At 39.1% G+C, this 72,089-nt stretch overlaps 1 long non-coding RNA gene and 2 pseudogenes across 1 annotated transcript in view; 1 reads left to right on the top strand and 2 right to left on the bottom strand.

Moving 5' to 3' along the window:
• Positions 1 to 1,277, bottom strand: part of LOC131901108 (uncharacterized) — an 11,345-nt gene extending 10,068 nt beyond the window's left edge. The window contains exon 1 of the long non-coding RNA XR_009376361.1: positions 1,063 to 1,277. This is a non-coding gene — a long non-coding RNA (uncharacterized LOC131901108). The remainder of the gene's footprint in view (positions 1 to 1,062) is intronic.
• An 11,536-nt stretch (positions 1,278 to 12,813) lies between these two features.
• LOC131901103 (zinc finger protein 431-like) lies at positions 12,814 to 16,017 on the top strand (annotated as a pseudogene).
• A 24,661-nt stretch (positions 16,018 to 40,678) lies between these two features.
• On the bottom strand, positions 40,679 to 70,546 carry LOC131901090 (zinc finger protein 120-like; annotated as a pseudogene).
• Between the last annotated feature and the right edge of the window lie 1,543 nt (positions 70,547 to 72,089).

The raw sequence follows: 72,089 nt of genomic DNA, 5'->3' as shown, positions 1-72,089 counted from the left end.
AAATTTAAAAAAACAGTAGCAAAATTAAAGTTAAGAAACAACGAAACAGTTATGTTTAGGTCTCACCACAACACGAGGAACTACTGTTCATGCTATTTAAAGATTTAAAGGGTCAGAGAATTGGAAAAAAAATAGCCATTGATCTAGAGTGTCCAGTGGAACCCGAGTGTCTATGTTGTTAACTATGAAGGTGCTTGCAAAGGAATTTCCTGAATATCCTTTGCTCTAAGGGAAACTCATGTTCTGTGTGGAAGACTCCAGCTATCTGACCATCTTTACTACCTAGTAATAGCAGACCACTTTGAGCTACTGAACAGAGAGTACAACACCCACTACACACATGCTGATGACACAGATTTTAGTCACACTGGGCTCCATGACCATATCACGCTCCTATGGGTACTTGTTCCTAGACTGTATCAGCCTCTTCCTCTAGCATAACTCTGCCTAGCTGTTTCCTGTAGACTCTTTACCAAGAAGTTGTTTAACAAGTGTCCTTCTCAGTCAGCATTAAGTCTATAATGTCTTGTGGCTAAGGAGATAAGGAGATGTAGGTACTTTTTTTTTTAATTTTACATCTTATTTGTATTGTTTTTTTTCATTTTTCATTATTAAGAAATTTTCTCCTCACCCCACATACTGTCCACAGAGCCCCCTTCCTCCCTCTACCCACCCCCATCCCTCTCTCCCAAGCCACTGCACATCCCCACATCCCCCAAATCGAGGTCTCCCATGTGCAGTCAGCAGAGTCCAGAACACTGAGCCTAGGCAGGTCCAACCCCCTCCACATTAAACCAAGGCTGTTCAAGGTGTCACGACAGGCAATGGGTTCCAGAAGCCTGCCCATTGACTTCGTATAGATCCCTATCCCCTGTCTGGGTGCCTCTCAAACAGTTCGAGCCAAACAACCATCTTCTGTTTCCAGAGGACCTAGTTCAGTCTCATGGGGGCTCCACAGCCACCAGTCCACAGTTCATGAGTTTCCATAAGTGTGGCCAGTCACCTGAGTTGCAGGTACTTATGATGCACTTTAGCATATATGAATTTCTATGATATTATTACCTTGTGTACATGAAATTTCAGTAGGAGATAGACATTCAGTTCTACACAGGGAAAGAACTGAAGGATGTTCAATCAATAAGGGAGAGATCTCTGGCTTTGGATGAAGGGGATGCTGAAGGGCTTCTCTTGTATCCCAGCAGAGGCTCCTGCAAAAGACAACTTGTCATCTAGTGTAAGGAAAGTTCTTAGCAATCTCAGTTCCCATGACATCTGCAGCTCTTCCCTAGACATTCTAATGTATCCTGGAGAGCTCTGTGATGTCACTATGTTGTGGCAACACCCACTGTACTTGGGAAGTTTATTCAGTGCCTTCACCAGTTACTGATGAACATGATGGCATACTGAAGAGTCTAATTCTGAAAGAGAATGGAGATGTTAGAGAAACCAGAGAGTGACTGAAGAAAGCTGACCTTCAACCTCAATGTAAAACGTCAAGAAAGAAATGGTCAAGAGAATCATGTAATGAGTTCTGTGCAAGAAAATGGAATCTTCCTGGAAGAAGTGGGCTTGTGCTGAATCTTCCAGTAATGGGGAACAGAATGCTGGAGTCTCTGGGAACCAACAGAACTTCCCTCCTTGTCATGCTTCTTGAAATTCATGGATTCCAGGATATTAATTGTTCTGGCTCAGAAGCTGGGAACTGGTAAGGCCAATGCTTTATGCTGGGAACTCTTGGCTTTCATTCCTTTTGGTAGATAGGCATTGATGTGTGAACATGAGACCGACATTAAAGCAGGAGGGATTAATGAGATGTGCCCATTTCAGAACAGGACATCACTCTACGTCAACCACAGTGGCTAACTTTAGTTACTTCCCAGCTGCTCTGTGTTCCTCAGTTGTCAGTGAGGAGACTTGTTGAGTCTGGTGACCATGTTCTGCCCTTATATGTCTTCTCCATCAACAGTTATATGGTTAGAGTGACCCGTGAAGATATTTGGGGAACCTCTAAATGACTGGAGTGATTATGAACGATGGCAATTTTTTCCTGAATTGTTAATCCAAAGGCTTGTGGACTCTGCAGCCAAGTTGAATTCTGAGTCTGCAGCTGTGAATGAGCCTGAAGAGGCTATCTCCTTGGTTACTTGGGGCATGTGCAATGAGGGCAGAGAAAACCAGATAGCTGGGATAACCACATCCCTTCAAATAGAGGAGACAGCCAAGTTCCCCAGAGGGGGCATCTGAAGCACTGGACAAAATCATTTGCGGTGTCACCAAGTCACTTTTAAACAAGCTTTCTCAAACATTTGATTAGGACTCAGGGTGGTCTGTTTATTATATTTGCCTTGTGATACTGCAAGTTCATTTATGTTCATCTACCCACAAGGAGCACTAGAGAGCCACCATCCCACCAAACCTTCCTCACCAAGATGCAGGTGAAGCAGAAGATGCAGACTGACCACTCAGCTACAGGAGATGACCATTGAAAGAAAGTAGCACTGAGATCACCTGATCTTTATCACAGAAGAGAGAGTGAAGAATAGGTATTCATTCTTTCAAACCCTGTGGTTTCAATCTCAGGTTCACTCTGTCATCATTACTTCATTTTATATAAGGTCTGTGTTTCTGGTAGGCTGCATCTTTAGGGTATGCCTTCAGGGTATGCCAAAATCATGTCTCTGAACTCCTCCCAAAGGCAGAACCTCAAATGTGGACAGGAATGACATGAGGACAAAGACTATTCTCTTTCCTCTAAAAAGAAACAAAAACAGAGCCTGTGGCATGAGTCATAGTACTCATGGACTGAGGCAGTAGTATGAGTTCCCAGCCTGCATTTGAAGAGATTCTATCAAGTGCTGTCTAGTGTGAGATGTTAGTTGCTGTGAGTTTGAGTTAATTTTTTTGTTACTTACTTTAAAAGGCCTTGTACGTTTGATTCTCCAAGCAGCAGTTGGAGAGGCCTGGTCACACCTCTAAATGTGTCCATACAGGGACTCTGACTGATCCCTGCTCCTTTTGTTCCCCTCTGAGAGGACACACCTGCATTCATTTGTTCACCATCCAATTGATAGAGTTCTCCCACTCTCACTTAGTCTCTCTTTCTCTGCAACTAGAATTAAAGATGACTGTGAGCTTTTATGTGTATGCTGGAAATCAAATTCTTGCCTAGGTCCTCTTTACTAGCTAGCCTCTCTGGAGCTGAGTTGCAATCTGGTTATCCTTTGCTTTACATCTAGTATCCACCTATGAGTGAGGACATACTGTAGATTAACCAACCATCTTATTAAATAAGAAACACAGAGCCAATACAGAGATGAAGCCAAGAGGTCAGAGCAATAGCTAAGAGCTAAAAACCTTACCCTTCACTGTTGCTTTTGTTGTACCTCTCTGAAAAAGAGACCTACTTCCTGTGTCTGTCTTTTTTATAGAGTTTCTGTTCTGCCTTCTCATTGGTTGTAAACCCAAACACATGACCACCTAGTCACTGCCTGCCTATGCAGACCTCCAGGTCTTCTATGGTTGGTATTGAGATTAAAGGCGTGTGTCTCCAATGCTGGCTGTATCTTTGAACACACAGACATCTTCCTAGCTCTGCCTGCCAAGTGCTGGAATTAAAGGCATGTACCACCACTGCCCAGCTCTCGCTATGGCTTGCTAATCCCTCTGACCCCCAGGCAACTTTATTAACATACAAATCACATTTCAGCACAAATAAAATACTGTTATAACATACCATGTTTGTCTTTCTGAGTCTGAGTTACTCACTCAGGATAATATTTTCTAGTTCCATCCATTTGCCTGTAAACTTCATGATGTCATATTTTTTTCTCTGATCAATAGTACTCCATTATGTATATGTACCACATTTTCTTCATCCATTCTTCAGTTGAAGGGCATCTAGGCTGTTTCCAGGTTCTGGCTATTACAAATAATGCTGCTCTGTTCAAACATGTGTCCTTGTGGTATGATTGAGCATTCCTTGGGTATATGCCCAAGAGTTGTATAGCTGGGTCTTTAGGGAGATTGATTTCCAATTTTCTGAGAAAGCACCATACTGATTTCCAAAGCGGCTCTACAAGTTTGCACTCCCACCAACAGTATAGGAGTGTCCCCCTTGTTCCACATCCTCTCCAACATAATCTGTCTTCAGTGTTTTTGATCTTAGCCATATTTATTTTTGAAAATGATTCTATGGGACCAGTGGCAGACACTTGAAATGACTTTAAGAGGTATTGTATAGTTCTAATTCTCCAGTGCTCATTTCTTTTCTTTTTTTAAAATTATTAATTTATTTATTATGTATACAGTGTTCTGTCTACATGGCCAGAAGAGGGCACCAGATCTCATTACAGATGGTTGTGAACCACCATGTGGTTTCTGGGAACTGAACTCAGAACCTCTGGAAGAACAGCCAGTGCTCTTAACCTCTGAGGTACCTCTCCAGCCCTGCTCCTTTTCTTATATGTAATTCAGTTTTATTCTTTTTGTGTGTGTATGTGTGTGTGTGTATGTGTGTGTATGTGTGTGTGTGCATGTGTTTGTGAAGACTGTAGCATAGGCTTTAAAATTCGCAGTGATCTTCCTGCCTCTGAGTCCAGTTTGCTGGCATTATAAGAATGCACTGCTGCTTCCAGCTCAAAAAATAATTTTTATGATCTAAGTCGCCTTTTCTTATGGTGGACAGGGAGGCAAGGAGATGTTGTCAGGACCCCTGATACTGGCGTTGCAGATATTAGTGACCATCTAAATGTACTGGGAATGGAAGCTGGATGCTCTGAAAGAATCTTCAGTGCTCTTAACTGGTGATTCATTTTCCTACTTATGTTTTCTATTCTTGATTATGTTTCCTATCCAAGGTAAACCAGTCAGGGTTACATACTAGATGCTGATGAAAGTGTGGAATTCTCCAGAGAGAATTAACCTCAGGCGAAGATGAGATTGCTAATTGTTTATCCAGTACAACATGGTCAGCCCATTCTCTGTCTCTCTCCCTCTCATATATACATATCCAGCAAAAATGGATGCAGCAGGTGCTACTAATGTATTTCAGCCTAATTCACCTAACTTAATAAGTGAGAAATTGGAAAGGACTTGGGAAGTGATAGAATGAAGAGATAAAAGAGGAAAGTGATGTAATTGTTCTTGCATATTAATTTACGGAAAGAAATTTTAAATTAAAAAGGGGCTAGATTGACCACTCACCAATTGAGAGAACTGAGTGTTTTTATAGAGCACCCAGGTTCCATTCCCAGAACCCACTTGGTAGCTAACCATTTGTTATAATTTTAGTCCCAGGTGAATTCTTCCTTTTTCTGGTCTTGTTAGACACTACGCACAGACACATGCAGGCAAAACATTGTATACATAATTTTTTAAAAAGATAGAAAAAGGAAAGAATAAAATTTTTTACAGTGATGTCATAGCCCTTAGCCATAAAATAAGCCAGGGCTCATTCAAATGAACTCCTGCTGGTGTAGCATGGAAGCAGCTGTGACCCCCTGGTATGTCAGCCTGCTCAGAGGAAAAACAGTTTTGATCTAAGGTTGATAGAGATCATTATAATCGTCTATCAAGGAGCAAAGTAAACAGTGCTGTTAGGTGACTTTTCCATGAAGATATCTGTATTTGTGTTCTCTATCTTTTGTATCTGTGAGAATTGTGGCAATGGTACAGTTATCTTTTAGATCAAACATCAAGATTGACAGGTCACATTGGCCCCAAAGCAATCTACTTTTTACTGGATCATTTCCTTCATTTTCATCTAAGACCTTGTGGTACAAGATGAACATGCCAGAGACATTTCTTTCCATCATTTATATATGTTCCTGCACAACTTTGAGGTAGGAATATCCATAAATGTCTCTGCTTTTATAGTGTGATCATGATCAGAAGTGGATTTGTTAACTTAGCAAGCTTAAGAATATGCAGAGTGCTACAGGAATGTGTCCAGACTTCCTAATCAAAATCCACATGCTTCTTTTGTTAAGGAATAGCATTGTTTTGGAAATAACTCCCATGCTCTCCTTGCCTCCTGAAGTTAAGAAATCTTTCTCATTTTATCTGTCTTGTCTGGAGTGATCGCTATTCTTAATAGTCAAGCTGACTACCTCTTTAATTAATTAAAACCCAAAATATTTGTGTAAACATGTGAGGAATTTTTTTTAAAGGTTTTGAAGTTAAAGACACTTCTTTAATTTGGATCATTTTAGGTGATAGGATCCACTTTTAGCTGCTTGGTGGCAGTGCACACTTTTAACCCCAGGAAGCAGAAGCATTTGGATTTTTTGATTTTGAGGCCAGCCTGCTCAACAGAATGAGTTTCAGGGATACAATGATAAAACCTTTCTTGAAATCACCAAAAAAACCAAAGAATAAGATCCAACTTTAATATGGGTAGCAACTCTTGGTGTCAGCCTACATATATAAAGGATATTGAAGAAGGAAATTCTCTCTTCACCTGCTTGCCCTAGCTCTGGTTACCAATTATTTACTTTACTAGCAGTAGAGCCTACTTCCTTAAAATTGTGGTGTATACTCAAGACCAGCCCAGCTGAGATGTCCAGCCTCATGTACTGAACCACTACTGGACTTTTCAATTTTCCAATGGTAGACAGCCATTGTTAGACTAGCTCTACCACAGCTTGTGAGACATTCTAATAAATCCACTTTGTACACACATGGAGAGATTCATTCTACCAGTCCTGTTTGTTAATATTCTGATCCTGCCCCTTGTAGGCATTCAATGTCCTGACATAAAAGCTTATTCTTAAGAGAAATTTCCACCCATTTCCCTCTCTCTCTCTCTCCTGCTTTCCTCCCAGGAAGTGTGCAAACCTTTGCACTCCTCCCTCTCTTTCTCCCCTCACCCTTTTTTCCTCTTTCTCTTCCCCTTATCTATTCCTCCACTAAATAGACCTCTTCACTCAGTGCTGTCTGAATGTCGTCTTTGTCTGTCACCAGCAGCAGGACACCTTGGCTCTCTACCTGCCAGAGCCTTCTTTATACAATTCATAACACTGTTCATGTACAGAAGCTTGAATAATGCAGTGGGGTTTTTTTTGTTTTGTTTTTTCAACTGCCCTAGGAGTAAGATATGCTGACTATTAACAGTGCTTGCAAGCATATTCTTCCTAGCTTCATTATGCTTTAAATATTCAACTTTCTTTGAAGCTTACCCTTTATTATTATTCATTGGCCAACAGTGTGCTCTAATTTTCAGGAATAAAAATCCTAAAGCAATGAAGCCATATCAGATGAGAGAAAGACCTATTATCTTGTTTGTGATCTACTTCCTGCATTTCTTTCCTGGTTGTATGAAGTCCCTGTGACAACTAGGTAAAAAGTGGGTTCAGTTCACCTGACCTCAACTTGAAGTCACAAAACAAACATTTCCTTTTCTATCTTTTAATCTCTCTTTGGTTATTAATATTCTGGGCATCCTTCCACCTGTGTGACGTGGAATCACTCCACGCGACATAGTATAGTGGGCTGTACATGCTAGCCACACTGTGTCCAGGATGAAGAAGGGGAAGTGCCTACCAAGAGCAGAAAGACAGCAGGGTCTACTATTGGAGCCAAGGGTAAGTGCTATTGAAATGTAAATGTTTAGAAAAGGTCTGTGTCTGTGGTGGAAGGCAGGATCAGGAACCATTGTGCTGTGACTTTAAGCAGAGTGTAACCCTATGAGAGTTGCTCTTGTCACTCAGGCCTCACTAGCCAATCAGGCCCTCCAGGTGACCTGCCAGTCAGAAATGGTACAGGATTCTTCCAGCTGCTAGCTTCAAGCTTGACTTTGAAGAGAAACTGGCAGCAGCAGTTTTGTGTTGTGTGCTGTGCTGTGTGTGCTGGTACAGAGAGCTGAGCAAAGAGCCTGGGTAAGCTGGAAAACCACAGCATTGTGAGTAAGGTTCTGGAGCCAGAGTGGTGCGTCCTTCTCAGATCTGGGTGGGAAACTTCAGCCAGAATCCCTGTCTTGTGAGGTCCCATTTGGTCCTTGAAACTTCCTATTCCCAGGGCAGGCCTCTGGATAACTTTGCTCTGTGGGCCGAATCTGTTCACATAAGTGGGAGTAGGGAGGTGTGTACAGAAACATCTTTATAGTGAACTTTAACATGCTTTTGGTGCACTCATTGAAAGCAGGCCTACTTTGTCCAGTACCTTCTAGAGGTTCAGCACTTTGTATTTAACTTTCATGTGTAAGATCCATTTATAGTTAATTTTGTGGAGGTTGTAAAAGGCATCTCATGTGTTGCGTTGCACTCTACAAGTAAGATGTGAGAGAGAAGATTTGAAATGGTGATATAAGGATTTATTAATTCTTAGGAGATAGTAAGTCTCACAAAATAGAATTTAACTGAGGGAGTACTGCCTCAGAAAAAAAACCCTGCCAGGCAGTGGTTACGCACACCTTAAATGCCAGGACTCAGAAGGCAGAGCCAGGCAGATCTCTGTGAGTTTTAGACCAGCCTGGTCTGCATAGCAAGATCCAGGATAGGCACCAAAACTACATGGAGAAACCCTGTGTTAAAGAAAAGAAAACCACTCAAAGTTAAGAGTATTGTAGCCAGGCCTGTTAGAGATTAGGACAATAGGATACACATTTGTTTACCAGGATTGTCCATAATTTTGGCTGCAACCAAACAATTATAAAGGAGCCACCCCTGATTTAAAACAAACCACCAGGCCTAACACTGTATGAAAGAATGGGAATCTAACAAACTGCTCATTGAGGAATTACAGGGTCATAACCAACCTTAAGTCCTGGTATGCCAAAAAATTCCACTTTTCTTCTAAAGAAAAACCAAGGTCTGCCATATGGGCAATATGACACCAGGTGACAACTATTTGAAAAGTAAAACACTAGCAGTTCAGTGATGGTGCATGACTTTGCCCAGCACTCACTCAAGAGGCAGAGTCAGGTTCATCTCTGTGAGTTTGGGGCCAGCCTGGTTTGAAGAGTTATGTCTAGGACAGGCTCCAAAGCTACAGAGTTAAAATCTGTCTCAATGAAAAAAAAAAAAGAAAGAAAGAAACCTAGAACACTCTTACATTTCTTTAGGCCTTCAGGCAGGGATTAGGAAAATTCTTGGGAGAGCTAGTAACAGCCTGGGGCATAGGCCTTGGGAGCTTTCCCTAAAGGCATAACATATTGACAATAAAACAGAGCTCCTTCACTAAAATCAGGAATATGCTTTGAAGAGCAGGCAATGATTTTGAATCAGGGCCTTTGTGGTGGGGTTGCTTCAGGTCCCAAGAATCCAACTCTTTCACCAAATATGGCTATGGTTATCCATCCACACATCACTGTGGGCTTAGTCAGTAATATGCTTGAGATACCCTTTTTCCCCTTGTGCAGCATGGTTTGATTAGCCTCATCTCTGAGTCTACCCTGTTGTATGATACTTTCTGCTGACTTCCTAGAACTTCCCCATTTCCTTCCATTTTGCCCCTAGAAGTAGTGTGAAGGTGCTATTCTTCTTAAGAAGCATAGTTGACATGAGACATACCTTGTGCAAGACCTCTCCACCCCAGCTTTTATCTTTTCTACAGCATATTTTGCTTTCTTTCTCATCCCTTGTGATCGTCAACTCAGGACCCTGTCACTGAAGCATGTCCTGCTGTTTCACATCACTGGGTACTTAAGTAATAATTTTGGAAATATCTTTACTGTGTAAGTTTCCTATGTGTACAAGGGGGTAGACTTGCAGTCTTCTGTCGCTATTTAAGTTGTTCAATGTGCAACCTGGAGCCTGAACCTCTATGTCACAAGGTTCATAGAATATGTGGAATGCAAAATTTAATCACAGCTGGATAAAAGCAAGTTAGAACAAAAAATGGAACACCAAAGGTAATTTTGTTGGTAGGTAGAACCTGAGAATGTTGTATTTTGAAAGAATGTGGATGATATCAGGACTTTAGGTGGCAAAAATCATAGAAAGTTTCACAGAGAACTTTACTGACCTGTCTTGATGACCAGGAAGATACAAATGTTAAGAATAATAGCAGAAAGTGGAGATTGAGAGTATAGAATTTCAGTAGGAAATAGACTCAATAAAAATTAAGCAGCCAGGCAGTGATGGCCCATGCCTTTAATCACAATGCTTGGGAGGCAAAGGCAGGTGGATCTGTGTGAGTCTGAGGCTAGCCTGGGCTACAGAGTGAGTTCCAGGATAGGCACCAAAGCTACACAAAGAAACCCTGTCTCAGAAAACAAACAAAACCCCATAAATTATTATGCCTGGCAGTGGTGTTGCACACCTTTAATCCCAGCACTTATGAGGCAGAACCAGGTGGATCTCTGTGAGTTTGAGGTCAGCCTGGGCTACCTGGTGAGCTCCAAAAAACCAAAAAAATGAATGAATGAGTGAATGAATAAATAAATAAATAAATAAATAAATAAATAAATAAATAAATAAATAATAAATACATAAATAAGCTAGAGGCCATTTGTATGATATTTTGACTACAAAATTTTATTTGGGTTTAAGTCATGGAAGGGTTAAAGAAGGTAATTCCTACTCCTAGAAAGCAACTTCATACAAAACCTGCTGCACCTCAGGTCCAAGCATGTCAGTGTCCATCTGAATTAAGAAGTCAAGCTTTGCAGGATCACCCATCATCTACTTGTCCTGGAAACAAGAAAGAATCAATATTTAACATCATGGATTCTTAGTCTGGGGTTCAGATCAGCATTGTTGCAGAATTCTATGTTTAAGAGTCAGAAACCCAGTGAGGAGACTGTGAGAGTCCATCGCATGAAGTTGTGAGGATGAAGCCTGGTATTACTGGTTTTTGTTTTTTAACTCTTTACTCTTTTGGGGGCCTGCCACTCAGCTCTCAAATAAATCACACACAGGGAGGCTTATTCTTTTTTATAAGTGCCTGGCCTTAGTTTTGCTTGTATCTAGGCAGCTTTTCCTAACTTAAGTTCTCTCATGTACCTTACACGCCTGGGCTTTTATCATTCTCTATTCTGTATATCTTTCTTTACTTTTCACTCCATGGTTTGTAGTGTAGTAGGGTGGCTACCCCCTGGTGTCCTCTCTTTTTCTTGCTCCTTCGTTTTTTCTTTTCAGTTTTCTCTTCCAATTTGTTCTCTCTGCCAGACAGCCCTGCCTAACTTTTTCTGCCAAGCTACTGACTGTTAGACAAGTTGATATTTTAGACAGGCAAAGAATCACAGCCTCACAGAGTTAAACATATGCAACATAAAAGAATGCAAGTTACTTTTGTATCTTAAAATAATTGTTCCACAGCATAGACAAATATAACACATCTTAAAATAATATCTTGCAACAGCCTGGATTACATTTTGTGACCACATGATGTTGGGATACCTAAGGTATGGGACATCACCCATGGAGCACTAGCTGCATATATGGAGATGAAGTAAAGGGAGAATTATATGAGAAGTTGCATGAATAAGGCCATCTGAGCCTGTTGATAATAAATCCTCATGCATCTGAGATAGAGGTAGAGAATTTGATGTCTGTCCTGCTCTATTTCAGTATTGTCTTTGCCTAATCTTCCCTTGGTATGTCTCCATTTCTCTATGTTATATTTTAAATGGTATTCTGTGCCATTGTATTTTGGAAAGTTATAATCCATTTTCTGATTTCACAAATGTCACCATGAAGAGACCATATCATGTATGTCAGAAGAGGATTTGAATATTTGAAGTAGTGTAGGGGATGTTGCAAACTATGAGGATCATTGAAGTGATTAAATGCATTTTCTTCCTAGATGATCATGAGTCTATAGGTACCTGGTTTAGAATATTTTTGATTGAATGAAAAACCTCTCAGACACAAGAATCTATGTGAACATGTGTCTCCCCTTGGTGACTTTCTTTTGATTGCATCTTTAGTAGGAGGAGCCTTTTGGAAGAAAATTCCTCACTAGTTGTGTGATATGCATCTCTATAGCCTCAACTGATTTCCTGTTCTTTGTACTGAGTTGCCATTGAAACGAATCAGCCAGCTTCCTTTTATTGTCATGCCTTCACCACTATTAGAGATTCTATCTCTGTATCACATAAAGTTGAATAGAAGCAATTGCTATTCAGTGCTAAGGCAGTTTGTTAGCCTGATCTTTTAATTATGTTGGTTATTTTTAAATAAAAGGTTTGTCTGTGTAGCCCAGAGTGTCCTGAAAGGAGTTCTGTAACCCAGGCTGGCCTGGAACTCAGAAATCTCCCTGATTCTGTCTCCCAAGTCCACAGACTAATGTGAGTAATTAACATTCCTGGCTGTTTTGCTTTTATATTATTGAATGATGGGCTTGGGATGTAGGATTTTGTAAATGTCAAGCATATGCTGTTGTACTGAGCTCCACACATACCTTGAATTTTTAAATTTGACACAGGTTATCATTCTATTTCTCTATTTGGCATGCATTTATGATATTAACATTCTTGAGCCTTCTGAGTCATTGCATTGCAGCTGCATGAACTTCCTCCTGCCTGTTACATTTGTTTTGAATTTTGAAATGGATGAGTATTTTATCTGAATGCATGGATATGCACCATGTGGGTACTTGATCCTCACAGTGATCAAAAGATGGTCTCAGTAACCCTGAACTTGGAATAAAGGATAGTTGTGTTCCCTCATAGAAGTATTGGCAATTGAGCCCACCTCTATGCAAGACCAGCAAGAGCTCTTTACTAGCTTCCCTTCTCTCTTGTATAATCTGTGTTGATTATTTATGGTCAACATTTATATGGCTAATGCTTTCATGTTTCCCTTTATAACTATTTAAATATGCAGTAATTTTTGGTAAATTGTTACTATGTTATAGTTTGAATTGTGGCACTTCAGGATTCTTGAGGAATACAAAACTAAAGTAAATGCATAACTCTTTGTAGGAACTTCAGTAAAAACTTCCTAGTTCTTTCTTTCTTGTTCTGCTGAATTTTGCTTGGGAGACAGGGTCTCAACATGCACTATAGGATTTCCTAGACCTGACTGCATAGACTAGGCTGGGATTCAACTCAAATGCAGATATACCTGCCTCTGCCTTCTGAGTCCTGCCATTAAAGGAATGAGCCAATATACCCAGTTTGTCCATCTTATTTTTCCTTATAGTTAGTAATTGTTGATACAATTTCTCTGATGTGTACTCTATACTGTTGATCTGTTTACTTGTCTCTCTATATTTGTTAATAAGCATTGCTCTTGCAAGGTGATATCTCACTCAAAGGGTACAGAAATGACAGAAGTGATCCTCCTATTCAGCTTCCTTCAAAAGGGACTTGTTGATTACCTATAATTTGTATGTCATGAAGTAAGTGTGGGGAGCATCAGAATTACATATCTATACTCTCAAAGAAGTATACATTTACAATGATGTAAGTATTATGGTTTCTCTTGTACACATGTATGGGATATTTTAGAATGCAGTGACCTATGATGATGTTCATGTTGACTTCACTTGGGTGAGTGGACTTTACTGGATCCTTCCCAGAAGAATCTCTACAAAGATGTGATGATGGAAACCTACAGGAACCTCACTATTATAGGTAAGATAGATTTTTCTTCACATATTAAAATGAGAGGACAACTGTTCTTAGGTTTTGGATGCTTCTGTGTAATTTGATTGAGAAAGAATATTAGGTGAATAAATCAGTCATATTCTAAGTTTGACTGAATATAGTAACATAAATTTTGGACAGTTTTAAAGAAAATAACATATTTTCTGGTACTTTATCTTAGGATACAATTGGGAAGACCATAATACTGAAGAGCAACTTCAAAGTTCTAGAGGAGATGGAAGGTAATTTTCTTGTGCATGTTGATAAAAATGTGCTTCTACAGAAATTAAAATGTGTCCTGGAAGTTTTAACCACAAGCAACAGTGTAAAGGAGCACTGATTAAAGTATAGCAATGATTATTAAATTTTCAGAAAACCATATATCTCTACTTTAAGTTATTGAAATAAATTTACAAGGCATTCTTAAAAAAAAGACAAGGGAAAAATTCCTTAGCAGATACCTCAATTTGAATCATAGTACCATGGGAAATATGCTATAGAACTGGCAATTAATTCATTTCATACTACTCATATTATAAAATTATACATAGTGAAGAGGTGATAATTATATTTTTAGAGCTTTTTAATAAGCAAATAGTGAATAGTAATGGTAATGTAGTTTGTAAACTTGTTGTGATTGTGCTGCTAAGAGAAGGGGCCGTTAGAGTCAAGAGTCTACTGTCAGTTATTGTGAAGAAACCTTAACAGTATAGGAAAATTTATTAATGCAATGCAGATGATGAAGCTCTGTCACTTTCCAATTTTCTTCAAATATATGAATAACTTCATATATAAAAATATTCTGTATATGTGAATCATGTAATAAAGGATATTCCCAACACAAGTATCTTCACAGATGCAAACCAACTCTTAATAAAGTGGAATAAGATGAGTGTGAACAATGATAAAACCTTAATATCTCATTCTTCTTTACAACTGAACAAAATTGTAAAATTAATTCATACAGATATAAAGATTAAACAGTGTATTAGATGTGATAATGTTTTTACATGTCCCATAATTTTTGCAGTCATGAACAAAATCAAACTGGAAAGAAACATACTATATACACTCAATGTATTAAAGATCTTTTATATCCCAGTACTCTTCAAATGTATGAAAAAGAAGATACTGGAGAGAAACCCTATGAATATAATCAATGTGGTAAAGCTTTTGAATTTCAAAGCCATCTTCAAGAACATAAAAGAAAGCATACTGGAGAGAAACCCTATGAAGGAAATCATGGTGATAAAGCCTTTTCATGTCAAAATAGTCTTCAAATGCATAAAAAAAACCTCATATTGGAGAGAAACCCTGTGAATGTAATCCGTGTAGTAAAGCCTTTACACAATTCAGTAGTCTGCAAAAGCATACAAGAACCCATTCTGGAGAGAAACCCTATGAATGTAATTTGTGTGGTAAAGCCTTTGCACAATTCAGTTATCTTCAAATGCATACAAGAACCCATTCTGGAGAGAAATCCTGTCAATGCAATTTATGTGGTAAAGCCTTTACAATTCAGTTATCATCAAAGGCATACAAGAACACATACTGGAGAGAAACCCAATGAATGTAAAGAATGTGGTAAAGCCTTTGCATATCACAGTCATCTTCAGAGGCATAAAAGAACACATACTGGAGAGAAACCCTACGAATATAATCAGTGTGGTAAAGCCTTTATAAGTCATAACCATCTTAATAGCCATAAAAGAACACATACTGGAGAGAAACCATATGTTTGCAATCAGTGTGGTAAGGCCTTTGCCCTTCACAGTCATCTTCAAAGGCATCAAAGGCCACCTCCTGGAGATAAACCATATGAATGTAATCAATGTAGTAAAACCTTTGTATGTCACAAAGTTTTTCAAACACATAAAAGAAAACATACTGGAGAGAACCACTATGAATGTGATCATTGTGGTAAAGCCTTTGGACGTCAAAGTCATCTTAAAGAACATAAAAGAAAGCATACTGGAGAGAAACCCTATGAATGTAATCATTGTGGTAAAGCCTTTTCATGGCACAGTACTTTTCAAATGCATAAAAGAACACATACTGGAGAGAAACCCTATGAATGTATTCAGTGTGGTAAAGCCTTTGTAAATCACAATCTTCTTCAAATGCATAAAAGAACACATACTGGAGAGAAACCCTATGAATGTAATCAGTGTGGTAAAGCCTTTGCATTTCATCGTAATCTTCAAATGCATAAAAGAACACATACTGGAGAGAAGCCCTATGAATGTAAAGAATGTGGTAAAGCCTTTGCATATCACAGTCATCTTCAAATGCATAAAATAACACATACTGGAGAGAAACCCTATGAATGTAATCAGTGTGGTAAAACCTTTGCACATCACAGATATCTTCAAAGGCATAAAAGAACACATAAGAGAGACAAACTCTATTAATGTAATTAGTGTGGTAAAGCCTTGACATGTCATTACAATCTGCAAATACATAAAAGAACACATACTGGCGAGAAAACATATGAATGTAATTAGTGTGGTAGAACCTCTGCACAACTCAATTGTCTTCAATATGAAATTTCAATATGCACCTATATGAAAAAGTTGTGGAGGCCATCTGCTTATAAAGTATTTGTTAAGCCTTTAGGCAACACACATATAATCAGTTACAGAAGAGTATGTTTTAAATAGAAAAGTATTTGACAGTGTCAAAAAATGTTCAGGCATTATGGTGTCTGCTTTTATATTGTTTACAGCAAAGCATTCATGGAAAGTTTTATGAATTTATGAAGCCTTTTGTATAGGGTAAATGAGGCAGCCACTTAAACAAACACTGACCCTGAAAATAGGGCCAGTGAATGACACACCTTTTGGCCCTGAAATCAGAGTGAAAAACATCCTGACATTAAAATCAGAGTCAAAGAAACACACTTTGTTCCTGAATCCAGAACCAGTTATAACAAATTGAGTTGTAGCTGAGAATAAATGGACATCTCTGTTAGAAATTCTAATAAAGCGGAACAGAAAATGAATTGACAGCTCTGCTGAGAAACTCCCTCAGGTGAGTGCAGAACAGCAGCAATGGACATTTCTCTTGGGAAACTCTCTTAGCAGTGTGGAGCTGAGTTCAACTGTAAGGGCTCCCTGTTGGAGACGAGCAGGATTAATACTTTTGCATGGAGACAATTTTCCACTGAAGCACAGCATCAGGTGTAGTCTGACTTCTCAATATTCAGGTTATCTTCCCTCACAATAGGAGGTATCCAGGATATCTTCCCTTCAAAGCTCTAGTTAATGGCTGACTTCTGACAGTTAGGGTATCTTTCCTTTCAGAAGTGTAAAAACTTGCACTATTTTTTATTTTTTTGCTTTTTCGAGACAGCGTTTCTCTGTGTAGTTTTGGAAATTGAACTACAGATTTAAATGATAATGTAACCATTTTAGATATTGTCCTTCTCTTAAATTTCATTAAATAACTAATTCAGATATAAAAATTTATGTATTTGTATTATTTCCCTTTCTGTTGTGATATAATGTCCAGATTAACTTATAAACCAGTATAATTTGGCCATTAGTTTCAACAGGATACAAGATCAGCATGAAAGTGTAAGGCAATAATTGTCAGACATGGCAGCTAAAGCAGGAGGCTATGAACTCACATCCTTAAACTGCAGCCTGAAGCAGAGAATGGGACCTGGAAATGATGTGTGGATATAATTTCTTAGAGCCTAACCACACTCACATGTTTACTCCAGAAGGGCAGCATTTTCTAAAAAAATTGAAATGTTACCACCACCTTAGAAGGATTGATTTCTTTGGCTTCAAGCCTACATGCTAGATTTCTGTTACATAGACCGATTCATGATAAAGAAAACTTTGAAAGCCATTAGATGCTTCAATACCTGTTATTGTAATTAATGCTTACAAGAGAAAAAAATCCCTTCATTTAAAGTTGTTTCTTTAAACAGTTGTTGTACCTGTAATTATGTGATGTGTCTGTGTTTGTTTGGGTATGTGATCATGTGAACTGGTTCCTGAAAATGTTAGATCATTAGATCTTGGAGATGAATGACAGGAAGTTGTCAAAAATCAGACCTTGGTCCTGGGAATGAACATTTCTTAACTGTCCAGTCCTATCTCTAGTGCTGTCAATTTTTTAAAGTCTATTTATATCTTTTTGAAGTTTGGAAATGAGGACAAACTCATACAAGAGAAAAACACTATTCATGTAAACAATTTGGTAAAGATGTCACAGTTTTCTTCAGCTTCAAGAAAAAAAAAGTCATGTTTCATTTATTTTTCATCACACAGTTGAAGGAAATATATTAGTTACCATGTTCACTTAGGACTAATGGTGGAGATCACTGCATTGTGATTTCTATCTTGAAACTGTTGAGGTTGATACTAAAGTGTGCTGTATGTGTGAAAAGTACATTTAGTGATGTTTATTTTGTTGCCTTTGTATTTCTCCTATGCCTTTTTTTCATTTTCTATTGTACGTTTCTTAGTGATAGGTATTTTTCTGCTGTAATGTATAGAATGGTATACCCATAATCTAAGTGGTCCACTGTTTACTTAAATATCAAGCAGTGTGTGATCATACTTTTCAAGTAAGGTTGTCTGTAAAATGGTGGTGGTTTTTTTGTTGTTGGCTTTGTTTTTCATATGATCACAAATTCCCTTGAGATATGTGCTTGTAATTCTGTTTGGCTTGAATGTGAGTAATGATTCAGGGATACATTTGAACTCATGATCCTTATGTGTCCACCTTCTGAGTACAATTCCAAAGCTAGATGATGTACTGCCATTATGTATGCTTTTTTCAACCCAATTTAACAATGTTAATGTTAAAATGCTTAATGGAAGAGAATATAAGAAACATTAAATACCTCATTTGTGTAATCAAAGCAGTATTTTCATCCATCTGATAAAGATGTAATAAAGTAGGATAATCAGTAATCCACTATGCACCTCATACCATAGCTTGCTATGTTATATATGAATATTTATACAATTTGATGTTTCATGATTGTCCCATCCACATGAGTTAACCATTTGGCATTTCATCTTCAAGTACTTCCTTCATGAGAATTATCCAGAGATGCCAGGTAATGTAATATCACTAAGATTTCTCTTGTATGAAATATTTATTGGCGTGTGAAATGATTATGGGTCGTAGGCTCATGGCAGATATGTGAAGACCAGAAGACAGCTTTGTGGTCCTCTTAATAGGGTGATCATAGTCTAGTTTCCAACACTGCACATCAAAGACTTTACCAATGAGCCATCTCACAGGTGCTCAAATAAGATTTGTAGAAATATTTCAACATTAAATTATTTTCGTATTTTCAGATTGTCAACTTAATTTCATAGAGGGATAGAAGAACAAAGAACAATTTGAATAATAAATCTTTGCATATTAAAATATTTTTGCAACCATATATTTTTCAAAATTTATCATGGGGATTAAGCATTTGTTTATAACATTATCTCAGAACCATAATTGAATGCCAGAAGATTGTCTCAATTTGTAAAACTGTTTCTGCTAAGCCTGAGGACATGAGTTCTACCTCTGGGTGATCCATACTACTCTTAGAACTTTTTTTTCTTATTTCTATACTTGGGCATTGACATATGCACACTCCTACATCAGGACATATATAAATTATTTTTAAACCTGAATAAGTGCCATTGAGGTCATTTGCATCTAAATGGCTCCATAAGTTTCATCACTAGATCTCACATAGGGGAAGTAGATAAAAGACAAACGTAAGTTGTCCTCTCAGTGCTACATATATTTCCTTGCACAGGTGTAGACACACAAATGCAGTTCACATATTTTTAAGTGGATGAAAATACCAGTAAAGAAAATAAAACAATTATTGAGAACATATAAAATGATTTGCCCATTTAAATTATAAAATTTAAAAAATAATTCTATTCCTCAAAACATTTATTGTTCCTTTTTAAATATGTGTTATCCTTTCACTTTCTGATTCCATTGTAGGTCACTTAGAAACCCATATTTCTGGACTTAGAGGTGCATGGATGTAACTCCAGCCCAGGGAGAATATGTTGGGCCAATCTCTGTGAGTTTGAGGCCAGCTTGGTCCCCATGGTAAATTCAAGGACAGCCTATTTGGACACATCCTGTCTCAAAAAATTCCAAAAGGAAAAGCATATCTCAAATTATGGGATTTTTGATAATATAATCTGGCTGGACTATGACAGGTTTCAACAAAAGCTTTTGTTATCTTTACTCACATCAAGAGAAATGTGTTAACAATAAAAGAAACAATATAGAGAGTCCATTCATAGAGGTGTAGAAAACCATTGAATCCTTTGACAACCATCTAGAGGAGACTTCCTTCATCTTCAAGTCACAGGAGACAGAAAGAGCAGTAGGACGTCTTTATCACCACAATTATGACATATTTGTGACCTGAAGATTTGGCTTAGTAGTAGTGGTCCTATTGGGTACCCAAGTTTGATTCCTAGCACCTACATCAGATTTGTCACATCTACCTGTATTTCCATGGACTTGAGTGCATTCACCTTGCCTCTTAGAAAACCAGATATGCAAATGGTAAAAAGACAGATATGTATGTGATTCCATATTGTAAGAAAGTCTTTATTTATGTGCCAGTTATCTAAGGAAAGAGTGAAATTTAATTTAAGTGCATAAGTTTTGCAAGTTAGTATACCATGTTCATACTAGGTAATAATGATGACCAGAATACGGTGTCTGATCCCCTGTGACTGGAGGTATTGTCAGTTGTCAGCTGTTTTGTGAGTGCAGTGAATAAGAGTCAGGCCCTGTGTATGAACAGGTAGTGTTCTCAGTGCTGAGCCTTCTATCCAAGCCAATGAACATGCCATTAATATAGTAAGGTGTGGATGGCTGATCTAAGTTCATCTTTACCTCAGCACAGGTTACCCAGAAGAAATATAAGATTGATAGCACCCAAAACTACTTAAGACTTGGTGCTCCAAGAATTTGTTTTTACTCTTCCCCAAATGAGATTTTATTGGTTGAGGAGCAGATTACACAGACATTTCAATTCTTGAAACATACTCAAACTCTTAAGAGTCATACATTGTGTTCATGTATCCAAAAGAGCCATGTGTTGTTTTTCTTTGAACTTATTCTAGTGATGGTCCATCCTAAACTTGGCAAGTTTTCCCTAAGCCTTCTCATAACAATCAAATGCTTGCAATTATCAATTCCATTGACTCAGTTTTATGCCACATAGAGATCAAATTCAAAATTTCTCATAGCACATTTTCACAAAAGGTAGAAAAATGGACAGCATGAACAGAGACAGTTCTGACAAGGAAAGGACCAAGAAGTGGTTTTATAGGAAACATTTCTACTAGAAATATGAGAGCAAATATAACTAAGAATATTCTGGATACAAATGCATGACCAAGAGACGTCAAATTTCATTAAGAATCCTTTGTGTTGTACAATATAAAACTAGCCCCCTATACTGAATGTTATGGTGACCCCTGAGACAGTCACATCCTCTCCTGATTCACTATCCTGATATTTTCTGATTGTATTAAAAAAACAAAAACTGTCAATTGTTTTAACTTCATAAAAAATCATTTATACTTAAAATATGGAATGAAATGAGATTTCCACCCCACCATTTAAAAATGTTTCTAGAGCTACTAAAAACACATTTACAAAATAGTTGGTTAAAATATTCCTCTGGATTTTACAAATAGCGAGGCAGGGATAATGACAGACATGATGGATGGTTAGTCAGACTTGGCTTCTTTCTCTTCTACTTCAGAGACTGGACTCTGTTTTTCAGTGTCTCCACTTTCTAGTGTCAGATCTGTAGTTGTTGATCAGCCACTTTAGCCTGTTGCCTTTTGCTTTCCTCTTCCCTTTTTTTGCACTCTGCTGTGTGATCATTTATCCTTTCCCATTGCCCTTTCCAGTGTTGCGTCCACCATGGCAGAGTCAGGTTTGGATAAGAGTCTCATGGAGCATCACTTGGGCTATGACTTCACCACTCCTTCCTCTTGGGCAATAATTGTGATGTCACTGGATAGGAGGAACGTGTGATGTTGAACCTGTCATGGTGCTGCACTGCCTTAGCAATATTTGGTAATGATCATGAAAAGAAGTGTTATTTTTTTTCAACCAAGTGAAGTGATTCTTTGCTCTAAAGCACAATTTTCAGCATTTTTGTAAGTTTAATATTTGATTCCTTTGTTTCCAGAAAGAGATGTTCTCCAGAAATAGATGTGCAAATTAGCTTATATAAATGCTAGCTTGTAACCCCACACACAAAAAAAAAAAAACATGAAAAAAAAACAAAGTCCCACTTATGAAGGAAGTGATTTTGTAACTCATGCCTTGTGACAACACCCATCTCCATGGTGTACCCCAACCCATCTATCTCTAAGTAGAAGAAACTGGCATGCAGAGAGACTAAACTGTCAAAGACATAACCAAGAATTTCCTGGGTGTGCCTGCTGTCCTGCCCTTGTTTTGCACTCTGTTCCTCAGACCTGCATTCTAAAGCTTTACCTATGGCTATTTCAGAACTTATTATCCTTGGATAACTTTTCATGTAGCTCAAAATGGCCTGTTTCATGTCCTAGGAGGAGGAGGACAAAAATCAAAGTGATTTTTCACATCTGATAAGGTCTATTTACTTTCAAAGGAGGAAATTTGTCAAAGATCCATTTACAGAAACCTTGTTGAAGAGGCACAGAAGTTAGTGTGATACTGACAAGTTTTCTCAGGGATCTATGTACATCAGCCCTGGAGATAATCTCCATTATAAGGTAACTAGTGGACACATTGCCAATCATTACTTATACCCCCCCATATCTGGAAATTATGGTGCTACATTGCTCTCAGCTTTAAGGAGCCTCTTCTGACCTTCAAGGAAGGACATAGCATAAGATTGAAATTCATTGTCAAGGCAGTGAATTCAGACCCAGTTCCCCATATCTGAAAATTCCAATGGTCAGGAAATTCAAGGAAAAATACATTCGTTGAAGTGAAGCTTGTATATAACCCATTAGAAGAATTTAGCATGGTACTTGTTATGGCAACACAATATCAGGGGACACTTATTGACAGGGTGAAGTGGTTTGTGAGTCTTTGGGTGTCTCTAGGTCTTTGCAAAACTGTGACAGGAAAACACAGGTTGGGTTCAGGGGGAAGTAGGATCTCTTCTTCTGAGACAGATAAGGTGCTGTTGAGAATTTCATGAAATACTCATGTCACTGACTTGTGAAAACCCCTCTGTCATATAGTGCTTTCTTAATATCTTTATTGCACTGAATTATCAGGCACAGCACCTTAGAATGGGAAAAATTGATCATAGCCCACAATTCCAGGTAATAGTTCCATTTTGGGAAAATCAGGATAGGAACTCAGCTAATCATATCACATCCACAGCCAAGAACAGAGATAAACAAATATACTCATGCTATCTGTTTTCTTATGCTTATGCTCTAGCTTCTTCATACCTACACAGTACAGGTTGCAGACAATGAAATGATTCTACCCATTTTAGGGAGTCTTATCTCAATTAACAATTAATAAAATCCGACAGAGACAAGTTCAAAGAAAAATATGATGTGTATAATTCCTAGGCCTAATCTGGCTTGCTTGCATATGTCTGACCTTATCGGCATTGTCCACATGGCACTACGGGGTTGGTTGCCCAGTGGCTATAAAGGGTGTGGGCTGGCTTTCCCAAGAGTGAGAAGATGGCTTTCCCCAGGGTCAGAAGATTGTTCAAGGTTCCTGAATAAACTGCTTGGAGAAGAGCCTGGTGTTGTGTCTTCCTTGTTGGTCGAGGCGGACGCGACACTGATCTCAATTAACAATTAATAAAATCCCACAGAGACAAGTTTAAAGAAAAATTTGATGTATATAATTCCTCATTGAGGGTCCCTCTTCCCAGGTGACTAATTTGATTCAGTCTGATAATAAAAACTAACACTCATACTGCCCCACCATCACTGCCAGGATTTGAGGAGATTTCTGCCTGCATTCAGAGCTGTGGTCCTCAACCTGTGTGGGTCACCACCCCATTGGGGGTCACATATCAGATATACTGCACATCAAATATTTGAATTACAATTCATAACAGTAGCAAAATTAGGGCTGGAGAGATGGCTCAGAGGTTAAAAGCACTGCTTGCTCTTCCAAAGATCCTGAGTTCAATTCCCAGCAACCACATGGTGACTCACAACCATCTGTAATGAGATCTGGTGCCCTCTTCCGGCCTGCAGGGATATGTGCATATAGAATACTGTATACATAATAAATAAATAAAACTTTAAAAAAAAGTAGCAAAATTAAAGTTAAGAAACAATGAAACAGTTATGTTTAGGGCTCACCACAATGCTATTTAAAGATTTAAAGGGTCAGAGAATTGAAAAAAATTGAAAAAAAAAACCTTTGATCTAGAGTGTCCAGTGTAACCCAAGTGTCTATGTTGCTAACTATGAAGGGGCTTGCAAAGGATTTTCCTGAATATCCTTTGCTCTAAGGGAAACTCTTGTTCTGTGTGGAAGACTCCAGCTATCTGGCCATCTTTACTACCCAGTAATAGCAGACCACTTTGAGCTACTGAACAGAGAGTACAACACCCACTACACACATGCTGATGACACAGATTTTAGTCACACTGGGCTCCATGACCATATCACACTTCTATGAGTGCTTGTTCCTAGACTGTATCAGCCTCTTCCTCTAGCATAACTCTGCCTAGCTGTTTCCTGTAGACTCTTTACCAGGAAGTTGTTCAACAAGTGTCCTTCTCAATCAGCATTAAGTCTATGTCTTGTGGCTAAGGATATAAGGAGATGTAGGTACTTTTTTTTATTTTACATCTTTTTTTGTATTTTTTTCATTTTTTATTATTAAGAAATTTTCTTCTCACCCCACATACTGTCCACAGAGCCCCCTTCCTCCCTCTACCCACCCTAATCCCTCTCTCCCAAGCCACTGCACATCCCCACATTCCCCAAATTGAGGTCTCCCATGGGCAGTCAGCAGAGTCCAGAACACTGAGCCTAGGCAGGTCCAAAGCCCTCCACACTAAACCAAGGCTGTTCAAGGTGTCACACTACAGGCACTGGGTCCCAGAAGCCTGCCCATTGACCACGGATAGATCCCTATCCCCTGTCTGGGTGCCTCCCAAACAGTTCGAGCCAAACAACCATCTTCTGCATTCAGAGAACCTAGTCCAGTCTCATGGGGGCTCCACAGCTACCAGTCCATAGTTCATGGGTTTCCACTAGTGTGGCCAGTCACCTCAGTTGCAGGTACTTATGATGAACTTCTGCATATATAAATTTCTATGATATTATTACCTTGTGTACATAAAATTTCAGTAGGAGATAAAGATTCAGTTCTATACAGGGAAAGAACTGAAGAATGTTCAATCAATCAGGGAGAGATCTCTGGCTTTAGATGAAGGGGATGCTGAAGGGCTTCCCTTGTATCCCAGGAGAGGCTCGTGCAAAGGACAACTTGACATCTAGTGGAAGGAAAGCTCTTAGCAATATCAGTTCCCATGACATCTGCAGCTCTTCCCTAGACATTCTAATGTATCCTGGAGAGCCCTGGCATCCTCTGTGATGTCACTATGTTGTGGCAACACCCACTGTCCTTGGGAAGTTTATTCAGTGCCTTCACCATTTACTGATGAACATGATGGCATACTGAAGAGTCTAATTCAAAAAGAGAATGGAGAGGGTAGAGTGACCAGAGAGTGACTGATGAAAGCTGACCTTCAGCCTCAATGTAAAACATCAAGGAAGAAATGGTCAAGAGAATCATGTAGTGAGTTCTGTGCAAGAAAAGGGAATCTTTCTGGAGGAAGTGGGCTTGTGCTGAATCTTCCAGTAATGGGGAACAGAAAGTTGGAGTCTCTGGGAACCAACAGAACTTCCCTGCTTGTCATGCCTCTTGAAATTCAAGGATTCCAGGATATAAATTGTTCTGGCTCAGAAGTCGGGAACTGGTAAGGCCAATGCTTTATGCTGGGAACTCTTGACTTTCATTCCTTTTGGTAAATAGGCATTGATGTGAGAACATGAGACCGACATTAAGGCAGGAGGGATTAATGAGATGTGCCCATTTCAAGGCAGGACATCACTCTACTTCAACCACAGTGGCTAACTTTAGTTACTTCCCAGCTGCTCTGTGTTCCTCAGTTGTCAATGAGGAGACTTGTTGAGTCTAGTGACCATGTTCTGCCCTTATATGTCTTCTCCATCAATAGTTATATGGTTAGAGTGACCTCTCAAGATGTTTGGGGAACCTCTAAATGACTGGGGTGATTATGAACTATGGCAATTTTTTCCTGACTTGTAAACCCACAGGCGTGTGGACTCTGTAGCCAAGTTGAATTCTGAGTCTGCAGCTGAGAATGAGCCTGAAGAGGCTATCTCCTTGGTTACTTGGAGCATGTGCTATGAGGGCAGAGAAAACCAGACAGCTTGGATAACCACTTTCCTTCAAATAGAGAAGACAGCTGAGTTCCCCAGAGGGGGCATCTGAAGCACAGGACAAAATAATTTGCGGTGTCACCGAATCACTGGTAAACAAGCTTTCTCAAACATTTGATTAGGACTCAGGGAGGTCTGTCCATTATCTTTGCCTAGTGATACTGTAAGTTCATTTATTTTTATCTACCCACAAGAAGCACCAGAGATCCACCATCCCACCAAACCTTCCTCACCAAGATGCAGGTGAAGCAGAAGGTGCAGACTGACCACTCAGCTACAGGAAATGACCATTGAAAGAAAGTAACAGTGAGATAGCCTGATCTTTATCACAGAAGAGAGCATGAAGTATAGGTATTCATTCTTTCAAACCCTGTGGTTTCAATCTCAAGTCCACTCTGTCATCATTACTTCATTTTATATAATGTCTGTGTTTCTGGTAGGCTGCGTCTTTGGGGTATGCCTTCAGGGTATGCCAAAATCATGTCTCTGAACTCCTCCCAAAGGCAGAAGAACCTCAAATGTGGACAGGAATGTCATGAGGACATAGACTATTCTGCTTCCTCTAAAAAGAAACAAAAACAGATCCTGTGGCATGAGTCATAGTACTCATGGACTGAGGCAGTAGTATGAATTCCCAGCATGACTTTGAAGAGATTCTATCAAGTGCTGTCTAGTGTGAGATGTTAGTTGCTGTGAGTTTGAGTTAATTTTTTTGTTACTCACTTTAAAAGGCCTTGTATGTTTGATTCTCCAAGCAGCAGTTGGAGAAGCCTGGTCACACATCTAAATGTGTCAATACAGGGACTCAGACTGATCCCTGCTCCTTTGGTTCCCCTCTGAGAGGACACACCTGCATTCATTTGTTCAGCATCCAATTGATAGAGTTCTCCCACTCTCACTCAGTCTCTCTTTCTCTGTCTCTCTAAGTATCTCTTTCTCTGTCTCTCTGTCTCTCACATACATGTGTTTAGGTTGTGTATTTTTCTATGTGTTTGTGTATGTATCTACCTCTAGTCCCTGCAGTCACGGATCTGTGGTTGGGCATGAGCAGTTCCCTATCTCACAGTTCCCAGGTGATACCGTGGTGATAATTGGGAGTAACAATTTGAGTATTACAGTTCCACCAGTATACTTACTTTAGTGACACATAGATATTTCCATGCAGGTGTTTATAAATCTGTCATGATGTTGAGTCCCATCCTCAAAACTGTTCATGATGTTATTTTGGTCTCCATCGTGACACGTCCCATCATTGAGAATTTCTTTTTGAAGAGAGGAGAAACATCTTCACAGACTCTGGAGGGTACACACCTGTGGAGTAGACACCAGGGAAATTCTTAGACAGCTATTTCGGCAAGCCTCCTGAGAGAGCTCATGCAACTCCACCTCCCATCATCTAAACAGGCTGCCTCTACAGGTGTAGGGTCAGCATAGGTGTAAGTAAATTGTTTTCAAATCTGTGGCTTGGTCCCGGGTTTGGGTACCAACAATATAAGTAAATTTGTTGCAACAACTCTGGGGAAAGGTGTCCTGACTACCTGAGGAGTCAAGCAACACCTTGATGTACTTAGGACAGCTCTGATGGCTGGAACTGCGAGGAGACAGTTTAGCCCTGGAGGACGAGCTATCCCACACACCTTGACCTGCGCAGAACAGCAGCTCTGCCCTGAAGGTGTTCTGGACACCTGAAGTTGTTTAGCACAGCTCTGATGGCTGAAACTGCAAGGGACAGTTTAGCCCTGGAGGGTGAGGTATCTTGGACACCTCAAGCTGCTCACAACAGCTCTGCCCTGAAGGTGTCCCAGAGACCTGGAGCTGTTGTGCACAGCTCTGACAGCTGGAACTGCAAAGAAGCAACCCAAACCTGGACAGGACAATTTTTTGACTTCTTGGGAAATTCAGGCCTGGAACTGATGGGGGATAATCTCCCTGCAGAATACAAAAATCCTGCTCTTCTCCTGGAGAGCTGCTACAGCTGAGCCTTGCTCAGTCCCCTCATAAGGGGCCTTCCTAGCAGAGCTCTGCTTCTCTTGCCTATGCTGTGGCTTTCTTTTGCTTCACTCTGCAAAAAGGGAAAAAAAACCTGCAGAAATGTAGCAATGTACTCTGGCTCTGGAGAAAAGTGTTACTTTTTAGCTCTTTATGGCTCTGTCCACTGAGGGACATCTCAGCAAAGATCTTCTGTTCAGTTCCTCCTTGCTCTGCTCTTTCAGCTCCCTCTTGCTCTGTCCACTGGGGGACATCTCAACAAGTATCTTCTCTATGCCAGTGAATGAAGATCATCACACCCAAAATTCTTTTGAGAAAGATATTTATTTGGCAAGGAGGAGTCCAGGAGAGTAGCTGCCTCTACCAGGGTGGACAGCACAGCCTTTTTTTTAAACTGACCAGGCAGGGCTGTTTATACTGGATGTTTTGGAGGTGCAGTCAACCTCGGGTTGACTTGGGTCCCAGGGTTCTACTGTTCTGCTCTGTGATTGGTTGATTTCACAAGTCAGTTGGGCAGGGGCAGAGATGGCTCTGATCTGACTGAGCCAAACAGTGTGTTTCTTTCTGCCCTGATCTGAATCTTTCCTTCCTAGTTCTGGGCTCCAGAGTCAGGGTGGGTTTCTTTAGCCAACCTCCTTGTCTCTACAATACCAAGTTTAATAAATACCAGAAGTTCCCATTACTTAGGAGACAGGATTTGGCATCCCGTGACATCCAGTAGTCTAGAACACACCCTGAATTCCTGTGATACTTGAGGACTATGTTCATGGAGTTCATTACCTCTAGGTCCAGGACCTACTATCAGCCAAATACTTTCTATGAAAAGCTCAAGATGGGGCATGAGCAGGTCATGTCACACATGCAGAGCTTAAAGAATGAGAACACCAAGGTCTCAGAGAAATTAAATGGTCTGGCCGAGGGGTCAGTCTTCCATTATTAAGTACCTGCATTTCAGGGGACCACAACATTGTGCAATGGCCATCTCTGGCTTTCCTTGTTGCTGTACTGCAGAGTCGGAAGCTCTGGCTCTAGCCTTTCTGCCTCTTAGCAAGCTTCCTTAGCAAGTAGTGCTTTGTCTTACGCTTCTCATTCTCAGCGTTGCCAATAGTGAAAGAGACTGTTAGCTACTCACAACCCCATATTGTCATACTTAATAGCCTCCAGAACTACTATTTTTAACCTTCCTAATGGTGTGAACATTGAAGTATAATTCCTCATGTTTGGACATTTCACCATAAAATTATTTTTCTTGCTATGTCATAACTGTAATCACTACTCTTATCAATTGAAATGTAAATATCTGTTATGCAGAGTATCTGAGATGCCTCCACTTTGAAAGGGTCATTCCATCACCAAATGAGTCATGACACTTAGAAGTCCAGTTTGCAACACGAGATTGATATCATGTATGGTCTTGGGCAGGGGTCTATTGCCATAGGACTGCTACACCACTAGTGTCTCCTACCCTCACTCAGAGGGGATTTGTCCTTTACTTGCTGATGTTTCCCCATTTACATGGTCAGAGAAGGGCAGATGAGGAATCTGTTTTCTTACTACAGGTTGTTGGATTTCTTTTGTTGTTGGAGTTTTCAGAAATAGTATGATTCTTTCTGGAATTCCCTTTTCTCTACTTTTGGCCAAGAGGAAAATGTCAGAGACCCCCTTCCCAGACACAGAAAGAGCAGGAAAGAACAAGCAGCTGGGTCAAGGTTAAGTCCAGCACCATTTCCTCTTGTAACATTAGCCTGTTTAACCTTCAACCCACTTGTGTTTAATTCATTAGTTTACTCATACACACATACCTCCCCACACACATTCAACTCCATCACCACTTTCATGACAGTCAATTGTTTATTTTTTTGTCCATGCACCAGTATTTCTGGGAAGTGAGTCTTTTGTAGGAATCATTTGGCAATCAATCCCTGCTTCTCTGCCTGAAGCTGCAGTCCAGTGATGGAGATGGATCAGTCACACATCACACACCTGCATGCCATTATGAGGAGAGAGGTGCTATGAACAGACTTGAGGGAGTACGTTCAAAGTCCAGCACCATTTGCTTTTTGCACATTTGCTTTCCAGGGTTTATATATGATCACAGTGGGGATAGCAGCTTGCAAGTAGGAGAGCATCCTGCAAAGGTCAAGTGAGTCATTCTCTTTGTCACCTTGTTGGGTGGCATGTGGCCTTCTTCCTCCTGTTCTCTGCATGCCAACATGGTCTCTTGACTTTGACAAGGTATTGATTCACACTTATAGAGACCTCAGTGGTAGTTAGGCAGCAGTGTTTACTTTGTGTTCTGTTCTCTTTTCTTTTGTCCTCTCCCATAGTAGTTGACAAAATTCCCTATCTGATATTCTCCAAAATGTTGGAACCAGCCGGGCGGTGGTGGCACACGCCTTTAATCCCAGCACTCAGGAGGCAGAGCCAGGCAGATCTTTGTGAGTTCGAGGCCAGCCTGGACTACCAAGTGAGTTCCAGGAAAGGCACAAAGCTACACAGAGAAACCCTGTCTAGAAAAACCAAAAAAAAAAAAAAAAAAACCAAAATGTTGGAACCATAGTATCAACAGCACTAGGAAAAGACAATATATTGTCAATTTTGAATGTGATGCCCATATCATAGGGGAGGGACTGTACTACTCTCCCAGTCAGTTTGTAGCTGTGCCATGCTGAGAAGTCTTGAGCTCTGCCCCCTGACCCAACATCAGTGATTTTTGTTTCTGTAGCTTCTGGACCCTGTCCCAGCTAATTGTGGGGTTCCATTCATCCTTCCATTTGTGTGTTCTCTTAACTTGAAGTGGTGTCATTCTTACTAGAGGAGTGTGTCATACATGGTGATCCTTTTATAGTACTGAGTGTTTCATTGGTTCTTTTGTATGGTTTGTTCAGGTTTGATTTTATTATTATTGGCTTTATTATTCTCTTGTGCTGTATGAGTTAAGATTCAGAACTCATTGACATGAGTTCTGATCTTTGTTGTTTCTTTCTGACTAATGATATTTCATTTTTATGCTTTTAACACATAGTTACTGTGAATGAACTCACACACATAGCGTTCACTCAGTTGTGCACACACTGTAACTCACATTTGAATGGTGGATGGGAATAGTTTACTAGAGTTCAATGCCTTTATTATACCATGTTTCCCAGGAATTGAATTCAGACTTATTGACATGTACCTTCACTTGTTGAACCATCTACTAGTCCCTAATTTTTTAAATGTATACCTTTATACCAATAGACTTCAACTTCCCTCTTGCAACACCATTTTTTTTTGGTAGATTCTAATGTTTCGTTATTTTTGTAAATGTCAAGTATTATGCTTTATTCTTACCACCATTTGTGTTTAAGAACTTTGGAACCCACTCCCAATTTCTTTTGCATCTCACTGATTGTTCAGTGTTTTATTTTCTAGCCTCCATGTGTCTGTATATTTTCTATAGTTTATTTTTGTTCATTTTGTATTTTTATACTGTGATCTTATAAAAATAAAAATTATTTCAATTACCTTGTTTTTGAGAAGATTGGCTTCACATAAAACCATTTTGAAAAGTAATTGCTCAGGCTGCTGATAAAAATGAATTCTGCTACTGCTCCTTGGAAAGTTTTGTAAGTGTTAAATCAGTCCATTTATTTGTATATCAGTTGTTCATTGCTTTCCTTTTGTTTTGATAACTGATATAATCATGTATTAAAATCACCCCAAATAGTGTTGAATTCTATCTGTTATCTCATATTTAGTAGTGAGTGCTTTATAAAATTGGGAACGTCAATGTCACAAGAACATGTGTTTATGGACTCTTGTTGAATTTCTCACATTATCAATATGTAGTGACCTTCATTTTCTCATTCACTAATTTAACTTTAAAGTGTACATTGTGGACTATCAGTATGGTTATACCTGTTTGTTTCCACATGGGATTTTCTGCCTATTACTTTGACACTGAAGTTCATTTGTTGTAGGTACCAAATAACTCTATGTAATAGAATATTATTTTAAGGTATATTGCTTTTGTTCATGTTGAATTTGTTTAACTCTGTGATGCTATGTTACTCTGCCTATGTAAAACACCTGATGATTTAATAAAGAACTGGCCAATAGCAAGAAAGGAGAAAGGATAGGTGGGACTTGCAGGTTCAGAGTATATATAGAAGAAGAAAACTGGGTAGAAAGATCTAAAATCAAGGAGTCAGAGGAGGAGGAGGAGGAGAGCTCCAGGAGCCAGCCACTCAGCTACACAGCAAGCCACAGAGTAAGAGTAAGAATGACAGAATTTAGAGAATAAGAAAAACCAAAGGCAAAAGACAAAAGGGTTAATTTAAGAAAAGCTGGCTGGAAATTAAGCTAAACTAAGGGCTGGGTACTCATAAGTAAGAATAAGCCTAGATGTATGATTTACTTAGGAGCTGGATGGAGGACCATCAAAAGAGCAATAATCTCCAAAAACAGCTCTCTTTCACTTAAATAGACTATTCTGTCAGGCTATTTCTTCTAATTGGAATGTAAGATACTTAAAAGTCAGAATTATCTCAAGTTATAAAATAATTACTATCAGTTTATTATATCTCATTTACTATATGTTTTATTTTTTCAAGATAGTTTTTACTGAAATATTTTTAGTCTAATGATGTATTTGGACTCTCTCACATACATTTTATACTCAACCTTCCCAGTTCTCTTCTTCTTGCTTTGGTTTTGGGAATGCTTTCTTGTAACTTATTATTTTTGTCTGTTTTTATAGGATACATTTACAGGATACATTGAAATCTTTGTCTTTAGCTATCTTAAGTGCACCAAAGATGAATACATTCTGAATGAAAGGTTTCTCTTCTATAATTCAATACAAAATTTCTTTAAAAAATAGAGTTTTCAGGATAGCAGTACTCAATTTCACCCATGGAGAAAAAATACATCATTGTAGGCTATGATAGGCAAAACCGAAGGGTGTTAGAAAATTTAAGCTGCCTTATCCAGGCTTTTAAAATTCTAGTTGTATCCATATTCTGCAAAGCCTTTTGATAGTACTGCATAATTTATTTGTGGCATAATGACATTATAATTTACTCAAATTATTGATATTTGAATGACTGATGTAATAGTAAATCTTACTCTAAAGTTTTCTCTTTTAATCACTAGTAATGTTATATGAGAAATTACTGCAATTATCAGTGATTTTTTAATACTTAATTTATTCATAATAGACATACAGTCTCAGGTGGAAAAATATTAACATTTAAAAAGGGGTATAGTAACAAAGGCCTGAGTAAATAATGGGCACAAGAGTGGGGTTGTTTCCATTATCCTGATATGAGAAGTAGATTATATGGACCATGTTTTTTTTTTTTTTGTTTTTCAAGACAGGGTTTTTCTGTGTAGCTTTGCGTCTTTCCTGGAACTCGCTTTGGAGACCAGGCTGGCCTCGAACTCACAGAAATCCGCCTGGCTCTGCCTCCTGAGTGCTGGGATTAAAGGCGTTTGCCACCACCGCCCAGCAATGGACCATGTCTTAATGTTCAATAATCTACTGGGATAAAAAAGGATGCCTTTAAAAATGCTTGGTTTACTACAGCCAAATTAAAGGTAGAAGGAAAAATACTTACAACTCACAGAGAGACTTGTGTTTTCAGGAGTAGAAAAATGAGGATATAAAGTGAGGTCAAGTTTGGGTGGGGTTGATTTGCCATGAGGCTATTGTGACAGACTGTGAGATCAATATTGTTGCCTGGAAACCCAAGTGGGATTCTCTCTGCCCAGATCATGGGGCAAACAAGCAGGGAGCAGCTGAGATGCAGTGTTTTCTTAGGACACTTTATTATCCAAAATATGTGTACCATACAACCTTTATTGTGCACAAAGTGGGAGCTGATTCTAATCAGGCCGTGGCAAAATCCTTTGACATTACCCTTGTACCTGGCACTATTACTTAATAAAGGGTACCTAATCCCAGTGAATACTGCCTGAGCAAAAGATGTTCAGAGCCTTTTCTGTGTGGATGTCCCACTAACTAAGAAGTCAACTATGGAATAAAAAATAAAAGCTTCAGAGTTATCTTCCAGGGTAGCATTTATTCTATTGTTACCTTCTTTCTACAAGGTTTTAAGCCATTTCTTTAAGTTGATTGAGGTTGAAGTAGGAGTTGCTTTTCTCTGAGACAAGTGCCCAACTTAACCTATCTGATGCACTGTTAAACCCTAGATGAATGGGGACAGTACCACCGATGAAAGGTGAGGGCCTTGTGTGTCACTTTTGGACTTGGGGTCTGAAGATAGGTGAGGTTCCTGCCACACTGTTCAAGCTAGGATGTTATTGTTACTTATTGAGAAGTTTCAGCCTCTGGCTCTTGGCCAAGTGTTGATAATATTTATTCTGATGCTTCTGGACCCTCTTACTGCTAATAATGGGGTTACATTAATTTTTCAATATTTATAGTTACTGTAAATTGTGGAGGTGCCATTGACACTAGAAGAGTGACTCTGGTCTTGGAATCAAGTGAGTAAACCTATGTTTATTCTATGGAAATTCTATGCTGAAACCGAGTTGTCTTAGTAATACACTCAGGTTTATTTTCCTTTGACTTCATGTGAGAGATTGCAAATAATGGAGTCTGCATTCTCCAGGACATCCAAGGTGATTTAAGATTTGTGGACCTGGTGGACAGTGTACATTCCCAAAGCATGCAGGGCTCTTGAATTCTTGACCAAACAGAAAGAGAAAAACAGTCTTACAGTTATAATAGTTGTTGTATTTAGCAGGAAAACAAAAATTATCACCTGAGGAGTCTACAAATGGAGCTTAGGTAAGAAGAGAAGTTGCCTGGGCTTTCTTTCTTCACACTTGATAGAAAATGGAGATACAAATTTACAGAGCCACAGTCAGTGTCCCTAGCTGTACTTTGGTTCTTTAAACTAAACCATTCTACATTTCAAGAGAACCCAACATATCCAGGTTGTTCTTCTCTCTTCCCATGAAGTTGAAAGAATACTGGTATTTCTCCTAGTGTTTGTTTTTGTTTGGCCATTGAGATTATAATATGATTATGTTATGTCCCCTTGATTTGTGGACGCACAAACATCCCATTTATGTTTTTATGTTCTATCCATTTGATAAAATTTTAACAATATGAATACCCAAACAGGAGCTAAATAATCCAACAATTGCTATGCCAATTTGCATGAGAAAAAACCAGGAAGTCACAGTCCTACATAACAATCTAGCAGAAACACAAGGGCATGGGAGAAATTGTCTTTCCAATGGAATAGGAAAATATGTTACCTGATATAGTTCTTTTTTTTTAGATTGCATTACACTATATTAAAATCCTCTTTCTATGTGTGAACAATACCACATATATCACTTTGTTTACACATTCAGGGCTTCTTTTATCAGTAATTTTTTAAATAAAATCTAAATCATTTATAAGCATATACATTTCTAATATCATAAATATTATCTTCTCAGTTATCTGTTCTAGCTGCCTTTCCTTTCTCCTTCCTTGATTCTTCTTTCCTACCTACTTTCCCTCATCTACTTTTCTTTTTTTTTTTTTAAAGATTTATTTATTTATTTTGTATACAGCATGTATGACCAGAAGAGGGCACCAGATCTCATTACAGGTGGTTGTGAGCCACCATGTGGTTGCTGGGAGTTGAACTCAGGACCTCTGGAAGAGCAGTCAGTGCTCTTAACCTCTGAGCCATCTCTCCAGCCCCCCTCATCTACTTTTCATCCTTTATCTTTTATTATTACTCACTATACTCATATTCAATTTATTTTCCTTTTCATATTTTTCTTTCTTTTTACTTTATTTCTTCCTTCCTTTATTCTTTCATTCTTCCTTCCCTCTTTTCTTCCTTTCTTTCATTTTTCTTCTGTGAAATGTTCTTCTTTACAAGAGCTGAAGATTTAGTTCACAGACTAACCTCATGTCAGAAAAAATTACTACAAGTGAACCTCATACACATTATTAATAGAAGATGGTGGAAAAATTGTAGCTTGCTTTGCTTGCTGGCATCTGGTTTTGCTAGTGGATTTGGGGTATCAATGAGCAGAAGGCAGTGTCTTTTCTCTGGGTGAACATTATTAGGAGATGTTTATGCTATAATGTAATGTTGTTTCAAACCAGTGAAATTAATTAACTTTGATGGCCTTATACACCAACATGCTAAAAATCCCATATGGGTCTTACAGGGTCAAAATTTAAAAAGTCTTCCATCCATGCTCTTCCATACATAGAGATACTGTCTATTTAATATATTGTATGATCACAGGTGCAATAATGAGGAGTGTAAGGACTACTTATAATCTAAGATTGGTTTGAACTCAGAGAGCCCATGAATTGGGAAAGAAGATAACATTCTGTATACTATAGAAATATTTATTCTTTTGAGAGAAGAGGTAAGACTGTTGGCTCAAAAGGTTAAAATTAGATTCTCAAAGATTTGAATTATATAACAAGCTGCTTTTTATACCTTACAGCTTGCCCTCATGAGTAAAGAAGATTTGTCAGCAACAAAAGGTATTCCTAGACCTAGTTTAGTAAAGAGGGAGGATCTCATGTCTCCAGTCATGCTGTAAAGCAAAGGATAACCAGACTACAACCCACAGCTCCAGAGAAGCAAGCTAAGAAAAAAGACCCTAAGAGAGACACATATATAGTCCTGCAAAGAAGAAATAGATGAGATCTACATGAGCAAATTGGTATTAATGGGGGTAATGGAGGGCAAGGAATGGAGAATGAGAACACAGGGGAATGGGATGGTCAAGCTGGAAAGGGACAGAGTGGGAGAGCAAGGAAAGAGATACTATGATAAATGAAGACATCATGGGAATATGGAAAAACAGGGTGCTAGGAAAGTTCTCAGGAACCCACAAGGATGATCTCACCTTAGAGTACTGGCAATAGTCGAGAGAGTGCCTGAGCTGGCCTACTCAGGGACTGGATGGTTAAATACCCTAACAATCATCATAGAACCTTCATCCAGTAACTCATGGAAGCGGATGAACAGATCCACAGCCAGGTGCCAGGCCAATTTCCAGGTGTCTGATTGATGAGAGAGACAAGGAATTTTATGAATGTGATGGGAAAAAGTACAGAGACAACTAGCCAAAGTAGTGTAAATGCATTAACTGTGGTCCAATAGCTGAGGAGACCTCATGGTACTGGACTAGGCCCTCTTGATAGGTGAGATGGTTGTTTAGCTTGAATTGTTTAGGGGGCACCCAGGCAGTGGGATCAGGACCTGTCCCCAGTGCATAGCAAGCTTTTTGGAGCCTAGTTCCTATGGTGACACATTTTGAGAAGCCATGATGCAGGGAGGAGGGGCTTGGACCTGCTTCAACTGAATGTACTAGGCTCTGCTGACTCCCCATAGGAGAACTTGCCTTGGAGGAGGTAGGAATGGGTTTGGGTTGGCTTGAAGGCTGGGAGGTGGGAGAAGGGAGGACAGGGAAATCTGTGGTTGGTATGTAAAGTGAATAGAAAATCTCTCAATAATAAAAATAAAGAAAACTAAAAAAATCTTAGTACCATTACATTATCTGGCATCTTTGGAAAATTCCCTTACAGGGCAATACTTCAATATGATGTGCCAAATGAATAACTGATGGGGAAAGGAAGATGCTCAGAACTTCAAATATATATATATATATATATATATATATATATATATATATATATATATATATACATATATATATGTATATATATAATGAAGCTATGATATAAGATAAACAACTGATTGCTGATTATCCCACTTTATTACATTTCTACCAGACACATGAAAATATGCCTTTGAATACACACATAAAGTATTTAATGTTTCTTATATTCTTTTCTATTAAGCATTTTAAAATTAACATTGTTGTGTTGACAAAACAGCACACATTGGGAGTAGATTATCTATTCTTGGACTTGTACACTTGAGGTAGACACATGAGGATCATGAGTTCAAATGTTTCCTTGAATCATTACTGAAATCTATGCCAGGCTTAATATAAACAACATTATCTCAAGGGAACTTGTGAAAACATGAAATCAAAACCAAACACCACAACCCACTACCCTTTTCACAGAACATCTTACTTGGAAAGTATGATCATACACTGCCTGATGTTTAAATATACAATAGACTACTAAGATGATGGATTTTTCATTTTATGTATTACAGCAGAAAAATACATATCACTAAGTAAAAACACAATGGAAGATGAACAAAAGCCACAGAAGGAATATAAAGACCACAAAAGTAAATTTAACTGAAATGAATTTGCCACACATATAGCACTCTTTGGTATCCACCTCAAATGATTCAAAATAGAAACAAAAATGCATTGATCTTCCCCATCAGTCTTGACTAAACATAGCAACTAATTTACTTCCTTCAAGCTATAATGAAAAGAAAATTAAGTAAGATCTTTTTCTTTAAGCTGAAGACAACTGTGATATCTAAAATCTGTACCAAATTGTTTACATGAATAAAATTTTTCTTGTGTATGAGTTTGTCCCTATTTCCTGATTTTAACATGATATAAATAGGCTTTAAAATATTTTCATGGCTAGAGACATGGTTGGGCAGTTAAGGAAGGTTCATTCCCAGGAATAAGACTTGATTTTGACAACTTCTTTTAGTTCTTGTTACAAGAAGATTCAAGAGCCTAACATTTTCAGAAACTACCATGCAAATTCACATACCCTCAAAACTTTTACTGACATCACATTATTAATACTGAAAAAAATCTTTAAAAAACAATTTTTCACTAATGAAACTTTTTCATTTGTAAGCATGCATTCCTATAACACAGGTATTTAGACATTTAAAGGTTTACAGAGATTTTCTTCATTGTGAATTGGTTCATGTAACAGAAAGCAAGCATGGTGCTTGAAGTTAGAGAAATCCTTTTCAGTTGGCAGTATAATTTGTGAAGGTTTAGGAAATGTGTTCTGCTGAGGAAATATGTCACTGGGGGTATGCTTTGATCAATTACATCCACACATCATTTTCATTTCCCACTCACTGCTTCATACTGCAGGCTAAGTATGGGAGCTCTCAATTTAGCTGCAATGTCTGACACTTGATGCCATGCCACTTACATGTTCATCCTGGGGCCAAATAAAACTCATTAAAAGTTAACATAGACATTACATAACAAGAACAGAAAAGGAACTAATACAAAACATAAAGTTTTACACCTGAATTAGTTATTTCATGTAATTAAAGAGGAGTTTAAAATCTAAAAATACTACATTATTATTTTAATTCATAGTGGAAGTGTTTAGCTCTGGAAAGAAGAGTTCCCTGAGTATCAAAAGTTAGGCTACACCTATAGTTGGGAGTGGAAGGTATCCTGGATATACACAATTAAGTGGAGAAAGATATCCTGGCTGTTGGGGTGTCAGGCTCTACCTGAGTCTGTGCAGGAAAGGTTTCCAGGATACCTATAGCTCTTAAAAAAAAGAAAGAAAATGAAAGGAAGCTAGATACCTAAAGCTGTGAGGAGATAGGAATACTGGCTGTTAGAAAGTCAGGCTAGTCCTGAATGTTTGTCCCAGTGTAGGATGGTTTACCTGAAGGATGTGGCAAACTTGCTCCTCTCCCAAAAAGAGCCATTACAGCTTAGCTGAGCTACACTCAGCTAAGAGATTTCCAGCAGAGATGTCCTTTGCCACTGTGCTCCACTCCTTGAAAAGAATTTTCCTGCAGAAGTGTCCATTATTTCTCTGTACCACTCCACTAGCGAATTTCCCAGCACAGACATCAATTGCTTCTCTGCTCAACTCTACTAGGGAGTTTCCCACAGAGATTCTGCTCTGCTTTGGCAAAAGATCTTCACCCAAATCTAACTCAAGAGATTTATATAGGACAGAGGAATCCAGAGTAGTGGCTGCCTGTGTCAGTGTGAAAAAGGGCAAGCTGCCAGCTGAACATGCACATGACTTATATGGGGCTTCATAGTCGTGATTTCCAGGGAGAAGAGTTTGAGGATAGGTATTAGTTGGATTTCAGGCTCAAGCTCAGAGATTGGGAGGCTTTGATGGGCAGTGATTGGTTAGTTTTGTGCTCAGGGATTGGTTGGTTTTTCTGCTCATGGATTGGATGGCTTTGTGCTCAGTTGTTCTGAGGTAGAGTGTATTTCTTTGGCTCTGGTTTCAGTGCCAAACTGAATGTTTTTCACTGGCTTTGGTTTTAATTTCCATGTGTGTTTCTTTGGCTGACCTTTTACCCTACACAGAGGACTTTATAAACAAATAAATTCATTTATTCCATGGTTTTGCAGGTGCAAACATTGTGAAAATGGACAGCATGATGCATGAACAGATTGTGACACTGTCAAATTGTTCTTTATAGAAAGGACACCATTGTGTAAATGAATCTTGCCAAATACTTTATAATAATAAGCCCTCAGTACATTTGGCAGGTACTCAAAGACTATTGTAATGTGGAAAGGCTTTAAGAGATTGACTGCACAGAAAAAGCTTTATTTGTGTATAAAGAGTAAAATTGTATGACACTGAATATATTTTTAGGGTTTCTCTGCAGTATGACTTTTTCTAATGATTTCAAAGACTACTGATACATACAAAGGCTTTATCACACAGATTACATTCATAAGGTTTCTCTCCAGTAGGTGTTGTTTCATGCATTTGAAGAGTACTGTGTGTGAAAAAAGTCCTCACCACATTGATTAAATTCATGGGGTTTCTCTCTAGTATGTGATCTTTCATGCATTTGAAGATGACTGTGACAATGAAAAGCATTACCACATTAATTATGGTCATAGGCTTTTGCTCCAGCATGTCTTCTTGTATGTATTTGAAGAGTAGTGTGATGAGCATAGACTTTACCACATTGATTACATTCATGGGGTTTCTCTCCATGATGTCTTCTTTTGTGTATTTGAAGAGTACTGTGATGAGCATAGGCCTTAACACATTGATTACATTCATAGTTTATCTCCAGTATGTATTCTATTATGCATTTGAAAAGTTTCGTGATGTGCAAAGGGTTTACCACACTGATTATATTCATAGGGTTTCTCTCCTGTGTGTGTTCTTTTATGTACTTGAAGATGACCATGTTGTGCAAAGGCCTTACTACACTGATTACATTCATAGGGCTTCTCACCAGTATGAGTTCTTGTGTACCTTTGAAGATGACTCAATCGTGCAAAGGCTTTACCACATTGTTTACATTCATAGGGTTTCTCTCCAGTATGTGTTCTTTTATGACATTGAAGATAACCATATTATACAAAGGCTTTATCACACTGATTACATTCATAGGGTTTCTCTCCAGTATGTGTACTTTTATGCCTTTGAAGATGACTGAATCGCGCAAAGGCTTTACCACATTCCTTCCATTCATAGGGTTTCTCTCCTGTATGTGTTCTTTTATAACTTTGAAGATGAGCATGTTGTGCAAAGGCTTTACCACACTGATTACATTCATAGGGTTTCTCTCCAGTATGACTTCTTTTATGTATTTGAAGATGTTTGTGGTGTACAAATGCTTTACCACATTGATTTCATTCATAGGGTTTATTTCCAGTATGTGTTCTTTCATGCATTTGAAGAGTTTGGTGATATGCAAAGGCTTTACCATATTGATTACATTCATAAGGTTTCTCTCCAGTATGTGTTCTTAAATGCATTTGTACCTGACAATGTTTTGCAAAGGCTTTACCACATTGAATACATTCATAGGTCTTCTCTCCAGTATGCCTTCTTTTATGTATTTGAAGAGTACTATGTTTGGCAAAGGCTTTATCACACTGATTACATTCATAGGTTTTTGCACCAGTATGTGTTCTTTCATGCTTTTGAAGAGTATTGTGTTGCGCAAAGGCTTTAACACACTGATTACATTCATAGGGTTTTTTCTCCAGTATGTGTTCTTTTATGATTTTGAAGATTATCGTGTCGTTCAAAGGCTTTACCACCTTGATTACATTCATAGGGTTTCTCTCCAGTATGTGTTCTTTTATGCCTGTGAAGATAACTGCGATGTGCAAAGGATTTAACACACTGATTACATTGAAATTGTTTCTTTCCCATAGGTGCACTTTTATGCCTTTGACGATGACTCTCATATACAACAGTCTTACCACATTCAGTATGTATGATAGGTTTCTTCTCTCCAGTTTGACTTCTTTCATGCCTGCAAGCACATGTAAAATCTTTACCATAATCATTACACTGTTGACTCTTTATATCTGTTTGAATTAAATTTAAATTTGGTCTAATTGTAAAGAGGAATCAGTTCTTAAGATTTCATCATTGTTTTTACACCCATGTTTTATTTAAGCAGTGCTAGTACTCATAGGGCTTCTCTGTAGTGAGAGTTTCTTAATATATTAATAATGAAAATAGAAAATCAATTACTTGTATACTTTAAACAAATCCAACAAGTATACTCAATGTGGAGACTGCTACATATCTACTCAATGTTATGAAAATGAGGTATGTGATGTCTTCCATATTCCTATGCTCATATGGCTTGTTTCCATAAGGACATGTGATATAGCTACTAAAGGAAGAATAACAGATAATAGATTTCCCCATTGAATTCTGTTTGACTTTCTGTCCTCACAGACTTGTGGTATAGGGATTAAGGTTTCTCTTCCACAACATCCCTTGTGTTTTGACTCTAACTGCCCCACTCACTAAACAGCACAGTCACAACAAGTATATGAGTTACACTAGATTTCCTATGGACTATTTGCTTAATAGAAAGCTTTGACAATATACTCATCACCTCTTCACTGTGTGTAACTTTTGTAATATGAATGTTACGAAATAAAAAGACTGACAGTTCTTCAGCATAGCTCTCATGGTGCTATGATTTTAATGGTGATATCTTTTGAGGAATTGTTTCTTTGACATTGATCTTAAAAGAATGCCCTGCAAATGCTATTCACCACCCTGAAATTGAGATTTATGTTTTTGTGAGAATTTAATAATCATCAATGCCCTTTAAGTGGTACTTATTTACACTGCTGCTTTTGTTTAAAATTTCCAGGACACAATATAATTTCTTCACAGGCATATTTTTATCAGCTTGCACAAGAAAATTACCTTACATGTCTTCTAGAATTTTGAACATGTTCTTCAGTATTATGATTTTGCCATCTGTATCATAAAACAGAGTACCAGAAATTTTATATTATTGAAAACATTGTAAAATTTATGTTACTATCTTTAGTGAATCTTAGAAACATGCCTGATTTATTCACTTCCCTCTTCTCTCTCAATCAAATTACACAGGAACATCCAAAAATAAGAAATAGTTGTCCCCTTATTTTAAAATGTGAAGGAAAATACACTGTCTTACCTATAATAGTGAGGTTCCTGTAGGTCTCAATCACCACCTCATGTAGAGATTCTTCTGGGAAGGATCCAGAAAAGTCCACTCATCCCAAGTTAAGTTGACATACACAACATCTTTGTCACTACATTCTAAAACAATCCATACATGTGAGCAACAGAAAGCATGATACTGACAACATTCTAAATGTATAATTCTTTGACAGTATATTCATACAATTCTGGTGCTCACTATCTTACTCCATTACATAGTTGTTATAATGTAATCACCAAGTCACTTTAGAAGAAAACTGAAGAGAATGTTCACCTCTGTCAATTCTGTACCCTTTGAAAGGGGTATCACCTTGCAAGAAGAATGCCAATTAACAAACATATACAGACAAGTAAACAAAACAACAACACAGAGTACACATGAGAGAAAATGTATGAACTAACTACAAAGAAGAAATAACATAGACAAGCTATTGGCTAATGACTTTAATACCAACACTTCAAAGGCGGGTGCAGGTATATTTGCCTCTGAGTTGAATGCCAGAATAGTCTATGTAATCAGGTCCAAGACAGATAGAACCTAAATGAGAAATTGTCCTTGTGGTAAGATGGAAGAGTAACAGTGGGTATATGCAAAAAAGTAGTATAACTGGATCTTGAGGTAGATTGACTCCGAATTATCTGAGGATATCATATTGATTTCCACAGTTCCTGTATAAATTTGAACCTGTGACAGCAATGAGTTCCCTTGCTCCATATCCTTTCCAACATAAGCTGTCACTTGTGTTATTGATCTTAACCATTCTTACAAGTGTAAGACAAAAGGTCAAAGTAGTTTCAATATGCATTTGCCTGATGGCTAAGAATGTTGACCATTTTTTCAAGTGTTTCTCAGCCACTTTAGATTCTTCTACTGAGAATTCTATTTAGAGGTATACCCCATTATAATTGCATTATTTGGTTTTTTGTTTAGTTTCTAGAGTGCTTTATTATCTTTTGTGAGAAAACCCAGAAGCACATAGACAAACATGTTCTACTCATTCATACATGAAAATTAGCTGTTAAGTAAAGTACACTCACAATAAACATAGTTAATCACAGTACAATCCACAGATGCATAGAGGCTAAGTAAGAAGAGCAGCTCTAGGGTATATGCATGAATCTCATTGGGAGAAGTATGTAGAATAGATTTTGTGGGTATACTGGAGGCATTTGGAGATGGGAACAGGATTGGTCAGGTGAGTAAGGAAGGGACAGAGGAGAAGACAGGGAAAGATAACTGGATTAAGGGAGATTTTAGCAGGAGACATGGACACGGTGCAATGCAAAATTCATGGAACCTAATAGGGTGACCCTAGTGAGGAGTCCTAGTTATCAAGAATTCAGAGGCTGGCTGGGTAGTGATAGCACATACCTTTAATCCCAGTACTCAGAAGGCAGAGGCAGGCAGATCTCTGTGAGTTTGAGGCCAGCTTTCTCTAAAAGTTGAGTTCTAGGACAGGTTGCAAAAGCTACACAGAGAAAAAATAAACAAATAAACAAAAAGAATACAGAGGCTGAACCAACCATCTTCTGTAAACATACAACACTCTCAGTGGTAGGATTGGGACACCAAGTTAGACACAAAACACTCAGCTAACACTTGTCTTGCCTGAAAGATATGCTGGAGCAATGGTGGCTCAGAGTGTCTAACCAATGAATGACTAGTGTAAATTGTTGCCCAAGCTATGAAAGAAGGCTCATTCCTTACAAAGCCTAGGTGGATAGGAACTGCAATAGGATGGTCCAGAAATCTAGGAAAGAACCAAGTACAACTGACCAAGGAAAATACAATGAGATGATGTATAACTATATTCTGTTATAATCAAAGATTTGTGCCTAGCCTAATTGTCATCAGAGAGGCTTCTTTCAGTAGATGATGGGAGCACATGCAGAGATCCCTACCCAAACATGAGGGTGAGCTCTAAAAATCCTGTGGAAGGAGGGAATGAATATTGTAGGATACAAAAGCGTTGTGGAAACAAGGAAATCTCGGCCCATAGAATCAACAAAGCAGGGTGCATATGGGTTCAGAGAAATTGAAGTGGCAATCATGAAGCCTGTATTGTTCTGTGCCAGGTCATCTGCATACATTCTATGGTTGTTTAGCTTGGTGTGTTTGTGGGACTTATAACTGTAGGAGTCCTGGTGTCTGGCTCTTTTGCTTGCTCTTGTGACCCTTTCCTCCTATTGGGTTACCTAGTCCAGCCTTGATGTGAGGGTTTGTTCCTAGCCTTATTGCACCTTGTTATGATGTGTTTGGTTGATATCCCTGAGAGGCCTACTATTTTCTGAAGGAAAACAGAGTAGCAGTGGATTTGGAGGAATGAGGATTTCAGGGTGGTGACTAGAAGGAGTGGAGAAAGGGGAAGGAAGCTGCAAGTTAGGATGTATTGTATGAGAGAAGAATAAATACCAAGAGAAAAAGAATAAGGGAAATGCATTTAATCTTAGTACAATGATCCTCATAGTCTGTAACAACCCCAAACAGCTCAAATGTTCAGTTTCTTTTGACACTCAAGATAATCTCTTGCCTGTCACATCTTGTACAAATTAAGAAACAAGGATTTGCAATAAACAATGCCACAGTATATATTCCCATTCAGAAAAAAAGGAATGTTACTGTGTTCCTGGAACCAACAAAAGCAGACATCCCTGGCTAATGTGCATATCACACCAGCCAGAAGATTAGGTAGCCATGCCATCAGCCCATGAAACTTTCACCATCCACATATTTCCACACACACAATCCTCCAACAACCCTACAGCTGCCACTCCCAAATCCATATCCCCAAACCCATACTGGATGGATATCCTCTGCTCAAAGGAAGGCCACAGCAGCCAGAAGAACAGGTAGGCAACCTGAGGTAAAGATGCCCTGTTGGGCCAGAGGCCATGCCAGCCACCAGAAATCCAAAAAAGCTGCTCACTTTTGGACATCCTGCAGTCTTTCAATAATCCCCTAACAATATTCTCAATCCCACTTCTCTCTTCATCTCTGTGTTGTTGCCTCAAAATAGGGTTGAATCCTTTCTCTAACAAAGGATACACAATCTGCCAGATGTCTATGTAGGCCACCTGCCAATAGACCTCCCCTACTTTCTCAATGCCCCCTTGACCCTATCTCCATACTTCCTCTTCTCCTCCCTTTGGTCATCCCCAAACTTGGGCAGATACTCTCTGCTGAAACAAAGGTAACACTGCAAGATTTCAAGGCCCCACTTGAGATGAGAAACCCTGTTCAATCGTACACCACAAAGAAGAGAAGAACAAAGAGCAAATAGAAACCAAGGAATAAAACACCCATCCAAAAAAGACAAACTGAGAGACCAGCACCCAGAGCCTCAATCACCTCAAATCCAGATACCTGGATACCAGAATAAGAACATAATCAACAACAGCTGGAGCAATTTGTCAGTACCAGATTCCTGCTATCCTACTACAGCAAGCCCTGGACAATCCATCACAGATAAAGGACAATTAAGACAAACATTATAAAGATGATGGGAATTCTTAAAGAGAAAGTGAATTGAATTCCTTTAAAGAAAGTAGAGAAAGGATAAATGTAATATAGGAAAAAATTAACAAATCCCTTAAAGAAAGGCAAAGACAAAAAACGGTTTATGGTAATGAATGACCTCTTCAATAACTGAAAATGGAAATAGAAGCAATTAAAAAATGCAAACTGAAGAAATTCTAGAAATGAAAATCTAGGTATTCAAGCAGGAACTACAGAGGCAAGCTTCACTAAAGATTACAAAACATGGAATGAGAATTTCAGGCTTTAAAGATATGATAGACAATATGGCTATATTGATGAAATAAAATGTTATATCTAAAGATATATAACAATAAAGAGTAGTTTCATGCAAATTTGAATACTTAGAGGATAATGGGGAGAGGAAGAATGCCTTTATGTCCACCATTGTTAGCCAGCACATCTTCCTCTGTGGGGAGATGAAAAAACTGTATTACTGGATCTCTCCATGTATGCAGAAAGTTGATTTCTAAGAATGTCTTACAAGCTGTGGTCCAGGTAGTCCAACAATGGCTGCCTACCAATGGAAATTTGAAGAAGCCAGCAGTTGTTCATTCCATGAGGCTGCATGTCTCAGCTGGTCTTCAGTATACACCAAAACACCAAGGAAGAAGGATTCAATGCTGGGAAAGTAATTTACTTGGTAGCCAGTGCTAGGGCAAAGAGGCAAAGAGAGAGAGCTTCCTCCTTCAATATGCTTCATATATGCAGGCTGCCGCAGAGATGCAATCCAGATTAAAGGTGGATCTTAAACTTCATTTGATTTTTACTTTTTTGTTGTTTTTGAGACAGGGTTTATCTGTGTAGCCTAGGAACTCCTTCTGTAGGCCAGGCCAGCCTCAAACTCAGGTAAATCCAACTGTTTCTACCTCCTGAGTGCTTTGGTTAAAGTGTACATAGACACCAAGCAACCAAAGGCAGATTTCACCTAAAATGATCTAGATTAAAGATGGACCTTTTTTAAAACATTCAAAAAAATCCATCACAGGTATACCCAACTCTTAGGGTTTTAGTTAATTCTACAAGGAGTAGGTGTGACTACCAAGAATAGCACTCACAACAGCCAAGAAAGAAGAAATGATAAAAGTTCTTACCTGCAGGAGTCAGGGAAAGCATGCTTTTCCTAAACAAAGGAAGTATGTGGATTTTACTTAGGAAAACTGGACATATTCACGTAGAATTCTCCCTATTCCTAAGCAGGCAAGTAAACAAATCTACTTCTGAACATGATAACAATGTAAAACAGAGACATTTAAGGGTATTCTTAATCCAATGTCATGCAGAAATGTATATAAATTATAAAATCTTTGGAAAAAATTGTCTCTGGAATGCTGAAAATCAATGAATCACACAGTAAAATATGTATTGCTTTGAAGCTTATTCAACCTGTCAATCTGATGTTCAATGTCGAAGATAACTGTACCAATGATATTCTCACCAATAGAAAAGATAGAGAACACAAATAAAGGAAACTTCAAGAGAAAGACACTTAAAAGCACTGTATACTCTGCTCTCAAATGAATGGTTGTGATGAACTATATTATCCTCAAAATGAAGCTGCTTGTGCCTCTGAGCAGGCTGGATCAGTGGAAGGCCACAGCTCCTTCTTTGAAAGACCTTAGGGAAGACATTTAACTAGCCCTGGCTGCTGCCTGTCTCAGGGCTGTGACATCCCTGTAGAAAATTCCATTGTTCACTTTTTGTAACTTTTAACAAAATGAAATATTATGAGTGTTGTCCATGCATGTATCAGTGCACAGTACTTAGAAAGGTCAGAAGAAGGCTGCAGATGCCTGGGACTGGAGTTACAGCAAATTGTTAGCTGCATGTGGGTTCTAGAAATGGAACCTGAGTCCTCCGTAATGACAGCTAGTGCTCTTAATTACTGAGCCATGTCTCTAGCCCCTCTTTTTATTTAGAATTTATTTCCATAAATTGTTTCTCAGAAAATTGGCAGTCAAAAACCTCAGGACCCAGCTATACCACTCTTGGGAAGATACCCAAGGAATGCTCAATCTTGCCACAAGGACAAATGGTCAACTATGCTCATAACAGTATTATTTATAATAGCCAGAACCTAGAAACAACCTAGATGACCCTCAACTGAAGAAAATAGGGCACATATAAACAATGGAGAACTATTCAGTAGTAAAAAACAAGGATATTGTGAAATTAGCAGGCAAATGGATGGAACTAGCAACTATCATCCTGAGTGAGGTAACCCAGACTTAGAAGGACAAACATGGTATGTACTTACTCATAAGTGGATACTAGATGTAAAGCAAAGGATAACCAGAGTGCAACCCATAGTTCCAGGGAGGCTAGCTAACAATGAGGACCCTAAGAGGGACACATAGATAGCCCAACAAAGGAGAAATAGATGAGCTCTAAATGAGCAAACTGGGAGTAAGGGGCATGGGTGGAGGGCAAAGAATGGGAGATGAGCATGTAGGGGAAGAGGAGGTTTGAGCTGGAAAGGGACAGAGTTTGAGATCAGGGAAAGAGATACCATGATAAATAAAGACATCATGGGAATAGAAAAATAAACAGGGTGCTAGGAAAGTTCTCAGGTACCCACAAGGATGACCCCACCTTAGACTACTAGCAATAATGAAGAGAGTGCCTGAACTGGCCTATTCCAGTGATCAGATGACTCAGTACCCAAACTATATTCATAGAGCCCTCATCAAGTGACTGATGGAAACAGATAAAGAGATTCATGGCAGGGTGCCAGGATGATCTCTGGGAATCCAAACATTGAGAGAGAGGAAGGATCCTGTGGGCAGGGTACATTAAGATCATGATGAGAAAAGACATAGAGATGACCAACGACACTATTGGAAACCCACAAACTTAGTACCAATAACTGTCGAGCCCCTATAGGACTAGACTATACTCTCTGGATATGTGAGACAGTTGTTTAGCTTAAACCATTTAAGGGGCCCACAGGCAGGGGAATTGCAATCCATCCCTGGTACATGGGTGGGCTTTTTGAAGCCCAGTGCCTAGGGTGTGATACCTTGTGCAGTCTTGGTGCAGTGGGGAGGGCCTTGGACCTGCCTAAGCTGAGTGGGCCAGGATCTACTGACTCCCCATGGGAGATGTTGACTTGGAGGAGGTGGGAATGCAGGGTATGTTGGGGAGGAATGCTGGGGGCAGGAAGAGGGAAGATCTGTAGCTAGTATGTAAAATGAATAGAAACTTTCTTAGTAATAAAAAAGAAGAAAATTGTTAATTAAATGACATTACATTCCTTTTCCCTTTTATCTTTTCATTCACTCCCTTCCAAAATCTCTTCTGAATTCTTCCTTTTTAAGTGTGAGTGAACAAGTATGATGAAATACATGAATACAATCTGCTGCATCCATTTTTGTTAGTTGTACATGTATGGACGTTTGAGTGACCATGTTGTATTGGCCAAATAATTAGGGATCTCATCCCTGCTCTATTCTCACAAATATAGGAGAATTCTACTTTGTAATCCACATCAAGTATTTAACCCTGACTAGGCTGCCTTGTATTTGAAATATAAAGAAGATTATACAACTTATGGTAGAAAATGTCTTATCATTTAAGAGCAACAAAGTTTCCTTCATAGCACCCAGCATCCATTCCCAGTACATATAGAAGCTTGCTACTATCTGTAACTCCAGCATCAAGGGCTCCGACACCATCTCATGGTCGTGCTGGACACCATAAGAAGAGGAGACTTAGACCATTAAAACTACTTTTCAAGAGGTGTGTGGTAGTGCATTATTTTAGTACTAGCCATCTGGACACAGAGGCAAGAAGACCACTCTGAGTTGTACAGCCTGTGCTACATAGTCTACAAATGCACACATAGCACACAGACACTAACACACATATACACAGTAAAAGAACAAAACCTAAAAAAATACTAGAATAGGAGAATTGGGAAATTGGAAAAATACAATACCTATTAAAATCAATTCAAGTGTCTGCCACTGGTGTCCATAGAACCATTTTCAAAAATAATTATGACCATGCATACAATCACAGCCCATCAACCACAGCCACTGAGAGAAACTGAATACTTGTGGGTAGGCCACCACCATACCATGTTACCTGAACTGCCCATGATGAGCTGGGTGTTATCAGACCAAACAAGTCATGAAGTAAGACACACTGCAGCAATCTCTTATCAAATGGAAGTGGTATATGAGTGATTGGGACAAAGCAGGTCCTGAAGGCACAAGCAAGCTCCATGAAGAAGTTGCCAAAATGTCTACGGTTTCTCCTGTGGATATTGCTCTGTATGTTGTGAGTGTGTTGCTCTAATTGGTTAATAAATAAAGTGCTGATTGGCCAGTAGCCAGGCAGGAAGTATACACAGGACAAAAAGAGACAAGAATTCTGGGAATAGGAAGGCTGAGTCAGGAGATGTCACCAGCTGCCACCATGAAAAGAAAAATGTAAAGATACTGTTAAGCCACGAGCCATGTGACAAGGTACAGATTTAAAGAAATGGGTTAATTTAAGATGTAAGATCTGGGTAGCAAGAAGCCTGAGCCATTAGGCCATACAGTTTTAATTATTATAAGCCTCTGTTTATTTGGTTCTGAGCAGCTGTGGGCCTGGAGAAAAATCCAGTTACAGGTTTTTACTCCTGTTACAAGGCCTTCTGCTGCCAAGCATGCACCTAGAGTCTCATGGGGTATTCCCTATGATTGGCTGAAGTAAGAGAACACTACGGTCAATTGATGGTCCTGTACATCATGCAGGAACACCCCAGAAGTAGACAGCTGCAGTATTTCAATCCCATTTGGGCACAAGCCTGAAAGATATTGGTGAAATGTGTAAGAGCACAAAACAGATTGACCACACAGCTGCCATGACAGGCTTAGGGACCAAGGTACATCTGTCATAACAGGCTTACTGGTAGGCAACATCTGGATCCTTAAGCTGACACCACCCAGGGATCTACCCAAGGATGGGCCAGCATCTAAGGGAAAATGTCTGAATATCCAAACATTCCAACTATTACATAAGGATAGATAAGATCAAGATTTACAGATGTTTGTGTGAAGGTGTCAGATCCCCTAGATCTGGAGCTACAGACTCCTGATCCTGGAGTTACACATAGTACTGAGCTTCTGTATGTACTAGGAATGGAAGCTGGATGCTCTGAAAGAATCGTCAGTTTTCTTAACAGGTAAGGTATTTTCTACCCTAAGTTTTCAGTGAACCAGTGCATTCCAGTTCTTCCACTCTTTCCTGTTTTTGACAAATATGTGTAGCTGTCAGTGACAAGTTCCTGCATGCCCACATTTTGTGATTCACACTTGGGCCTTAAAGCTTCTCAGTCCCTACCCTCTCAATCCCTGTAACCTACATTCCTGGATGGAATAAGGATGTTCTAAAGAGACACTTATATCTCTCCCTTTGTCTAACTACTAATTAAACAGTGAACCACATGAAATTTTAATTTCACTGAGCATGTCATTGTGGGAAAAGACTTGAATCCTCCAGATAAGAACATGGGATCGTTTTATGGATGGGAAAAATTCATTATATGTCTTTTAGATTACTTTATTTTGCATATCTTTTGCCATCTAAGAACTCAAGGATAAGTTAGTTATCTTATATTTTCTGTATTGTTTCAAATCAGTCAATTTGAATAAATGTCATGTTTTAAATTTTCATTAATAATTTGCTTTATTTCCTTTTCTGTTTCTGTTTTCTTTTTGTAGAGAATAGTATTGCTATGACTCTTTGGCTGGCCTGGAACTCACACTATAGACTACGCTGTCCTAGAACATCATAGAGATCTGTTCACCTTGCCACCAGAGTGCTTGCATTAAAGGTGGGCATGTCCCTCACTGGATAACTTGGTTCCTTTAATTGGCTTCCTGAGGATGAATGGCTGAGCCTTCCTAGTTAGAGTACCCAGAACACAGGTTCTGATCCTATCTCCAGTAACAGAAGACAGTTCCCATCAAATGTCGTTTTTCTGCCTTAATGTCTTTATTATTGAGTCTGTTATAACTGAACAATGACCTGGGAAGGGTTCTGTCCTTATTCTACAGATGGTGAAACCCAGGCTCACAGAGATAAGTATTTTTTGAATAAAGTTTAGTATAAATGTTCAAGTAACTCATCCCATCATACTAATGCCTCATTAAATGCATTTGAAGGAAACTAAGCCAGACATGATGTTTCACTCCTGTAATCATGGTACTTAGAATGTGGAGGTAGGAATTTCAAGTTTTCAAAGTCATCCAAATTGAGAATGGTCAATGGCGTCTGGTGGGAGGACCACAGAACTAAAGGAGACTATAATTGGCTTAGGAGGGTGTCCATAGTCTTCCCTGCAGCTTGAAAACATCAGTGTCATGGCATGAGCAATTGTTAGCTGAGGTATTTACCACTTCAAGTTTACTATTCTGGATAATATTTTTTATTTTTTATAATGTTTCCTGTGCAAGGCACCTAGATCACTTGGGATAAGACTCTTGTTGCTCCTTAAATAGTGAAATTCTCCTGCAGTTGGGAGAACTAGCCTCAGGCAAGGATGAGATCCCCAACTGCAAGTCCAATACATTGTGTTCATCCTTGAATCCCTATAAAGACAACTAACAGAAATGGACTCAGCAGGTTTTATTCATATATTTGTGCATACATAGTCTCACATGCATAATAAGGAAGAAATTGGAAGGGAAGAATTTGGGAACAGATGGGGAGAGGACAAGAAAGGGAGAAATTGATTTAATACATATTAATCAAAATGTATGAAAATACATTTTAAATAAAGAAGTGGCCTAGGGAGATAGCTTAACAGTTAAAAGCAGCACCAGGTTATTACATAGGACAGAGGTTCCATTATACCTAACCATCTCCTGTAACTCTCTTCTGGCCTCTGCAAGAACTCTGCACAGACTTCTGGAGGCAAACAACCTCATACATAAAATATAATAAAGCTTAAAAACAGAATTCTCTGCAATGATGTTACAGACCTGAGACAGACAGCAGGCAGGGCTAGTTAAAATGATCTCCTTCCCATCTTACATACTTGAAAGAAATTCTATGAAATCAATTCTCTACATACATGGAGAGATTCATTCTACCAGTCCTGATTATGTAGAAAAGCTTGAATAATACAGTTGTCTTTTTTTTCTCACCTGCCCATGGATGAAAATGTGCTGGCTGACAATGGTGCTCAGAAATACATTCCTCCCAGCTCCATTATTCTCTAAGAATTCAACTTCTCATGAAGACTACTCTTTATTTTATTTAATTTTCCAAGATTTTGCTCTAAATTTCAGAAATGAAACTCCTTAAGCAATGGAGCCATCATCCAGCTTTCTAATGGGAGAATGGTCTAATATTTTATTTCTCATCTGGGCACCTTGTCTAGCCATCCAACACAGTAGAGGCTGAAGGGGGTACGCATCACTCTGGAAGCTCATGTTTTAAAAGAAAAAACCATAAGGTTACTCATTTATGGGTGCTAGTAGGGGTACAATTTTGATTGGCTCAAGTTTGAGGGGCTTTTCAGAATATCTGTGTTAACTTACTTTGTAGTTTTCAATGGTTGTTTGTCAAACTTTACAAACTACCTCCAGCATTGGGGCATTCTCTGATTTATCAGTTGCTCCCAGATAGTCCTTCAAACATGCTGACTTTGAACTTTGGACCATCTCTGGCATTGGGGCATTCTATGGTTAATCAGTTGTTATCAAATGGCTCTTCAAACATCCTGAATTTGTCCTGGGACCTGTGTAAGCAGCTCTGAGAACTTTGAAACTCAGGCCTGTTTCAAGATGGGGTGAGGAGCTTGCTTGAAATGGTGTTGGTTTGGTTTTTTAGTATGTACAAGGTAACTAGCCACTTTGTGTCCAGGAAGAAGAAGGGGAAGTGCCTAAGCAGAGCAGGAAGAGAGCAGGTTTACTTTTTTAGCCAGGGCCAAGTGCTATTGATGTGCATATCTCTACTTATCTAGAAAAAGTCTTTGTCTGGGGTGGAAGGGAGGGACAGGAACTATTGTGCTGTGTTTTTAAGCACATTGTAACCCTATAAGATGTGCTCTTGTCACTTGTCATTAGCCAATCACATTCTCAAGGTGGCCTGCCAGTCAGAAATTGTGCAGGGTGCTTCCTGCCACCCCAGGCTTCAGACTTTTCTTTGAAGAGGAGCTGGCACCAGCAGTTTTGTGTGGTGTGGTGTGGTGTGAGTGCTCCTGCAGGGAGCTGAGCAGACAGCATGGCTGAGCTGGGAAACCATGACATGGTGAGTGAGAGAGGCTGCTGTCCCCAGATGAAGTGGAGCATATGGTGAGGTGGAGGATACAGTGTGGTGGGTCCTCCCTGGATATGGATGGGAACCTGTCTGCAGAATACCCATGCTCTGAGATTCCATGTAGTACTTGAAACTCTCTGGACCCAGGGGCAGGTCTCTGAATAATTGCTCTGTGGGCTTAATCTGCTCACAGAATTGGAAGTAGGGAACTGTGCTTCATACCATCTTTGAACTTCAACATGCTTTTGGTGTATCCATGGAAAGCAGGTTGTCAAACTTGGAGAGTACCTTCTAGTACTGTACAAAAGATCAGTATTTTGCATTATTTTTTTATGTGTAATATCTGTTTATAGTTAATTTTGTGGGTGGTTGTAAAAGGCATCTCATGTATTGGATAGCACTCTACTACTAAGGTGTGATGTAGATGAGTAGAATTGTTGATTTAAAGGATTCACTAATAGAGATAGTAAGTCTCATAAAATAGAATTTAGTGGAGGAAGGACTACCTCTAAAAATCCGAAAAGATAAGAATATTCTTGCCAGGCCTGTTTGCTGTGAGATGGTCTGTATGTCAAATGTGTTGCTGATTGGTCAATAAATAAATCACTAATTGGCCAGTGGCCAGGCAGGAAGTATAGGCGGGACTAACAGAGAGGAGAATTGAGAGAACAGGAAGCTGGGTGAGGGAGACACTGCCAGCTGCCACCATGACAAGCCGCATGTGAAGATGCCGGTAAGCCACGAGCCATGTGGCAAGGTATAGATTAATAGAAATAGATTAATTTAAGCTGTAAGAACAGTTAGCAAGAAGCCTGCCATGGCCATACAGTTTGTAACCAATATAAGTCTCTGTGTTTACTTGGTTGTGTCTGAGTGGCTATGGGACTGGCGGGTGTTAGAGATTTGTCCTGACTGTGGGCCAGTCAGGAAAATTCAAGCTACAAATGGCGCCCAATGTGTTGGCAAGAGTTTCCACCTAAAACCTGAGTAAAAAGATTCTAAAACAGAGGTAAAAACAGCTCCTAGTTGTCTCTTTCAAGCTAGCGGCAGCCTGCGTGTTTGAGCTACTGGCGGGTTCCTAGCGTGCGTGCGTGCATGCCGGACCTGCAGTATGGTGGGAATGTGGCCTCTGCAAGTGGAACATTAAGCTGTGTGGTGGATTTAGCCTTTGCTAGTACAAAACAAAAAAAAAAGAGGTTTCTGGGCTACATGCTGCTTTGATAGAAGCATAGACCCACTATTTCTGAGAGTTGATGGCTCCCAGAGCTGGCGGAAAACGTACCACCGCCATGTTGGGAAGCTGAAGTGGGCGGAGCCAGCAGCCATAGCACCAGCACCGTTTCAGGCTTAGAAGGCTGCAGTTTAAAGCAATAGGCTCAAGCTAATATAAAAAAATAAGCCATGTAAAGATGGCTACCACACAGAGAATCTGGATTATGTTCTCTTTGATATTCATAACTGAAGAAAAACAGTTGATTACAAAAGCTGTTGAGTAATGCCAAAATGTATATTTTAAAGGTACCTTGACTTCAAAGTTTGGATGTAAGGATATGTTGCTTTGGAAAAGAGTCTCTTTTGTTTCCACAGAAAGCCAGAGGCTATGGATTTGTTCCAGATTAAGATACATCCAGTTTGACCAGCCAAGACACCCTGAAAGGTCTCCGATGACCCCATGGCTGAGATGATCCAACATCCAGAATGGTTTGAAGGCAACTGGCTCAGACGATACACTCTCATGGACTATTCCATAATCATAAAAATTTTCTTTGTATCCCCATAAGATACAGCCCCCCCCTCCAGCAGGAAGTAGTAAGAGAAGCTACGCCCAAATTCGAAAATTATATGTAATTTTACTTTGTTAAGGTTAAAACCTTCCTTTTTGAAAAAAAAATAGGGGAAGTGCTGTGGGATGGTCTGTATGTCAAATGTGTTGCTGATTGGTCAATAAATAAATCACTGATTGGCCGGTGGCCAGGCAGAAAGTATAGGCGGGACTAACAGAGAGGAGAGTTGAGAGAACAGGAAGCTGGGGGAGAGAGACACTGCCAGCCGCCACCATGACAAGCCGCATGTGAAGATCCCGTAAGCCACGAGCCATGTGGCAAGGTATAGATTAATAGAAATGGATTAATTTAACCTGTAAGAACAATTAGCAAGAAGCCTGCCATGGCCATACAGTTTGTAACTGAAAGACCCCACTTATAGCAGGCTTTTACTTAGCATAAGAAATGCCATTCTGTGAGGCAAGTACCAGAAAAACAGGGCGTCCTTGGCCTAACTGCAAAATGTACGTTTAGATAAATCACTTGGCATAAACCGTAATCAGCCAGCTGCAAAAGCCTGGGACCAGGGAAACACCCGCCCTGGGAAAGTAACCATTGAGTCAAAATAAGATATCTCTGGTTGGCTACTTGGCCTTGGGGAATAAACAGTTGGGCTGGGAAAGCACCCCCAAGGCCAAGTCAGCCACACACATCAAATTTCCGAAATTAAAAATATGTCCCTAAGTTCACCCTGGCCTTCTTTGAATCAACCAATGGGAACCCTGTAAGTATGCTTCTCGCTTCTGTAACCGTGCCTCTGCCCCTGGGATCCTATAAAAAGTCCCCTTTACCCAAGGAGGGTGCGCAAGTCCTCCGAGAGACTTGATCGCCCCAGGTACCTGTGTATCTGAATAAACCCTCTTGCTGTTTGCATCTGATCCGTGGTTTCGGTGTGTTCCTTGGACTTGGGGTCTCTCCTGAGGGAAGATTTCCTCAGGGGGTCTTTCATAACCAATATGAGTCTCTGTGTTTACTTGATCGGGTTTGAGCGGCTGTGGGACTGGCGGGTGAGAGAGATTTGCCCTGACTGTGGGCCAGACAGGAAAACTCTAGCTACAAATAACCATGCAGACATTGTTCTAAACAGAGACCATTTTCCCATTACCAGTGGCAAAGTGAGCCTCCCTTTATTTGGTTGTGGTGATCTGCAAGTTTGTCATAGGTTTGGTCCAAGGGCTGACATTGGGACTTTAGCATCATCAGTTTAGTGGTACCCAGACAGGAATCATCATTGAGTTAAGGCATCAGTGATGCAAGAGCCAACAGCAATTAACAGAAGCAGAAGGGCCAAAAGCCTTTGATGGCTGACAGACTTCCTTATCGAGAAGGAACTTGGAAATGAGAATAAGCATCAGTAATTATTATTATTATTATTATTATTATTATTATTATTATTATTATTGATTTTTCAAGACAGGGTTTCTCTTTTTATTTTTTGTACCTGTCTTGAATATTGCTCTGTATGTCAAGCTGTCCTTGAACTCACAGAAATCTGCCTGGCTCTGCCTCCTGAGTGATTAAAGGTGACCATCAGTAATTACTTTATCTCAGGTTCCATATGACAAGAAATTACCTTTAGATGTAACTTTCCAAGGGGAGAGGTTGAACAAGGGTGATGTATTGGCTTCCATAGTTACTTCCTGCTGACATTGGCACATTATTGTCAGGGCCTTGGAAAGTTAGAATGTTAGTCAAAGGTAAGGAGGCAATTTAGAACCCTCTGGTTCATTGAGCAGCTGAAGAAACAGCATTTGCATCAGTTGGATTAGTTTATATCAGCTTTCATGAAGTTCAGGGCTCATACTCATATGGAGCAGGTTGTCATTAACAATTGATGCTTGCATGTGTCTGTCAGCAAAGTGCAAACCTGTGGGGACAGATATAAACTAGGAACAGAAGTTAAAATTTATGACCTTATTTGGAACTTTTAGACCCATATAATGCAAGCCTTTATGTCATCAGATCTTTATATTTCTCAGACCCTTGTCAGTGCCACCCATCCTGTCAAACAATACCTGAATAGGGGAGTGTGGATTAGGAAGAGACAGATAGAAAAAACAGAGACATACACGAAAGAAAAAGACATAGGATAGATTTGGGAGGACTGTCACTGAATATTGTTGTATTCACTCTGCCCATTGCTTATATACAGCCAAGCAATAGACAAGGGAGCATCATCAAAGAATACAATATTGTTACAGACTTCTTTATCTGGAGGTTCTTTGGGTTCAAGGAACAGTTAAGCCACTTCCCTACAACACAGATCTTTTTTTTTTTTTTTTTTTTTGTTTTTTTGAGACAGGGTTTCTCTGTGTAGCTTTGTGCCTTTCTTGGAACTTGCTTGGAGGCCAGGTTGGCCTCGAACTCACAGAGATCCACCTGGCTCTGCCTCCCGAGTGCTGGGATTAAAGGCTTGCGCCACCACCGCCCAACACAGATCTTAAAAGGTCTTATTAATAAAAAATCTAGAGCCAGATATTGGGGTAAAAACTGAAAGACTAAAGATGTAGAGAGCAAGCTACTACATCTTAGCTCTATGAAATCCTCTGCCAAAAGAGAGAGTTAGCTCCTCTCTGCACCCTGCCTTATTACTTCCTCTCTTCAAAACCTCTCAACATAGTTACTAACTCTCAGTATGCAGAAAAAGTGGTCCTACATATTGAATGGCAGAATTTATCCCTGATGAGTCAGAATTAACTTTGTTATTTATTCATTTACAAGAAATAATCAGAAACAGGAAGTATCCCTTATACATAACTCACATCTAATACCATATGAGTCTGTCAGGTCCTTTAGCACAAAAAAACGTGGAGATTGATCAACTATTGATAGAAAATGTACAGGAGGCCTCAGAGTTTCGTAAAAAAATCATTTCAATAGTAAGGCTTTAAATAAGGATTTTTTTTTGTTTTTGTTTTTTGAGACAGGGTTTCTCTGTGTAGCTTTGTGCCTCTCCTGGAACTCACTTGGTAGCCCAGGCCAGCCTCGAACTCACAGAGATCTGCCTGGCTCTGCCTCCCGAGTGCTGGGATTAAAGGCGTGCGCCACCACCGCCCGGCTAAATAAGGATTTTTTAAATAACCTGGAAACAAGGTAACAAAATTATATGGAAATGTCCTACTTGTTCATTTTACAATCAGAATCTACTACCTGCAGGATGTAACCGAAAGGGTACTCAGAGGAATGAAATCTGGCAGCTGAATGTGTTTTATTTTGTAGAATTTGGAAAATTGAAACATGTGCACCACACCATTGATACCTACTCAGCATTTCCATGGGCAACTGCTCTGAGTTTCAAAAAGGCTGATTCTTCAATCAAGAAATTACTGGAAGTTATACCTGACAATGATCTAGCCTATGTCTCTGGTAAAATGAAATAGTTTTTTGCTTATTACAATATAAAACATATTACATGTATACCATACAATCCTGCAGGAGAAGCAGTCATAGTAATAACAAATTGAACTCTAAAGGGTATGCCAAATAAACAAAAAGGAGCAACAAACCACCCAGAAATAGATTACATAATGCTTTATTAACTTTGTATTTTTTCAGGGCTAATGAGAAAAGAACAATAGCTGTGGAGATATATTGGACAATAGAAAAAAACTACAGAGTTAAATCAGCCTATAAATTTTAAGGATGTGCTGACCTCAGAATGGAAACCTGGATATGTGTTACATTGGGGATGAGGTTTTACTTTTGTTTCTACAAGAGAAGATAAGCTATAAATACCATCAAAATTGATAAAGGTTTGATTTGAGCAAGACAGACCTCTTAATTAGAAGAGGTGATAATTCCTCAACCAGCATGACCATCTCATTTAAATTAACTTGGCCTATTGGTATTTCATCACACATAAAGTTCATGTCTTCCTAAATGTTGTATCTGATCTTCCCTACATTCTATTATCACAAATGCTGTTTATGTAGGCCTAATTCAATTAAAAATTAAAGCTGGCTTTGGAGTTAGAGAATGACTCTCTCCTTCTTTAAAGCCAAGCATGTTGTTAAAAAGAAAATGCAAAATCTCTGTATCATGTCAGAAGAATCAACTGATATGGGACAGAAGAAAGCCAAAATTAAGGGACAATTTTATTATCAAAGTTCTCATAATATTTTGGTTCTGTTTTGATTCTTTAAAGTTTTTTTAATGTATGCATTTTATATCAATCAATCAATCTATCTATCTATCTATCTATCTATCTATCTATGTAACTGAACATAAATCCAGTTACTCTGAACCTGATAGAAAAGAAAGTAGGAAGTAGTCTTGAACACATTGGCATAGAAGATCACTTCCTAAATATAACACCAGTATCACTGTCACTGAGAGAAACAATCAATCAATGGGACCTCTTAAACCAGAGAAGCTTTTGTAGAGCAAAGGACACAGTCAACATGACAAAGCAACAACCTACAGAATGGGAAAGATCTTCACCAACCCCACATCTGACAGAGGGCTGATATCCAGATTATATAAGGAACTCAAATAATTAGACATCAAAATGCCCAACAGTCTAATTAAGAAATGGTCTATAAAGATAAACAGAGAATTCTCAACAGAGGAAACTCAAATGGCTGAAGCACGTTTAAGGAATTGCTCACATCCCTAATCATCAGGGGAATGCAAATCAAAAGGACTGTGAGATACCAACTTACACCTGTCAGAATGGCTAAGATCAAAATCATTGAAAACTGCTTATGCTGGAGAGGATGTGGAGCAAGGGAAACTCTCCTCCACTGTTGGTGGGAATGCAAGCTTGTACTTTTCCACTTTGGAAATCAATAAGACGATTTCTTAGAAAATTGAGAATCAACCTCGCCTAAAACATAGCTATACCACTTTTTGGCATACACCCAAGGAATGTTCAATCATACCCCTAGGGCACATGCTCAGCTATGTTCATAACAGTATTGTTTATAATAGCCAGAACCTGGAAACAACCTAGATGCCCTTCAACTGAAGAATGGATAAATAAAATGTGGTATATATACACAGTGGAGTACTACTCAGCAGAGAAAAACTATGACATCATGAGGTTTGCACGCAAATGGATGGATCTAGAAAAAAATCATCCTGAGTGAGGTAACCCATACTCAGAAAGACAAACATGTTATGTACTCACTCATAGGAGGATAATAGATGTAAAACTAAGGATGACTAGACTGCTACTAACAACTCCAGGGAGGCTACCTAGAAAACAGGACCCTAAGAAAGACACAGGGATAACCCAACAACAGAGAAATTGATGAGGTCTACATGAGCAAACTGGCAGTGAAGGGGGGTAATGAAGGGCAAGTGTCGGGGAAAAAAGAGCTAAGGAAGCAAGAGGTCCCAGCTGGATCAGGACCAGAGAGGGAGAACAAGAAAAAAGAGACCATAATAAATGATGACCCCATGGGAATAGGAAGAAGCAAAGTGGTAGAGAGGTCCGCAGAAATCCTCAAAGATACCTCAACAATAGTCTACTGGCAATGGTCTAGAGAAGCCCAAACTGACCTGCTCTCGTGATAAGATGGCAAAACACCCTAACTGTCATGCTAGAACTCTCCTCCAATCATTGATGGAAGCAGATGCAGAGATCCTTGGACAGGCCCCAGGTGGAGCTCCAGGAGTCCAATCAGTGAGAAAGAAGAGGGATTATATGAGCGAGAGATATTAAGACCATGACTGGAAAAAGCACAGGGACAAATAGACAAACTAATGGAAACACATGACCTATGAACCAATTGCTGAGGAGCCCCGAACTGGATCAGACCCTCTGGATAAGTGAGACAGTTGATTAGCTTGAACTATTTAGGAGGCCCCCAGGCATTGGGACTGGAACCTGTCCTTAGTGCATGAGCTGTTTTTTTTTGGAACCTGGGGCCTATGCTGGGACACTTTGCTCAGCCTAGGTGAAGCGAGGAGGGGACTGGACCTGCCTCAATTGAATCTACCAGGCTGAGCTGAATCCCCAGGGGAGTCCTTGCCATGGAGGAGATGGGAATGGGGAGTTGATAGGGGGGAGGGTGAGGGGGGGACCCGGAGGAGGGAGGACAGGGAAATACATGGCTGATATGTAAAATTAAATTAATTATAATATTAAAAAGTGAAGTGCTTCTCCCATCAAAGTGCTAAAAGAAAAAAAAAATTTGTTTTTGCAAGATTTGCTTACTCTGACATTTGCCTCCAGCATGTAACAGGATCTTCTTAAATTCTGATTTTTTTCAGTGAAGAAACTTTTACAACTCTCAAACATATTCTGTTACAGTAGTTTATTTTAAAAAAATTCCCCCCATTTAAATTGGGGTGGTTCACTTTCACTCAAACAAACAAACGTTCCAAATAAGAATAGCAAGAGAGAAGAAAATATTAATCGCTGGACTTCATATATACTACAAGAGTTCTAATAAGTCATCAAAATCATTTATGTGCTTCTATTAAAGTACACCAATGGACACAGGTGTCATTTATTTGTTGTTAGATTAGCCAGATAAGGATTAGAATTCTGAGATTGGAACAGGCAAACACAGCTCTATATTTAGGATCAAACATGTTCCTTTCTAACTTCGCTCTCCATATTCTTTGCTTTTAGCATCTGAAAAGTGCTTAATCAATAAAGAATAGCTAGCTGCTGAGTCTTTCCAAACGACAAAGGACAGGAGCCACACACAATATTTGGTAAGAGTCATGAAGTGAAGTGTTGATTTTTTTGAACCAAGTCAAGTGATTCCCTGCTCTAAAGCATCATTTTCAGTATTTTTGTAAGTTTATGATCTGATTTCTCTGTTCCCAGAAAAAGACATTCACTAGAAAGAGATGTGCAGCTTAGCTCATGTAAATGCTAGCTCATCACCCCCACGCCCCCCAAAAACCATGCAAACAAACAAACAAAGTCCCAGTTATGAAGGAAGTGATTTTATAAGTCATGCCTTGAGACATCAATCATCTCCATGATGTATCCCAACCCATCTTTCTCTAGGTAGAAGAAACTGACATGCAGAGAGGCTAAACTGCCAAAGACATTACCAAGAATTTTCTGTGTGTGCCTGCTCTCATGCCCTTGTTTTGCACTCTGTTCCTCAGACCTGCATTCTAAACCTGTACCTCTGGTTATTTCATACCTTATGCTCATTGGATAGCCTTTGATGTAGCTCAAAAGTGCCTGTTACAGGTCCTAGGAGGAGAAGGACAAAATCACAGTGACTTTTCACATCTGATAAGGTTTATTTACCTTTGAAGGAGGAAATTTGTCAAAGATCTGTTTACAGAAACATTAATGAAGAGGCATAGAAGTTAGAGGGATACTGAGAAGTTTTCACAGGGGTCTGTGTACATCAGCCCTAGGCTGTGTCATCCATATCCAACCTAAGGTAACTAGTGGACACATTGCCTGTCATTATTTACACCCTCACATACCTGGAATTTAAGGTGCTACTTTGCTCTCAGGTTTATGGAGCTTCTTCTGACCTTCACGGAAGGACATAGCATAAGATTGAAATTCATAGTCAAGGCAGTGAATTCAGACCCAATTTTCCATATCTGAAAATTTTAAAGGTTAGGAATTTCAAAGAAAAATACATTCATTTAAGTGAAGCTTGTATATAACATATTAGAAGAATTTAGCATGGTACTTAATGTGGGAAGACAATATCAGGGGACATTTATTGATAGGTTGAAGTGGTTTGTGAGTCTATGGGTGTGTCTGTATCTTTGTAAAATTGTGACAGGGAAACACAGGTTGGGTTCAGGAGGAAGTAAGATCTCTTCTTCTGAAACAGATATGGTGCTGTTGTGAGTTTCATGAAATAAACATCTCATTGACTTGTGAAAACCCCTCTGTCATAGAGTGGTTTTTTAACATCTTTGTTACACTGAGTTATCAGGTACAGCAACTTAGAATGGGAAGAAATGATCATAGCCCACAATTGCAGGTAGTAGTTCCATTTTTGGGAAATTGTGGTAGGAACTCAGCTAATCATATCACATCCACAGCCAAGAGCAGAGATAAAGAAATGTACCCATGCTGCCTGTTTGCTTATGCTTATGCTCTAGGTTCTTCATATGTACACAGTACATGTTGCAGACAATGAAATGATTCTGCCCATTTTAGGGAGTCTTATCTCAAATAACAATTAATAAAATCTCACAGAGACCTGCTCAAAGTAAATCTGATCCATATAATTCCACATTGAGGGTCCCTCTTCCCAGGTGACTAGTTTGATTCACTCTGATAATAAAAAGTAAGAATCACACTGCCCCAGCATCACTGCCAGGATTTGAGGAAATTTCTGCCTGCATTCAGATCTGTGGTCTTCAACCTGTGGGTCACCACCTCATTGGGGGTTGCATATCAGATATCCTGCAATCAAATATTTGAATTATGATTCATAACAGTAGTAAAATTAAAGTTAAGAAACAATGAAACAATTATGTTTAAGGTTCACCACAACATGAGGAACTACTCTTAGTGATATTTAAAGGGTCAGAGAAATGGAAAAATTAAGAACGATTGATCTAGAGTGTCCAGTGGAACCCTAGTGTCTATGCTTCTAAATATGAAGGTGCTTGCAAAGGACTTTCCTGAATATCCTTTACTCTGTAGGAAACTAATGTTCTGCATGGAAGACTCCAGCTATCTGACCATCTTTACTACCCAGTAATAGCAGATCACTTTGAGCTACTGAAGAGAGAGTACAACACCTACTACACACATGCTGATGACACAGATTTTAGTCACACTGAGATCCATGACCATATCACACTCCTATGGGTACTTGTTCCTAGGCTGTGTCAGCATCCTCCTCTAGCATAACTCTGCCCAGAGGTTTCCTGTAGACTCTTTACCAGGAAATTGTTTAACAAGTGTCCTTCTCAGTCAGTATCAAGTCTGTAATGTTTTGTGGATAAGGAGATAAGGAGATGCAGGAACTTTAGAAGAACTATAGCATATACAAATTTATAATATTATTACCTTGTGTGCATAAAATTTCAGTAGGAGATAAACATTCAGTTCCACACATGGAAAGAACTAAAAGGATGTCCAATAAATCAGGGAGAGATCTCTGGCTTTGGATGAAGGGGGTGATGAAGGGCTTCCCTTGTATCCCAGCAGAGGCTCCTGCAAAGGTCAATTTGACTTCCAGTGTATTATGAGGAAAGCTCATTAGCATGGAAGCAAAGTCAGTTCCCATGACATCTGCAGCTCTTCCCTGGACATTCTATTGTATCCTGGAGAGCCCTGCATCCTCTGTGATGTCACCTATGTTGTGGCAACACCAATTGCCCTTGGGAAGTTTATTCAATGTCTTCACCATTTACTGATGAACATGATGGCATACTGAAGAGTCTGATTCAGAAAGAGAATGGAGAGGGTAGAGAAACCAGAGAGTAACAGAAGAAAACTGACCTTCAGCCTCAATGTAAAACATCAAGAAAGAAATGGTCGAGAGAATGGTGTAATGAGTTCTGTGCAGGAAAAGGGAAGCTTCCTGGAGGAAGTGGGCTTGAGCTGAATCTTTCAGTAATGGGGAACAGAAAGCTGGAGTCTCTGGGAACCAACAGAACTTCCCTGCTTGTCATGCCTCTTGAAATTCAAGGATTCCAGGGTATTAACTGTTTTGCCTCAGAGGTCAGGAACTGGTAAGGCCAATGCTCTATGCTGGGAACTCTTGGCTTTCATTCCTTTTGGAGGATAGGCATTGGTGAGTGAACATGGGACCAACATTAAAGAGGGAGGGATTAATGAGGTGTGCCCATTTCAAGGCAGGACATCACTGTACTTCAACCACACTGGCTAACTTTAGGTACTTCCCAGCTGCTCTGTGTGTCCTGAGTTGTCAGTGAGGTGACTTGTTGAGTCTGATGACCATGTTCTGCCCTTATATGTCTTCCCCATCAATAGTTATATGATTACGGTGACCTGTCAAGATACTTGGGGAACCTCCAAATGACTGGGATGATTGTGAACTATGGCAATTTTCTCCTGACTTGTAAACCCACAGGCTTGTGGACTCTGCAGCCAAGTTAAATTCTGAGTCTGTAGCTGTGAATGAGCCTGAAGAGGCTATCTCCTTGGTTACTTGGAGCATGTGCTATGAGGGCAGAGAGACCAAGATACCTGAGATAACCACTTCCCTTCAAATAGAGGAGACAGCTGAGTTCCCCAGAGGGGGAATCTGAAGCAGGGGACAAAATAATTTGGGGTGTCACTGAGTCATTAGTAAACAAGCTTTCTCAAACATTTGATTAGGACTTAGGGTGGTCTGTCCGTCCTCTTTGCCTTGTCATACTGCAAGTTAATTTGTGTTCATATACCCACAAGGAGCACCAGGGAGCCACCATCCCACCAAATTTTCCTCACCAAGATGCAGGTGAAGCAGAATGTCCAAAGACTGACCAGTCAGCTACAACAAATGACTATTGAAAGAAATTAGCATTGAGATCGCCTGATCTTTATCACAGAAGAGAGCATAAAGAATACTTACTCATTCTTTCAAACCCTGTGGTTTCAATCTCAGGTCCACTCTGTCATCATTAATTGATTTTATATAAGGTCTGTGTTTCTGGTAGGCTGCATCTTCAGGGTATGCCTTTGCTCAAAATCATGTCTCTTAACTCCTCCCAAAGGCAGAACCTCAAATGTGGACAGGAATGACATGAGGACAAAGACTATTCTGCTTTCTCTAAAAAGAAACAAAAACAGAGCCTGTGGCATGAGTCATAGTACTCATGGACTGAGGCAGTAGTATGTGAGTTCCCAGCATGCCTTTGAAGAGATTCTATCAAGTGCTGGCTAGTGTGAGATGTTAGTTGCTGTGAATTTGAGTTGATTGTTTTGTAACTTGCTTGGAAAGGCCTTGTGTGTTTGATTCTCCAAGCAGCAGTTGGAAAGGCCTAGTCACACATCTAAATGTGAAGATATGTGGATTGAGACTGATTCCTCTTCCTTTTGTTTGTTCCTTTCTGAGAGGACACACCTGCATGCATTTATTCAACATCCAATTGAAAGAATTATTCCGCACTCATGCAGTCTCTCTTACTCTGTCTCTCTAAGTATCTCTTTGTCTGTCTCTCGGTCTCTCACACACATAAGCATGTGTTATGTATTTTTTGATGTGTTTGTGCATGTATATCTCAATAGTCCCTGCAATCATGGATCTGTAGTTGGGCATGAGCAGTTCCCTATCTCACAGTTCCCAGGTGATACCTTGGAGAAAATTGGGAGCACCACTTTGAGCATTATAGTTCTGCCAGGGTACTTACTTTAATGACATACAGATATACCCTTGGGGAGTTTATAAATGTCATGATGTTTAGTCCAGTCCTGAAAACTGCTCATGATGTTATTTTCCTCTCCATTGTCACAGGTACAGTCATAGAGAATTTGTTTTTAAAGACAGGAGAAACATCTTCACAGATTCTGGAGGGTACACACCTGTGGAGTAGACGCTAAGTAAATTCTTAGATAGCTATTTCAGCAAACTTCCTGAGACAGCTCATTACCTCCACCTCCCATCACCTAAACAGCCTGCCTCTGCTCGCCTAGGGTCAGAATAGCTCTAAGTAAATTGTGTGCAACTCTGTGGGTTTGGTCCCAGGTTTTGGCACCAACAATGTAAGTAAATTTGTTGCAACAACTCTGGGGAAAGGTGTCCTGACTACCTGGGGAGTCAGGTAACACCTTGATTGCTTAGGACAGCTCTGATGGCTGGAACTGCAAGGAGACAGTTTAGCCCTGGAGCACAAGGTATCCCACACACCTTGAACTTCTCAGAACAGCAGCTCTGCCCTGAAGGTGTCCTGGACACCTGGAGCTGTTTAGCACAGCTCTGATGATTGGAATTGCAAGGGGACAGTTCAGCCCTGGAGATTGAGGTATCCTGGACACCTCAAGCTGCTCACAACATCTCTGCCCTGATGATATAAGATAAACAACTGATTGCTGATTATTCTACTTTATTACGTTTCTACCAGATACATGAAAATATGGCTTTGAATATACCCATAAAGTATTTAATGTTTCTTATATTCTTTTTTAGTAAGCATTTTAAAATTAACATTGTTGTCTTGACAAAACAGCACACATTGGGAGTAGATTATCTATTCTTGGTCTACTCTGGAGGTAGAAACATGAGGACCATGAGTTCAAATGTATCCATGATTCCTTACTGAAATCAAAGCCAGGCTTAATATAAACAACACAATCTCAATTGGTGCAGTTGTAAAGTGGAATCAGTTCTGAAGATTTCATCATTGCTTTTACATCCATGTTTTATTTAAACAGTCCTAGTACTCATAGGGCTTCTCTGTAGTGTGATTTTGTTAATATATTAACAATGAAGATAGAAAATTAATTACTTGTATACTTTAATCAAATTCAACAAGTATACTCAATGTGGAGACTGCTACATATCTTCTGATTTTATAAGAATGAGTTATGTTATGTCTTCCATATTCCTATGCTCACATGGCTTGTTTCCAGAAGGACATGTGATATAGCTAGTAAAGGAAGAATAGCAGATAATAGATTTCCCCATTGAATTCTGTTTGACTTTCTGTCCTCATAGACTTGTGGTATAGGGATTAACGTTTCTGTTCCACAACATACCTTGACTTTTGACTCTAACTGCCCCATTCACTAAACAGCACAGTCACAACAAGTATATGAGTTACACTAGCTTTACTATGATCTATTTGCTTAATAGAAAGCTTTGACAATATACTCATCACCTCTTCACTGTGTGTAACTTTTGTAATATGAATGTTATAAAATAAAAAGATTGACAGTTCTACAGCATAGCTCTCATGGTGTTATGGTTTTAATAGTAATATCTTTAGAAGCATTGTTTGTTTGACATTGTTCTTTTTTTTGTTTTGTTTTGTTTTTTTGGTTTTTCGAGACAGTGTTTCTCTGTGTAGCTTTGCGCCTTTCCTGGAACTCACTTTGGAGACCAGGCTGGCCTCGAACTCACAGAGATCCGCCTGCCTCTGCCTCCTGAGTGCTGGGATTAAAGGCGTGCGCCACCACCGCCCGGCTTTTGACATTGTTCTTAAAAGTATGCCCTGCTAATACAATTCACCAACCTGAAATTGAGATTTATGTTTTTGTGAGAATTTAATGATCATCAATGCACTTTAAGTGGTACTTATTTACACTGTTGCCTTTGTTTAAAATTTCCAGAATACAATATAATTTCTTCACAGGCATTTTTATCAGCTTGCACAGGAAAATTACCTTACATGTCTTCTAGAATTTTGAAAATGTTCTTCAGTATTATGATTTTCCCAACTGTATCCTAAAATAGGGTACCAGAAAATTTATAGTATTGAAAACATTGTAAAATTCATGTTACTATCTTCAGTGAATCTTAGAAACATGCCTGATTTATTCACCTCACTCTTCTTTCTCAATCAAATTACAAAGGAACATCCAAAACCAAGAAATAGTTGTCCACTTATTTTAAAACATGAAGGAAAATACACTGTCTTACCTATAATAGTGAGGTTCCTGTAGGTCTCAATCATCACCTCTTTGTAGAGATTCTGCTGCGAAAGATCCAGAAAAGTCCACTCTTCCCAAGTGAAGTTGACATGCACATCATCATAGGTCACTGCATTCTAAAACAATCCATACATGTGAACAACAGAAAGCATGATACTGACAACATTGTAAATGTATAATTCTTTGACAGTATATTCATAAACTTCTGGTGCTCACTATCTTATTCCATTACATACTTGTTATAATGTAATCACCAGGTCACTTTAGAAGAAAACTGAAGAGGGTGTTCATGTCTGTCAATTCAGTACCCTTTGAAAGGGGTATCACCTTGCAAGAAAAATGCCAATTAACAAACATACACAGACAAGTAAACAAAACAACAGTACAAAGTACACATGAGAGAAATTGTATGAACTAACTACAAAAAAGAAAAAGAATAGACAAGCTATTGACTAACGACTTTAATCCCAACACTCCAAAGCCCGGTGTAGGTATATCTGCCTCTGAGTTGAATGCCAGAATAGTTTATGTAATCAGGTCCAAGACAGATAGAACCTAGATGAGCAATAGTCCTTGTGGTAAGATGGAAGAGTAACATTGGGAATATGCACAAAAGTGATATAGCTGGATTTTTAGGTATATTGATTCCCAATTATCTGAGGATATCATATTGATTTCCACAGTGCCTGTATAAATTTGAACCTGTGACAGCAATGAATTCCCTTGCTCCATATCCTTTCCAACATTAGCTGTCACTTATATTTTTGAACTTAGCCATTCTTAAAAGTGTAAGATGAAAGCTCAAAGTAGTTTCAATATGCATTTGCCTGATGGCTAAGAATGTTGACCATTTTTTCAAGTGTTTCTCAGCCACTTTAGATTCTTCTACTAAGAATTCTATTTAGAGGTATACCCCATTATAATTGCATTATTTGGTTTGTTGTTTAGTTTCTAGAGTTCTTTATTATCTTTTGTGAGAAAACCCAGAAGCACATAGACAAACATGTTGTACTCACTGATACATGAAAATAGCTGTTAAGTAAAGTACAATCACAATAAAAATAGTTAATTACAGTACAATCCACAGATGCATAGAGGCTAAGTAAGAAGAGCAGCTCTAGGGTATATGCATGAATCTCACTGGAAGAAGTATATCGAATAGATTTTGTGGGTACACTGGAGGCATTTGGAGATGGGAACAGGATTGGTCAGGTGAGTAAGGAAGGGACAGAGGAGAAGAAGGGGAAAGATAACTGGATTAGGGGAGATTTTAGCAGGAGACATGGACACAGTGCAATGAAAACTTCATGGAACCTAAGAGGGTGACCCTAGTGAGGAGTCCTACTTATCAAGAATTCAGAGGCTGGCTGGGTAGTGATAGCACATACCTCTAATCCCAGTACTCAGAAGGCAGAGGCAGGCAGATCTCTGTGAGTTTGAGGCCAGCTTTCTCTAAAAAGTGAGTCCTAAGACAGGCTCCAAAAGCTACACAGAGAAAAAATAAACAAACCAACAAAAAGAATACAGAGGCTGAACCAACCATCTTCTCTAACCACACAATACTCCCAGTGGTAGGATTGGGACACCAAGCTAGTCACAAAATACTCAGCTAACACTTGTCCTGCCTGAAAGATATGCTGGAGCAATGGTGGC

Source organism: Peromyscus eremicus, unplaced genomic scaffold (assembly GCF_949786415.1).
Source record: "Peromyscus eremicus unplaced genomic scaffold, PerEre_H2_v1 PerEre#2#chrX_unloc_2, whole genome shotgun sequence".
NCBI lineage: Eukaryota > Metazoa > Chordata > Mammalia > Rodentia > Cricetidae > Peromyscus > Peromyscus eremicus.
The sequence above is the reverse complement of the archived record's forward strand: the minus strand, read 5'-3'. Positions and strand labels throughout refer to the sequence as shown.